The sequence below is a fragment of the Bufo gargarizans genome, chromosome 6 (genome assembly GCF_014858855.1).
Source record: "Bufo gargarizans isolate SCDJY-AF-19 chromosome 6, ASM1485885v1, whole genome shotgun sequence".
NCBI classification, from domain to species: Eukaryota; Metazoa; Chordata; class Amphibia; order Anura; family Bufonidae; genus Bufo; species Bufo gargarizans.
The window spans coordinates 261,483,922-261,556,010 of record NC_058085.1 but is presented as its reverse complement, the minus strand read 5'-3'; the positions used below and the strand labels follow the sequence as shown (position 1 = coordinate 261,556,010).

At 46.7% G+C, this 72,089-nt stretch overlaps 1 long non-coding RNA gene across 1 annotated transcript; it reads left to right on the top strand.

Moving 5' to 3' along the window:
* Positions 1-28,407: 28,407 nt before the first annotated feature.
* Positions 28,408-64,533, top strand: LOC122940290. Its single transcript, XR_006390263.1, has 3 exons — positions 28,408-28,478; positions 61,318-61,560; positions 64,410-64,533. It is a non-coding gene; the product is annotated as an uncharacterized LOC122940290 (long non-coding RNA).
* The last annotated feature ends 7,556 nt before the right edge of the window (positions 64,534-72,089 follow it).

Sequence of the window (72,089 nt, the reverse complement as noted above, 5' to 3'; positions counted from 1 at the left end):
GGTCGGTTGTCGCTCCTGGGCCCGCTCCTACTGCCGCTCCGGTTGTTGCGCCAGAGTCTACCCCGACACCTGTTGCTGCGCCTGCGGTGTTTCGGGGTATGACCGGTTCTGCCCCCCTTCCACAGCGCTTTGGGGGAGAGCCAACTCAGTGCCGAGGTTTCCTTAACCAGGTGGGCATTTATTTCGAGTTGCTGCCACATGCCTTTCCTACTGAGAGATCAAAGGTGGGCTTCTTGATCTCGCTGCTCTCGGACAAAGCCTTGGCCTGGGCCAGCCCTTTATGGGAGAACAACAATCCGGTGGTTGCCGAGTTTTCCGGTTTTGTTGCTTCTCTTCGGAAGGTATTCGATGTGCCGGCTCGTGCTGCCTCTGCTGCGAAGCTCCTTATGTCCATCAGACAGGGTTCACGATCCGTAGCTGAATACGCCATTGAGTTTCGTACCCTGGCAGCAGAGGTGGGCTGGAATAATGAGGCTCTGGTCGCTGCTTTCTCTCATGGTCTCTCGGATGCCTTGAAGGATGAGGTTGCAGCTAAGGACCTACCAGTGGAGCTCGAGTCTCTTATTTCTTTCCTGATTTTGATTGACACCAGACTCAGGGAGAGACCTTCCTTTAAGGAGAGCCTGCGGAGGTCTTCTAACAGATTGGCGCCTACGTTTGCTGTCCCACCCGTGCCTCCCTCTCCTCCCACGCCTCCTGGGGATGACTTGTCTGGGGGTGAACCCATGCAGCTGGGGTTTGCTCGCCTGTCCGAGGGGGAGAGGGTACTCCGGAGACGCGAGGGCCGATGCATGTACTGTGGTCTCGGTGGGCATTTTCGGTTGGCATGCCCGAACCGTCCGGGAAACGCTCGCACCTGAGATCCTGTCGGGGGCAGATCTTGGGTGGAGTCTCCTCGTCCCCGGTTTCCCGTGTTGACAAACCACTGATTACTGTTGTCCTCTCCTGGGTCGGGGGCTCGGTGACGACCCAGGCGTTGGTGGACTCTGGTGCTGGTGGTTTGTTCATTGATAGTGTGTTCGCTGCCGCCAATTCCATTCCTCTGCAGCCTCGAGGTTCCCCACTGGCTCTTGAGGCGATAGACGGCAGACCCCTTCTGCCGCCACACGTGACTCATGAGACCCTTCCAGTGGGGATGGCCATTGGTGCCGTTCACAGAGAGTCGGTCTGTCTCCAGGTTATTTCGTCTCCACACTACTCGGTGGTCTTGGGGTACCCCTGGCTCCAGAAGCATAATCCGACTTTCGATTGGAGATCGGCCGAGATCCTCTCGTGGTCACCGCAGTGTGGGGCTAGTTGCATCCATGGGTCTGTCAAGTTGCTGTGTACTTCCTCGGACTCTCTGTTGCCTCCTGAATACGAGGAGTACCGGGATGTATTCGATAAGGTGCGTGCGGTTTCCCTACCTCCGCACCGCCCATACGATTGTGCCATAGAGTTACAATCTGGTGCCGTTCCTCCTCGTGGCAAGGTCTATCCACTGTCGGTAGCGGAGAATGAGGCCATGGAGGAGTACGTGAGGGAGGCGCTTTCACGCGGACACATTCGCAAATCCTCGTCCCCGGCAGGGGCTGGATTTTTCTTTGTGAAAAAGAAGGGCGGTGAGTTGAGGCCTTGCATCGATTACAGGGGTCTCAATCGCATCACGATCAAGAACGCTTACCCGATACCCTTGATTTCCGAGCTGTTCGATCGCCTCAAAGGGGCCACGGTCTTTACCAAACTCGACCTGAGGGCGGCATATAACCTGGTAAGGATCAAGGCGGGCGATGAGTGGAAGACCGCGTTTAACACCAGGACCGGTCATTATGAATCCTTGGTTATGCCCTTTGGGTTGTGCAATGCGCCCGCAGTCTTCCAGGAATTCATCAACGATGTTTTCTGTGACCTGTTGCAGCAGTGTGTGGTGGTCTATTTGGATGACATCTTGGTATATTCTGAATCCATGGAGGCCCACATTCTGGATGTCAGACGAGTGTTGCAACGGTTACGAGAGAACAAGCTGTTCGGTAAGCTTGAGAAATGCGAATTTCACCGATCCCAGGTAACCTTCTTAGGTTACATCATTTCCGCTGAGGGGTTCTCCATCGATCCTGAGAAGTTTTCGGCTGTCTTGCAGTGGCCCCAGCCCAGTGGTCTTCGTGCCCTGCAGCGCTTTTTGGGCTTCGCCAATTATTATCGGAAGTTCATCAGGGACTTTTCCATGCTAGCCAAGCCTCTCACGGATCTGACCAGGAAGGGCAGTAATCCCCAGGTCTGGCTGCTCGAGGCCATCCGAGCTTTTGAGGCTCTAAAGTCCGCCTTTGTGTCGGCTCCGATTCTGTCGCATCCCAACCCTGGGTTGCCTTTTGTCCTCGAGGTGGACGCGTCTGAGACGGGAGTAGGCGTCCTTCTGTCTCAGCGTAGAACACCAGAGGGTCCTCTGCTTCCTTGTGGGTTTTACTCCCGGAAACTGTCTTCCGCGGAGTGCAACTATCAGATTGGTGACAGGGAGTTATTGGCCATCGTGCAGGCCCTTAAAGAATGGAGGCACTTGCTCGAGGGCTCGGTGGTTCCGGTTCTCATCCTGACGGACCACAAGAATCTGACCTACCTCTCTGAGGCCAAGAGATTGACACCACGTCAGGCCAGATGGGCTCTGTTCTTGTCACGTTTTAATTACGTGGTCTCCTACCTACCCGGTTCCAAGAACATCAGAGCGGATGCCTTATCACGGCAGTACTCCGAGCTGTCCGGGGAGGAGTCGATTCCGACTTCGGTCATACCTCCGAATCAGATCCTGGCCGCCATTCGCACCAGCCTGACCTCTCCCCTGGGTGAGCAGATTTTGGCGGCTCAATCTGGTGCTCCCTCTGGGAGACCCAACGGCAGATGTTTTGTGCCTGAGGAGTTGCGCACTCGGTTGTTGCGAACCTACCATAACTCCAAGGCCGCGGGGCGTCCTGGAAAGAATCAGCTGTCCTGGGCTGTTTCACGTCTGTTCTGGTGGCCTTCTCTACGTTCCGACATCGCCGCATATGTAGCGGCATGCTCCGTTTGTGCCCAGAGTAAGTCCCCTCGGCACCTTCCGTTGGGTCTTTTGCAACCCATAGCCACCGGGGAGCGTCCATGGTCACACCTGGGGATGGATTTCATTGTGGACCTCCCTGCATCCCGAGGCCATACGGTCATTCTCATGATTGTGGATCGGTTTTCCAAAATGTGCCACTGTGTTCCTCTCAAGAAGTTACCCTCTGCACAAGAGTTGGCCACGATTTTTGCCAGGGAGGTCTTCCGGTTGCACGGTTTGCCCAAGGAGATTGTGTCGGATCGGGGGAGTCAGTTTGTGTCCAGGTTCTGGGGCGCCTTTTGCTCCCAGTTGGGGATTCATCTCTCTTTCTCCTCGGCCTACCACCCTCAGTCCAATGGGGCCGCAGAACGATCCAATCAGGCCTTGGAGCAATTCCTTCGTTGCTATGTCTCCGATCACCAAGACAATTGGGTTGACCTCCTGCCTTGGGCTGAGTTTGCCAGGAACACGGCGGTGAACTCTTCCTCTGGGACGTCTCCCTTCATGGCCAATTATGGGTTCCAACCTGCCGTGTTACCGGAGGTATTCTCTCCCCAGGATATTCCGGCTGTGGAGGATCACCTTTCCGTCCTACGTGCTTCTTGGGTACAGATCCAGAGGTCCCTTGAGGTCTCTGCGTGGCGCCAGAGACTCCAGGCTGATCGCAGACGAGCGCCCGCTCCTTCCTACCAGGTCGGAGACCGCGTATGGTTGTCCACCCGCAACCTCAACCTTCGAGTGCCCACTCCCAAGCTGGCGCCTCGCTTTGTTGGTCCCTTCCGAGTGCTTCGCAGGGTAAACCCGGTAGCCTATGCCCTTGCGCTTCCTCCTGGCATGCGGATCTCCAACGTGTTTCATGTCTCCCTGTTGAAGCCACTGGTGTGTAATCGTTTCACTTCCTCGGTTCCTCGGCCTCGTCCGGTCCAAGTGGGCAATCGTGAGGAGTATGAGGTGAGCAATATCCTGGACTCACGCCTGGTCCGCGGTCGGGTGCAGTTTTTGGTCCATTGGCGTGGTTATGGTCCTGAGGAGCGTTCCTGGGTTCCCTCCGCAGATGTCCATGCTCCTGCCTTGCTCCGAGCCTTCCACGCACGCTTCCCTCAGAAACTGTTCTTTACTCCGCGGAGGAGGGGCCCTTGAGGGGGAGGTACTGTCATGGTCTTACCTTCTTGCTGTTCTCCTTCGTTTGACATGTGCTGGCGGCCATCTTGATTTCTGGGTTTCTTGTATCCTCCCACCCTGCGGCTTCTCCTTCCCACTGGGAGGAGCTGGATGCCTAGCTCATATATATAGGAGGTCTGTGGCTTCAGTTCCTTGCTTTGTCCTCCTGTGTTCACATGCTTCTAAGACTGCTGCTGCTTCTGGTTCCTGATCCTGGCTTCGTCTGACTACCCTGCTGGTTCCTGATCCAGGCTTCGTCTGACTACCCTTCTGGTTCCTGACCTCTGGCTTCGCAAGACCCTGCTTCGGTTTAGCCATCCGTTTGGACTTTTGCCTGACAGCTTGATTTTCAATAAAGCCTTCTTATTTCCACCTATCTCTTGTTGTACGTCTGGTTCATGGTTCCATGACACCTTAGTCTTCAGACAGATCTAGGAGAAGTTTTTAATGGAACAGTCAACTGCAGGTACACCAGATGAAACAGTTACAGGAAGAGGCACCTGTAGTTGGTGATCATATAGAATGATGAAAGAAGACTTGCTGGTAGCTTCGCTAAAATGGTTATTATATAAAAGTTCTTCCCACAGAAGCAAAGCAACCCAATCATCTTGGTGTGCATTGGTGAAGTTGCGCAACCACAGTAGATGGTTAAGATCTGGTTAATATGCTCCATTAGTTTGCGGATGCTATATAGATGAGAAGTCTAATTAGACATCCAGAAGGTTGCACATAGCTTTCCAAATTTTGGACATAAATTACGGTCATACACGAAATGTAAAGGGAATCCATGGAGATTGAAAATATGCTGGATAAACATGTTAGCTAGCTGGCTGGCAGATGGTAGACCAGTCAAGGGCACGAAGTAAGCCATCTTCAAGAACAGATCAGCCACCTCCCAAATTACTGTGCACTCAGAAGAAGAAAGAAGGTCAGTATCTTGCCATAGGACATCAGGTACAAGCAAGGGATCTAGAAGACCAGCTGCTATTTTCTTCAGAAACTTGTTCTGGGCACAGGTAGAACAGACAGCAACAAATTCTTGGATGTCTTTAGATAATGTAGGTCATCAGTCTTGTGAAAGGGCTGGTTTGACTGATGTGGATGACCTTGGACTGATGACCCCATACCAAAACTTATTTTCTCCTGGACTTGTGAACAAATGTTTTGGAATGTCTCTCAGCTGAACAGAAACAATGTCCGTAGGATCATTGATGTGTTGGGGTTCCTCAGTAGGATCAGCAGGATGGAAAAGTCTGGAGAAGGAACCCACTTTAATATTCTTGTCAACTGTCCGGAAATGCAGGAGAGAATTCTTTAGTGTTCTTTAGTGTGACTTTAGTGTTCGGCTGACTACAGGTAAGATAAGTTCTTGTGGACTGTGTTGATAATGACTGTATGACAAGTCCCCTCCCCAGGTGATGACATTTTTCAAGATCCAACTTAACAGCAATTCTCTGTCACCAATGGAGTAGATACGTTCAGCTGAAGAGAAGGACCTTGAGAAAAAAAATAAATCACAAGAGTGCAACTTGCCAGAGGAACTTTTTGGGGAAAGAACTGCTCCAACACCCACAGAGAATGTGTCCACCTCCAGATATAACTGTTTAGACACATCAGGGTGATGAAGAATTATTGCAATGGAAAGGGCTTGCTTGATGGACTGAAATGCTGACTCCACTTTAGGAGACCACTCCTTGGCATTCACCCACTTCCTAGTAAGGGCCGTAATATGGGATGAAGAGGAAAAGTGTAGAATAAACTGTTTATAATTATTAGGGAATCCCAAGAATCATTGGGTAGCACGCAGACCTGTAGAGCGAGGCCAGTCCAATACATTAGACAGCTTCTTGGGATCCATCTCTAAAACACGGATCAGAGACAATGTAGCCTAGGAAGGGTAGAGAGGGTTGTTCAAACATGCATTTTTCTAATTTAGCATACAGTCTGTTTTCTTTCAGGAGCTGGAGAACTGTGTGTATGTGTTTACAGTGAAAAGTCAGGTTAGGTGAAAAAAAATCAAGATGTAATCCACATAGACTACTATGCAGGTATGAAGGAGATCACGGAAAATGTCATTAACAAATTCTTGGTACACCACAGGAACACTACTGAGGCCAAAGGGCATGACAAGATATTTATAGTATTTGAATAACCAAATAATAGGTCGCACTACTGTGTGGGGTTGCCTGGAATGGGTGCTCTCAGCCGACAGATTCACCCAATCTATAAGCTACGATTCTGTGCAAAAAGGTGCTGGATACTGGATCGAATTTTTGGGACTTTGCGATTATTTATTCGAATTTTCATCTGAAAATTTATATGAAAAATTTGAAGATTGGTCAATAAGATACCCATCGTGTTGTATTTACCTGTGTTTTTAAATTGTTGTTTTTTAAATTGTTTATAGGTACTGTTTAGTCTGGCCAGACCTGTGTATTTAATTTAGTTTTAATATTGTGATTATAATATTATTATATTTTAAATAAAGTACCATTGACTCTAGATATAGAGAGTGCCCAGCCCTTTCTTTGGAATAAAGATATTTATAGTGGCACTCTTCCATTCATCACCTTCTCAAATCTAGATGAGGTTGTAGGATCCTCTAAGATCCAGATTAGTGAAAATCCTGGCACCTATCAAAAGATGTCTGGAATCAGTGGTAGTTATTTAGTCCACGGTAATTAATACAGGGTCGTAGAGACCCATCTTTTTTCTTGACAAAGAAGACCCCGGCACCTGCCAGCGAAGAAGACTTCTGAACGAAGCCCCTTTCCAGTTTTTCTTTTTACATGCAAAGCCGCAATGAAGAATCTGCCCCGATTTCCAATCAAGAACAGGACTATGTAAGCGAAGCCAGGACGGACCAAGTAAGAGTAGACTGGTAGACACGGACAGAACATAGGAGATTTCCTCTATGTGCATATTCCAACTTGAAGTTCAATGGGCACAGTGACATACTGAATGGATTCTGGGAGCATCTTTCCATTGACAGATGTCATCACCAAACACTTCTCCAGGCACATGGTGAGTAAGCGGTATCAGTTCACCAAGATCTGATACGGGAAGTTTCCTGAAGAACCAGAGTCCAGTAAGGCCTGCATTGTAAACCGGATCTCACCTTAGGACAGAGACACAGGAAGAGTTAACTTTCAAATGAGCTCATCTTCACCTAGAGTTGTCACTCCAACTTACCATAGGCTCTGGAGTTTTCCTGCATTGAGAGATCAGGTCCGCACATAGTGACCTTTTACTCTATAATACATGCATAAGTCCTTATTGCTTCTGTGCAGACACTCCTTCTCAGACAGGTGGTTCTTGTCCAGTTGCAAAAGCTCAGGATAAAAGGATGGAGGTGATGGAATTATAGGCCCATGGATAATAGGTGCCAACCTGGGAACTGTCCTCTCCTGTACAGATTCTTTCAGACGTTCTCTGAAGCAAAGATCTATTCCGGTAGCCAGTATGATCAGGCGATCCAGGGTAGATAGAAGATCACGACCAGCCATTTCATCTATTATGTGACCTGACAGACCCTCCCAGAGAGCTAGCAACAGCTTTGTTGTTTCATGATAGCTCAGAATGACATTTATGAATGGCATACTGTCCAACTGTAAGGCTGCTTTGGAGGAGGCGCAGAAGAGATGACTCTACAGAAGAGAAGTAACCAGACTACTCAAAGAACTTGCAGAAGGTAGACAGAAATATCCGCAGATTACTGGTCAGAGAGTTGCTGCATTCCCATAGAGGGGTGGGCTAGGCGAGTGCTGTACCAAACAGGAGGGAGACGGGGTGAAATAGTATGAAGATATTGCAGCAGTTGCTCCTGGCAACCACACTAAGTGGTCAGCTCTTTATACACTTTAGGCAGGCCCATTTTTGGCGAGCCAGCAAGTTCCATAGCCTGATCAAACTGTTACAGACAATGGTTGTGGAGCCACTGTGCCAACAAACCGGTTTCATTTTGGGATATTCCTAAGGGAATTGTCCGGGTAGTCCCATTGTTTCCACCCTTTAACCTCTATACAGGGATCTGGTATTCGCTGCGGGGGAGCTACCAGGCCGCTACCTCTTGTAATAGTTTGGGTGTAGTTGGCAGCTGACCCACAGAGGTCAGAGACACTGGTGCACAGGACCAAGGGTTCAGGCAATCCTCATTGAAACAGGCTAAGGTCAGAGCAGACAGAGTCCTTGATAATCCGTGATACAGGTCTGAGCTCAGGGCTGGCCTCAGAGGGTCACTATGGTAAACAGGAACAGGTCCGTACACGGGCAGACAGCAGGAACAAACACCATATCAGGAACTTAGCAAGCTAGGAACCTAATTGCTCAGCAAGGAGAGAGATGGCAGACTAGCAATTATAGCAGAAGCTGATTAACAATTAGAAGCAGCCGTGCAGCAGCACACAAAGCAAGGAGAGAAGGGTGGAAAAAATGGGAGTAGTAGTAGTTCAATGAATAAGTTTCGTAATATAAGTAGCGAATCAGCAATGGACAGGGGCTACTGATGTAAAATAGATTAATTGTCTGGTAAAGACCAGGGTGACTGGCGACTTTGGAATGATGTCCCCAGACCAGGACCGGCTTCCTCTTGGTTACAGAAATACATTTCTTGCGAAGCGGAATGTCTTTCAACTGAACAAGAGCGAATGGGAAGATGCGAGCAGGATCAATGATGTGCTAGAGCTTCTCCATCCGATCAGCATGGACAAAGGAATGGGATAGGGCATCCGCCTTAGTATTTTTGTCAGCTGGATGAAAACACAGAATTAAACTGAAGCAAGCAAAGAACAATGACCACCGAGCTTGGATTCAGACAGTGAGCTGAGATAAGTTAGGTTCTTGTGGTTGGTGTAAATGATGACAGGGTGGCAGATAATGCCATATTTTTTTAAGGGAGAACTTGCTTGCAAGCAACTACCTGTCACCAATGGAATAATTTCATTCAGCTGAGAAGAAGGCCATAGAGATAAAGCCATATGTGAGATTCCCTTGTCACATAGTGTGGGAACAGTGCCTTAGTGGACTCCATCCATACCACTGTCCCTACCTACTTGGACTATCCTCCCTAAATAACGCGCTCCAAATTGGCGATGATCCCTAAGGGCCTAAACCTATTGGGCTAAAAGAGTATTCAGACAGACAGACAAACATAAAAAAACAGGACCGGATCAGAATCCAAAAGCGATGTCAAAATCATACCAGAAACCAACACAAGATACAAACACGCAAATACAAGCTGGGGTCAGTGACAGGAGATAATGTCAGAGGAATAATCGACAGTCAGGAGCAAGGTCAGGGACAACCCAAAAATCAGAATACCAGGCATTCAAACAGTAGTGAGGCTAAGACGACCAATCACAGGCAGCTGTGGCCAACAGTTGCCTGTTTAAATAGCTCTCTGACAGGAAGTACATGATGCTGGCGCTAAGCCTAATTGGGCTGGCGTCCCTGCTCCCTGCTACGCTGATCTACCCCACTGTCTGCAGATGCATCCACCTCAAGAAAGAACTGTTTTGTGACCTGGGGATGGAACAATATTGTGGCAAACAAGAATGCCCATTTTAGGGACTGGAATGCGGTTTCTGCTTCTGATGTCTCCTCCACGGCATTCAAGATTCATTATGACCGTCTTGAGTGTTAAAAGCAGTCTTCCACTCTTCACCATCTTAAAGATGGAAGCATGGACCTCTGAAAGGTAGGTGTCAATCTAGGAAATCTCCTTTCCTGTGGTGACTCTCTGAAACAGAGAGCAATTCAAGTAGCTGGCAAGCGCCCGACTCCTAGGGAGGGTGTTTAGGGACTGGTGGTCCCCCTTTCCCCCTTCCTAGCCGTGGGTCATAGATAGCACCTTGCCGGTTTCTTTTAGGTGCCTGAGGGGTTAATGGAAGTATGGTGTCACGTCACAGGGGGACGAGTAAGTGATGTCTCCTCCCTGTAGTAGGGTATATAACCCCCTCCCCGGCTGCTGCACTTCCTCTTTGCAGCGGAAGCCGTGTTGCCCACCCTCCCGCCCTTGAATGGGTATTTCAGCGGGGATTTTTCTTGTTTTCTGTTAAAAAAAAATAAAAATAAATAAATAAATAAAGGAAGAATTAGAAAAAAAAAAAAAAAAAGTGAAAAGGAGAATGATCAGATAAAGGAAGGTTGTGGGAATAACGATGTTATAAGGGATAGTTTAAAGAAGGTGTTGAACCTTTTACCGTTGTTTTAAGTTATTTACATTGTCTTCTTCTTTTAAGAAGGGCGGTTTGATTTGGCTATGAAGTCACAGCTGGCGGCAATTGATACAGCGGAGTGTTGGAAATGGCTGATGGCGTACTTGCATACCGCTCCAAGATGTTATTTGTTTTTGCCGTATAAAATAAATAAGCTGTGGCCGATCACCACCCAGCTAAAAGGTTACCTGTTGTCCTGCGTGTTTATTATACGGGTCAGTTTTATTAAAGGGAGCTTCAGGTAGGCAGAGGTGCCGGCCCGGTTCTTAGCTCCCCTTTGTCCTCTCCTAAATACCAGCAGTCTGGGGTAACCAGGTCATCTATAGAAGATGGGATGTCACGACCTGTCAGTTTATCCTTTATTATACCATTGAGATCTTTCTAGAATTCTGCAACAAAGGCAAAGGCATGGAATTGTATGGCATACTGCCTGACCATGAGGTTGCCATAGCTAAAGTGCAGAAGGGAAGATGCAGCAGAAGTGGTACAGCCTAGTTCCTCAGAGACCTTGCAAAAGGTAGCTACAAATTCGTGTAGGTTGCTAGTCAGAGGGTCACTGCGTTCCTAGGTAGTGGCTCAGGTAAATGCCTCACTGTACAGGAGAGACACCAAGAAGGCTATTTTAGACCAGATGGTAGGGGACTGGTGGACTAGTAGCTCAAAGTGGATGGTGCACTAATTCAGGAAGCCTCAACATAACTTGGGATCCCCTTCATAGTGTGGGGGAAGAGGCATATGAAGACGAGCCATGGGAACTTGCTAAGGATACAATGTAGATGCTATGGCTTGTGGTGGCGGTACTGGAACTGTAATGGTCAAGGCATTCAGGTGGGCAGAAATATTGTTGAGGTAATGTAGAAGTTGCTCCCGGCGAACACACATATTAGTCAGGTCCTTGTAAACTTTGGGCCGTCCAATTTTGGGTGGGCGAGTCGGTTCCATGTTCCAAGCAAACTGTTACAGAAGTGGGTATGAACCACTGTGTCAACCAACAGGTTTGACTTTGGGATAATCCTGGCAGTCCATTGGTTTTCACTCTTTAACCCCTATACAGAGATCTGGACTTCGCTACAGGGAAGCCACTAGGCTGCTACCACTTGGAGTATTCTTAGTGTAGGTTGACCTCTGGGGGTCAGAGACACCAGGGCTAAGTGCCAAGAGTTCAGGCAAAACTGTAGTTAGCGACAGGATGAGGTCATACTTGGCACAATATCGTGCTTACATCTTTCATGTCCCTATTTTATGTGAATCATTACTGTTCCTATATCATGAGATATTGGTAATTATAATTAGATCTTATTGGTAAGTTTTGATTCTTTACATTTTTGGTCAGTCAAGGTCCGCATATCCCTGCTTTAGTTTCTTTTGTATTAGGTGTCATTTTTTCCATCCTTTCTCTCCTATTCCGACCATGTGATATAATATGTGATTGTATTTAATAAAGATATATATTTGTTATAGTAATTCCATTAGTCTCGGTTTTGTGTTTCTACAGGATGAGGTCAGGGCTGGTGGAGTACGTGCCATATGGTAAAACAGTCTAAGGTCAGGGCAGGCACCGAATGGCTAGTATGGAGGTCAGGCACAAGTCAGGCAGTGATGGATCAGAATCCAGTAAACAGGCAAAAGTTGGTAAATGAACAGACAACCGAACACAGCGCACTTTTGCAGGAACTATCAAGCAAGGCTACCTCCCACAGGGGAAAGAGCTTTAAGTACCCAAAGGTGACCAGCACACACTGGCCTTTTAAGAGTCAGGAGAAGCGTGCTTACCCTATGGGCAGAAGGGAGAGGCTTAGACTGCAGTCTACAAGAGAGCAGACAAAGAAGACTCTGGCTGCCGGACTTGCCACAGGGAAGCAGAGGAAGGCTGGTGGGTCTGGGCCACTGGAATAGGAGAAGGGTGAGTGGACCAGCACACATTCCTCCCTGTGAGAGTGGAGGGCAGCAGGCACAGGCTGCCGTTATAATAGTAACTCAGGTTGAATGCAGGATAGGTAAAGCAATGTATGGACACAGTAACTCTACATAATAGTTGGACTGGATTTACATATAAACTATAAAATGATGTTCTGGGGTGAACGTACCCTTTAAATGTACCTAGGCAGTGCCTAGCAATAGGTCTCCCAGGAAACAAGTCAAAATATTTCTTCTGTGTCCCCAGTCTGCAGAAACACTGACTGCATATGCAGACAGGGGTGCAAATATAGAGGGTGCAGAAGTAGCAGCTGTACTTGGGCCCTGGAACCTAAGGGGACCCCAAAAGTCCAGCTTCTCTAGAAGAATACATCAGTATCTCAAATGGAACATAGCAGGTGGGGCCCTTCTACAGATATTGCATTAGGGTCCTGGAGTTTCAAGTTACGCCACTGTGTGCAGTACATATGCCCCCAGCACTCCGACAACAAAGATTTCTTGAATAAAGAGGGCCATCAACATAAGGTAAGTCAAAAGTTTAACTTTAGTATTCTGTACATTAGTGGCAGCAGTATCTCAGCAGCCAGCACCAAGTGCATTCCAGGCCATCATACATTGCTGCTGAGGTGCATCACACCAATAAAAATACTGAGCGCATAAGTAAAATCATTAATTCTGATCTTCTAACATTTTCCAAGAAGAAAATAAATGTTCTCTCAATTAACTTTTTGGTTAATAAATGCTCCTCCCAGGAGGCACCAACATCTCCGATTAACTCAAGATGATCTACACGTTTTCCTCTTCTTCAACTTTTGTGTTTCGCTCCTTTTCTGGCCCTTGTCCCCTGTTCACTCAATAACTCAAGACTCAGTGAATGAAAATCCTTTTTGGGTGGCATCCATCATGAGGACAGCCGATCCCCCTGACACAAAAAGCCAAGGAAATGTTACCTCTGGCAATTAAAGACCATAACCATATTTATCATCCAACAGGCTGGTGTCCCAGCCCAGCACTAATCTCTGGTTCTGCTTTATCTCCTCCATATATTAATGAGCCCTGACAGATGTGTACACCTCACCTCCAAGAGATGACATGGGACCAAGACCAAACAAGAGGAAGCGTCACCTGACTATTAGTCAGAGTTTCAATGCTGGATCTGAAACTGTCCATAATACTGCACCTGACCATCCAAGATTAAGTGATCAATACAACAACAAAAAAACACTGCAAATAAAAAAAGAACAGAAGCATTATGCACATCACCGATCCCCGCCACTCAGCCAGTCACTGTCTTCAGCGATAACCAGCCACAGCCAGTGATTGGCTAAGGCTGCATTCACATGCCAGTTAAAAAAACATCAATTAAAAACAGATAAACAGTTTTTTCACTGATGTCTTTCTGAGAAACGGATGTTGAAAACAGACCCCTTGAATTGTATGGGGCTGTCAGTCAGTTAAAATGGACAAGATAGAACAGGTTCTCTCTTTTTTACATCCGTTATTCACTGGTCATCCCAAAAACTGCATTGTAAATAAACCCACAGACTACCATTGTTCTTAAAATGGACGTGTGACTGTCGATAAAAAAAACTTCTGTCACATTTCAGTTTTTCACTGTCATGTGAATGTAGCCTAAGCAAGCATTTCCTGTTTGTTGGAAGCAGAAAGCAATAACCAGTGGAGATAAGGAAATAGGCAGTGGCGGGGAACTGTCAGGTGCGTAATGCTTCTTTACACCATTCTGACCCATATCTAAAAATACCCCACTGGACAACGCCTTTAACAAATTGCATAAAGAGCAATTACCTAATATATTGTTAGGGTATGTCTTCAATTCATTCGTAGTGAGACCCCTGATAATCTTGAAAGGAACCTGTCATGTTGAACATGGTGTCTGAACAGGAGGCAGTATGTTTTAGAACAGGAGGAGCTGAGCAGATTGATATATAGTTTTATAGGAAAAGATTCAGTAAAACCTTGTAATTTATCCATTTATATTCCTGCTCATTCTGGGCTTTGAAGTCAAGGAGGTGGTCCTATCTATGATTGACAGGTGGATGCAGGCCTTCCCTCTATGACACAGTGCACAGGGGCTGATTGGCCATAGACCTTACAGGAAAATGTCCGGATGGGCTGCTCAAGCACTCCTCTCTGTCACAACCTACATGCCCTCCTGAATTCAACTGCTCTGGTCCACATCTAACCTCTTAAGAGAACTGGACGAGGAAGACCGAAAATAGCATCTATTGATGGCCACCACAGAGGGGCATCTTTTGGAGCAATGTATTGTGCTGCTCTGTGGTATATGCTTCTGGTGGGACGGTATTTTGCGCTATGGTATTGCTGACACTGCCTACTTCTGTTGCCCTGCCTTCTGTCAACTTGGACCCTCCTACAACATGGGGCCATTTTTAGGATTTTTTTCCAGTCACTCAGATCACCTTCTTCACTTCAAAGCCCAAAATGAACAGGAATTCCCCTTGGATTTTTGTCTAAGCAGTTCCATTCAGAAATGAATTGTACAGCTGCCCTATGCAGGGAAAACTAACTGCTCTTATAGAAGCTCATCTAAGCCGTTTGTCTACAAGGGGTTGTCCAGGATTAGAAAAATATGTCTGCATTCTTCCAAGAACAGCGTCACATCTGTCCATGGATTGTGCCTGGTATTACAGCTCAGCTCCAGTGAAGTCAATGGGGCTGAGCTGTAATACCACACACAAATTGTGGACAGTTGTGGTGCTGTTTTTGGAAGAATGCGGGCATCTTTTTGTAATCTAGGCCAACCTCTTAAAGAAGGTTTCAAATAACAACTATTTATGGAAAGAAATGGGTATCTAGTTCTAAAGAATTCTGAAACTTTATATTTGTTAAATCTGGGTTAAAATTCACATAGTCACTGATAATAAAATTTATGTCCAAATTTTGTAAATAAAATTACTCACAGGCTCTACCCCCAAAGGGCCCCACTGGAACTGCTAACTTTACCCCTTAATGATCAGGCAGAACACTAATTAATCTCTATTCCCAGTCACAGACAGAACTGTGCAGCCATAAGGTACATCCACAGTCCACTCTCCATGATGAGTGCATGAAGGAAACAGGATGCTGAACAATAATTCAGCTTCCTTAGTTGGACCATGGTTGAGGGGGGGGGGGGGTGGGGAGGGGGGGGGGGGGGGACAGTCTGCGTAGAGGAGCATTATCTGGCAGTATTATTTTGAGGGTACTAGCTATCTGGCACTATTGTTTTAAAGTACAACAAGGCAAGATTCGTTGAGTTCTCTGATTTTTTTTTTAAAGAGATGGAAAGAGCAAGAACCTAGTACACAAATATATGTTTCTCAACAATATATATTTCAATAGCTAAGCCGGCCTCACATCTGTAACTAGTACTTTCAGTAATCAGAGAAAAGCAGATGAGAACAAAATTTCTTGTTGTTGCAAGGCCTTAGGATGAACCTCTGGGTGGGTACTACTATTATGGAGACCAGAAAAAGAAGAAAGAAGCTCAAAGTACCAAACTAGTAATTAGAAAAATACAAATTTTTATTATTAAATTCATAATAAAAAAGCACACATATAGTAAATGCCAAGGACAGGGTAAGGGAACGGGGAATAAAAAGAAGCGCCACCCTGGAAGAACACACTGATCACAAGAAAATATATATATGGCAAATAGTAAAGGTATTGTTGTAAACATGAGGAACACACAACTGTAAGTGGTACAATAACCGACTCATGAACACAGTATGAGAAATAGATATATATAAAGAAGGTGAGTGAAGATCAAAGAAACTGACCCACCATGGCTATAATGCACAAAATACAAAAGACATTGGCAGTACAAAAATGCACCGACAGTATGCCAATGAACAGGCAATTACAGGCCAAGTGAGAAGTCTCAACATCGGCAGCATAAAACCATGGCGGGGAGACTATGATCTAAGACTCACCAAGAGAGGACCAGATGTGAACGGAAACCAGGATGGCGCTACCCCAACACGCGTTTCGGCGTTTTTTTTTTTTTTCCTATTATGGAGACCAGTTGAGATACGTGATGACTATTGTAAGCTAAACAACGGTCCTGTGTATTTCTGGGTAAAATATATGCAAATTATCATATCTAACATCTGCTGGTGTTCATACATTTAGGAAAGCTAATTTGAATATCTTTTCCAGAAACCTAGAGGGGCACACATGTACTTGGCGTACCAGGCACATCGCCTAGCCTACAATACTGCACACATGTACTTGGCATAGTACGGGCATCGCCTTGCTACAATACTGCACAAGCTTCCTTGACGTAATGAGAAAGAGTACTAGGTTCTCTTTCCCTCTCGCTCTCTGGTTCACCTGAAACAAATCACAAAAAAAAAATCAGTTTATCTGAATCCAAACTTTTTGAGAAGTTCGGACCAAATCCCAAACTGGTAGAACCAGTTTGCTCATCTTTATTTTAAAGTCTGAGTTGAAAAAAAAAAAGTTTGCATAATGGCTGTGCTTTTTTGTAAAATCAGAACTGTGAAGCAACTGGTGTTTTCCTGGTGGCTTCCTTAACCACTTCAGGAAACAGACAATTTTCACCTTCAGGACGCAGCCTAATTTTGCAAATCTGACGTGTCACTTTATGTAGTAATAACTTTAAAGCTTTTACTTATCCAGGCCATTGTGAGATTGCTTTCTCGTCACATATTGTACTTCATGACAATGGCAAATTTAAGTCAAAATATTTTATTTTTATTTATAAAAAAATACCAAATTGACAAAAAAAAATGATTTTTTTTAAAACAGATTGTGATACCTCCTAAAATAGTTATTACTTTACATTTCTCATATGTCTGCTTCATGTTTGGATCATTTTGTAAATGACATGGGACGTTAGAAGGCTTAGAAGTTTAGAAGCAAATCTTAAACTTTTTCTGAAAATTTCCAAAACCCACTTTTTAAGGACCAGTTCAGGTCTGAAGTCACATTTGTGAGGCTTACATAATAGAATCCACCCAAAAATGGGCCCATTTTTGAAACTACACCCCTCAAGGTATTCAAAACCGATTTTTACAAATGTAGGTTACTCTTTAGGTGTTCCAAAAGAATTAAAAGAAAATGTAGATGAAATTTCATACTTTTTTGGCAGATTTGTCATAGAAATATAGAATGTGTCGGCAGATAAGAACCATTTGGCCCATCTAGTCTGCCCAATATACTAAATACTATGAATAGCCCCTGGCCCTATCTTATATAAAGGATGGCCTTATGCCTATCCCATGCATGCTTAAACTCCTTCACTGTATTTGCAGCTACCACTTCTGCAGGAAGGCTATTCCATGCATCCACTACTCTCTCAGTAAAGTAATACTTCCTGATATTACTTTTAAACCTTTGCCCCTCCAATTTAAAACTATGTCCTCTTGTAGCAGTTTTTCTTCTTTTAAATATTATCTCCTCTTTTACCTCGTTGATTCCCTTTATGTATTTCAAAGTTTCTATCATATCCCCTCTGTCTCGTCTTTCTTCCAAGCATTTTAATCCATTTTTTTTCAGTAACAAAGCAAGGGTTATTAATAGCCAAACTAAACTCAATATTTATTGCCCTGATTCTGTAGTTTAAAGTAACACCCCATATGTGGTCGTAAACTGCTGTACGGGCACACAGAAGGCCGCAGAAGGTAAAGAACGCCATATGGTTTTTGGAAGGCAGATTTCACTGGAATAATTTTAAGTTGCCATGTCACATTTGAAGACCCCCTGATGCACCCCTAGAGTAGAAATTCCAAACAAATGACCCCATTTTGGAAACTACGGGATAAGTTGCAGTTTTGTTGGTACTATTTTAGGGTACAGATGATTTTTGGTTGCTCTATATTACACTTTTGTGAGGCAAGGTAACAAAAAATAACTGTTTTGGCACCGTTTTTATTTTTTGTTATTAACAATGTTCAACTGACAGGTTAGATCATGTGGTATTTTTATAGAGCAGATTGTTATGGACGCGACAATACAAAATATGACAACTTTTTGGGGTTGTTTGTTTCGGTTTTGCATAATAAAGCATTTTTGTAAAAAATTTTTTTTGGGTGTCTCCATAATCTGAAAGCCACATTTTTTATTTTTTTGGGGCGACTGTCTTATGTAGTGTCTCATTTTTTGCGGGATGAGATGCCGGTTTTATTGGCACTATTTTCGGGTGCGTATGAATTTTTGATCGCTTGGTATTACACTTTTTGTGATGTAAGGTGACAAAAAATGGCTTTTTTTTTACACCATTTTAATTTTTTTACGGTGTTCATCTGAGGGGTTAGCTCATGTGATATTTTTATACAGCAGTTTAAGGACGCGGCGATACTTAATATGTATACTTTTTATTTATTTAAGTTTTACAGAATAACAGCATTTTTTAAACAAAAAAAAATCATGTTTTAGTGTCTCCATATTCTGAGAGCTATATTTTTTGTATTTTTTTGGCGATTGTCTTAGGTAGGGTCTCTTTTTTGCGGGATGAGATGACAGTTTGATTGATATGATTTTGGGGTGCGTATGACTTTTTGATCGCTTGCGATTACACTTTTTGTGATGTAAGGTGACAAAAATTGCTTTTTTGACACAGTTTTTATTTTTCACGCTCTGGATTCACTCACTAACACGCTCCTTCGTGCACGGCACGCGCTTTTTCGAAGTGGAGCAAGAAATACTGCTACCCGCCCCGCACTATTGATGGTCTGAAGATTCAAACTGCATTACAGCATCCTCAAACAACCATCTACCAGAACAGGTACTAGTCACTTTATTGTGCCCTATTTCCTTCCATCCCAGCACTGGTACCTTAACCCCACCCTTGTTTTTATTTTATCTTTTTTACCGTGTTCACCTGAGGGGTTAGGTCATGTGGTATTTTTATAGAGCAAGTTGTTAAAGAAGCGGCAATGCCTAATATGTTTACTTTTTTATTTTACATTTAACACAATAAAAGCATTTTTGAAACAAAAAAAATCATGTTTTAGTGTCTCCATTGTCTGAGAGCCATAGTTTTTCTTTTTTTTGGGGGCGATTGTCTTAGGTAGGGGCTCATTTTTTGTGGGATGAGGTGATGGTTAGATTGGTACTATTCTGGGGGGCATACGCCTTTTTGATCACATGGTGTTACACTTTTAGTGATGTAAGGTGACAAAAACATTTTTTTTAGCAGTTTTTATTTTATTTTTATGACGGTGTTCACCTGAGGGGTTAGGTCATGTGATATCTTTATAGAGCCAGTCAATACGGACACTGCAATACCTAATATGTCAACTTTTCTTATTTTCCTTATTTAAAAAAAAATAAAAAAATTTTACTTTTTTTTTTTTACTTGAAACTTAAATTTTTTTATTATAAAAAAAACACTTTTTTTACTTTTTATATTTGTCCCACTGTGGGACTTCACCTTTTCAGGGTTTGATCCCTGTTTCAGTTCATTACATTATGTATTGTACTGAATTGAACTGTCAGCGTCTTGCCTAGGAGACCCAGCCCTCAGGCTGGATCTCCTGGGCTTACGTAGCTGGCAGACTCCAATGCCTGTGGAAGGCATCAGGGCTGCAATGGCAACCATCGACCCCCTGTCAGAGCAGTGGACTACAAATTAGATGGCAGTGAGACCCCTAGTGGCCATAAGTTTACACTTTTTTTTTCCAGGTGGATACAGGCATATATTTTTAATGAAATGATTTAGAAATGTGCTAGTTACACTATTCTCTATTAAATTAAATGAAATTGTGTGAAAGTACAGTGACTCTTTAAGGGGGTGATGTCTGTGTAACACTATTTTGGGGGTAACTATAGTTATCACAAGATTATCTGAAGGACAGTATTTGGGTGGACTGTACCATCCAGCAGGTACAGTAATAGGGCCAGCAACAGCCGCATAATATTTGGAATATCAACTAGATACTTCATTTGTGTAGGTTATTAAAAGAGAGTATGAAGCCAAAGATATCTGAATATCAGACTCAGCAGAAACAAGTGATTGATGGAAGAAGTCTTCATTGTGGTCTAGGCCAGATAGTAAAGACAAGAAAAGTTAACGACTACAATCAGAGAAGATGTCATTTGGGCCTTGAATTGTGATATATTTGGTAATATTGGTCTTTGAATACTATTTTTTATGCAGTAACAGTATAGAGGTAATATGTAATCACTGCATGGAGATAATGTTTGCTGCCCTTCTTAGGGCAACACCTATGCATTGGGTTGCTTATAGGGCGTAGCATATGGAAAGTAATAGCCTCTGCAGATGTGACTACTGTGATTTTGGTGTGTAGAGGGGAAATACAACCACCTTAAGACAATATTAATCCTTATTAGTTATTACATTTGGGACATAAATTCCTGAATACATTTTAATTATTAGACACTATAGCAATTTTAATGTGTATTTAATATTCATGAAGTTTAAAAGTTCTTTATTTATTATGCTGAAATGTGTGTAATCATGTTGCAACCTATGATATGCAAATTGAATCTGTTATTCTGTAGATTTTTAATTATGTATTAAATAAAAAAAAAATAAAAAAAAGTTCTTTATAACTGGGTACCCTCTCTTTCCCAGTGAAGTGACATAATATGACACATCTGGACCAGTTATTGCTAGTCAGCTCTGGTTGTAATGAGGATCAGTACAGAATAAGTAGGATTAGTGCATGATAAGTAATGTAATGTACACTACTCACAAAAAGTTAGGGATATTTGGCTTGTGGGTAAGATTTCAGGATTAACCTAAAATGCACTCTAACCTTTACAGGTAAACTTAATGTGAGCTTCTCTAAACCTTTGAAAGCACATGTCCAACTGTTCACTGTTAAAGTACTTTTTGCTAGTGTTTAGCGCACCCGTACCGAACATAACGATTTTGGGTACCCGGACCAGAACCTGAACTTTGCCGGAAAAGTTCGGGTTTGAGTTCGGTGTTCGGGCATTTAATAAAGCTTGTTGAAAGGCTGCAGGGCAGCATCAACAAGCTTTTAAGCTGTGGGCACTTAGAAGCCATAACAGCCATGCCTAGTAATGGCATGGCTGTGATTGGCCAGTGCACCATGTGACCCAGCCACTATAAAAGCTGGATCACGTGTATCACCGCCCATCAGCTCTGATTAGTGCAGGGACAGGAAGCAGGTAGCTGAAGTGAGGGACAGTGTTAGGAATCTCATCTGGCTATTTTTTCTGTTGGTGACCTATAGTGAATTTTTTGTGGGTGCTATACACCAGCTTTGCACCCCTGACAAAGAAATATAATAATTAATCTGCTTGTTAATTCTGTGGGTGACCTATAGCGATTTTTTTGTGGGTGCAATCCACGATCTTTGTACCCCTGACACAAAAATATAATAGTTAATCCATCTGTTAGATTGGTGTGTGACATATTCCCATTCTTGTTGTGAGGTACACCTACACTGCATACCTGACAGGGAAATAAATATAGTTAATCCGTCTCTTCGTTCGGTGGGTGAAACATGCCCAATTTTTGTGTGAGGTACATCTGCATTGCATACGTGACAGGGAAATTAATATAGTGACCTCAAAGAATGAGGAATGCATCAAATAACGGACGTGGCCCTTGTCATGGTGCTGCTGGTGTTGGTGGAGCTCCTGTTGCAGGGAGAGGACCTGGTCGATCTGTGCCAGCTACACCCCCAAATGAAACACCCTCAGGTGCACGTAGGCGACATGTTCAGCGACATGTTCAGCGTTATTTTGTAGGCCCGAATACCGGTGTACGAATGCTGAGGCCAGAACAAGTAGAGGCGGTAGTAGATTGGGTGGCTGACAGTGCCTCCAGTTCCTTCACATTGTCCCCCACCCGGTCCCCTGCTGAAAGCGCAGAGTTGGCACCTGCAGCCCATGGGCATCTGTCCATCCACATAGCTCTGCCCCAGAAGTGGAAGAGAGCAAAAGAGTGGCCGTCCTCTAGCCAGTACGCCTGCTACTGCCCTCCGCACCCAGGGACTGAGCACACCAAAGCCAGCTCCAAGGAGTTCCCTGGCGTGACAGTTCTTCAGACAATGTGCTGACGACAAGATGTGAGTGGTTTGCACGCTGTGCAATCAGAGCCTGAAGCGAGGCATAAATGTTCTAAACCTGAGCACCACCTGCATGACCAGGTATCTAAATGCAAAGCACGAGCTGCAGTGGAGTAAACACCTCAAAAACCACGAAAGATCTCAGGCTCCTCCTGCTCCCTCTTCTGCTGCAGTCTCGGCCTCTTCCTTCCCCTCTGGAGTGACAGTGGCACCTGCCCCTCCACAGAGGATGTGGCAGCTACGCCACTACCTCCGTCACCGTCACCAAGCATCTCTACATTGTCCAATGGAAGCGTTCAGCTGTTTATCTCCCAAACACTGGAGAGAAAGAAGAAGTACCCCCCTACCTACCCACGATCCCTGGCCCTGAATGCCAGCATTTCAAAATTCCTGGCCTTTGAAATGCTGTCATTTCGACTGGTGGAGATGGAGATTTTTAAAAACCTTATAGTGGTGGCTGTCCCACAGTATGTGGTTCTCCGCCACCACTATTTTTTCAGTCGAGCCATCCCTGCCCTGCACAACTAAGTGGTGGACAAAATTAGGTGTGCACTGCGCAACGCCATCTGTTGCAAGGTCCACATGACCACCGATACGTGGACCAGTAAGCACAGGCAGGGACGTTATATCTCCCCAACTACACACTGGGTAAATGCAGTGGCGGCTGGGCCTGAGGAGAATAGCAGTTTGGCTCATGTCCTTCCACCACCGAGGATTGCAGGACGTTTCTCTTTGCCTCCTGTTGCCTCCTCCTCCTCCGCTTCCTCCTCTACCACCTCCACATTCTGTCAGCGTAACACCCTTACCACCAACTTCAGCACAGCCAGGGGGAAACGACAGCAGGCTGTTTTGAAACTCATCTGTTTGGGGGAAAACCCCCACACCAGGCAGGAGCTGTGGACGGGCATGGAACAACAGATCAATGAGTGGTTGGTGCCACTGAGCCTCAAACCCGGCCAGGTGGTGTGCGATAACGAGCGAAATCTCTTGGCAGCTCTGTGCCTAGCCGGTTTGATGCACATCCCTTGCCTGGCGCATGTGCTCAATTTGGTGGCGCAGAGGTTCCTGAAAAATTGCCCCAATATGTCAGAGCTGCTGCAGAAAGTGCGGGCCATCTGTGCGCGCTTTAGGCATTCTCATCCTGCTGCTGCTCGCCTGTCTGCGATGCAGCATAATTTTCGCCTTCCCTCCCTCATATGTGACGTACCCACAAGGTGGGACTCCACCTTGCTCATGCTGGAGAGACTGTGCGAGCAGCAGCAAGTGATAGTAGAGTTTCAGCTGCAGCACGCACGGGTGAGTCGCTCTGCGGAACAGCACCACTTCACCACCAACCAGTGGGCCTCCATGCAGGACGTGTGTGCCGTGTTGCGCTGTTTCAAGTACACCACCAACATGGCTAGTGCCGATGACGCCATCCTCAGCGTTACTATCCCACTTCTATGTCTCCTTGAAAAAACACTTTGGGCGATGATGGAAGAGGATGTGGCACAGGAGGAAGAGGAGGAGGAAGAGGGATCATTTCAACAGTTATTAGGCCAGTCATTCACAAGTGGTTCGGAAGGTGGGTTCCTGCCCCAACAGAGGCCAGGTACACAACTGTCCAGCCAGGGCACAGTTCTGGAGGATGAGGAGGAGGAACTTTGTTCACAGCAGGGTGGCACCCAAAGCAGCTCATGGGCATCACTGGAGCTGGGGGAATACAGAGGACACAGACAATACACCTCCCACAGAGTACAGCTTATTGTTGCCTCTGGGCAGCCTGGCACACATGAGCGACTATATGCTGCAGTGCCTGCGCAACGACAGCCGAGTTCCCCACATTCTAACCAGTGCTGATAACTGGGTCGCCACCCTGCTGGAGCCCCGCTACAAGGACAATGTGCCATCCCTTGTTCCATCACTGGAGCGTGATCGGAAGATGCGCGAGTACAAGCGCACGCTGGTAGACGCGCTGCTGATGGCATTCCCACCTGACAGCGGGGGCTCAGTGGAAGCACAAGGCGAAGGCAGAGGAGGAGGAAGAAGTCACCAACACAGCTGGGGAACCACCAGCACCTCAGTATTTCAGCAACATGGTGGAACAGTACATGTGCCTACGCGTACTGACTGATGGGTCTGCCCCATTAAACCTGGGTCTCCAAATTGGGCACATGGAGCCAGTGTATTGTCCGAACGTGTATTTAGCGTGGCGGGGGGGGGGTGATCACAGACAAGCGCAGCCGCCTGTCCACAGTCAATGTGGACAAGCTCACGTTCCTTAAAATGAACCAGGCATGGATCCCACAAGACTTGTCCGTACCTTGTGCTGAATAGAAAAGTATACCAACCGCACCCAGCCATTGTTATACTTCAGCGCAGTTTCTCTTTGCATTCTCTTTTCTATTTCCCAATGTTTTGGGGTCTTCCCAAATTTTTTTAACAAATAAAATAAAAAAATAAAGGAAAAAAATAAAATAAAAAAACAAAAAACAGTGTTAACTACCTCCTCCACCGCTTCTACCTACACCGCCACTTCCACCGCCTCCTCAACCTCCTACTGCACTTTGACCTCCGCCTCCTAGTTCAAGATTATTATTATATTCTATTCTATGTTATTTTATGTAATTTCCCTATCCTGCTCTTACCCCTATTTTGCTTCCTTTTGCAGCCCTCTAGCCCTTACTATGACTATTTTACATGCATTTTAGTGCCCCAAAGTTTGGATCCCAATTGATTTCAATGGGGTTCTGCTCCAGGTTCGAGTTTGGGTCAAGTTCAGGTCCCGAACCCAAACTTTGAGCCCGGCAAACCCTAACTTCCAGGTGTTCGCTCATCCCTACTTTTTGCACAAAATTCATGTTTGATCCATGAATCGCCCAATAAATGTACTGGTTCAATTAGTATTTAAGCAGTCCTCCTCATCATGCTGTTTAAATTTTGATCTCATGAGACCAAGATGACACCTAACAATTGATCAACAGTTCCTTGCCATTGGGAGGCTTCAAGCAGGATGTTCTCAGAAGGAAGTGGCCACTGAGCTTAGAGTGTCACAGAGTGTCATCAGCAGGTTGCAACAGAGATATAGAGAGACTGGAAGAGTCACAGAAAGGCATAGAAGTGGACGTCATTTGGCCACATCCCACACTGATGACAGCTTCATTGTGAACAATGCCCTGCGGAACCGGATGATGAATGCCACACAATTCCAGGCACATTTAAGGGAGGTGAAAGGTGACCCAAGTGTCACGTCAGACCATTCAAAACTGTTTACATCAGCGTGGTCTGAGTGCTAGACGACCTGCAAGGGTACCTGATCACACCACCAGTCACAGGCGTCATCATCTTGCATGGACCAGGTAGCATCTACGCTGGATAAGGGACCAATGGGCCTCAGTGCTGTAAACTGATGAAAGTTGATACACAATTAGCAGAAATGATGGCCGCCAACGATCCTGGAGACGTCAAGGAGAGCGCTATGTATCAGCCACAGATGAGCCTTTGGTGGTGGTGTTACAGTGTGGACAGGTGTGTCTAGTCAATACAGAACTGCTCCTACACTTTGTGAATGGTACAGTGACAAGCCCATACAACTTGAATAACATCATTAATCCAGTCCTTGTGCCTCTGAATGAACAACACAGGCCTAATTTCAACTTCATGGACGACAATGTGCCAGCTCATCAATGCCGCATCATTAGGGAACGGCTGCTGGAGACTGGGATACCTCAAATTGATTGGCCTGCACTTTCTCTAGACATGAATCCCATTGAAAACCTATGGGATCCGCTGAGTCACCGTGTAGAGGCTCATAAGCTGGGATACCTCAAATGGAGTGGCCTGCAATTTCTCTAGACCTGAATCCCATTGAAAACCTATGGGATCAGCTGATTCGCTGTGTAGAGGCTCATAAGTCTGTACCCCAGAACCTCAATGACCCGAGGGCCACCTTTCAAGAAGAGTGGGATGCCATGCCTCAGCAGACAATAAGTTAACTTGTGAACAGCATGATATGTCAATGTCAAGCTATAATTGATGCTCAAGGCCACATGACAAGTTATTGAGACATTGACATTTTTTGTGGGGGTATACCCACCAATGTTGTTGGCTTTTGTGTCAATAAACAGTTTGAGATGAGAAAATCACCATTGCATGCTTCTACTTAAATGCCCTACTTTCATGATATAATATCTGTCACGGACATTCCCGTGGCAGGTACCAGGAGATCGAAGAGACTGGCAACTTGTGGGTTAAATTGACAAGTTCCTTGTGGATCTTATTGTGTCTGTGTTTTGGTGAATGCCACACCCCTTGCTTCAGGTGTTGCTTGTTGGTAAATTACCTTTCCCATTAGTAGCCGCTTCTCACTCTTGGAGGTGCGGTTTATAGATTTTCCTCCTGCTTTCTAACTAGCTGGTCGGTTGTAATCTGTGGTGCTTCTGGAGTTGGCAGTTTTCTACTTTCAGCTAAGTCTTGTCTTTTTTTTTATTGTTTTGTGTTTGTTATATTCCCTGTTGTTTGTATCTGGGCCTGAGACAGAGACTTCCATTCATCCATCTGGGGAGGAATGGGTTGTCTCTGGTCCTAACCACATTTCAGGGCCTTATAGGGATATAAGGGCCTAGGTATCCAGCATATGAATATATTCCGACCTTCATGGTCTATTCATATTGATAGGTAGTTAGGGCCCGGATTAGGGTTGTTTAGGAGGTGACCTGTTCCTTCCCTAGTTTCCAGGCCCAGTTACTGTTCCCCTTCCCTCCTGTGTTTAGTTTGGAGTTTTCCCCCCACACTGATCATGACAATATCACTGTAGCGTGACCCTTTTACATTTTCCATAGATTTCACCCGAAAGCCAAATATCCCTAACTTTTTGTGAGTAGTGTATGTACACAGTGACTGCACCAGCAGAATAGTGAGTGCAGCTCTGGATTACAATTGTATACCTAAAATGTGCAGATCAAACAAAAAGATGAATACTTTCAGTGACATCACAGTTTTTATGTGGTGTTGTCACTAAACCACATGCTTGGAACTGCTTATTCTAATCCTGTCAGCGGATAACATGAGATCACCTAAATGACTATATCTAGAAACATCCATATGCTACATGACTGTGATTGTCCCTGGAAACATGGTCCATGTGTCAGCTGCATCTCCCAGAAGACTGTGGCTCCTCTGACCGGAACTGACTGTATCATAGCAATTTATAATACAGTCAATCTCTATCTCATTGTGGGGCTATTGCAGTGTACGCATATCATCATCAGGGGAGCCACTGTCTGCCTGGGAGATTGCGCCGTCCCATGGACCTCGTTCCCCGAGCCGATCACAGTTGTGTGAATCAGCCTTAACAGTCCAGAGGAACACGTGAGGTTAACTTCATGAAGACTAATACCCAATACAGGGGTCTTATAGTTGAATGTATAATTTTCCTGAGTATTTCTGTACACATATCTGTTTCTCACGTACAGTTGGTGGGACATACATTAGTCTGCGACCAGCCAGGTAATGCGTTGGATGAATTAACAAAACAGCAGATTCTGAAAAGCAGATCTATGCAGCATTTGAAAGCACCATCTGCGTGAAAACAACAGATCTGCTCCTTCAGTATGGAGGTATGGTGGAAAGAGGGCAACACTATAGACTATATGAAATAATGCAGCTCCCAGCAGATGGTCCTTATCCTTCCTCTAGAATCTGTGGAGAAATCTCATTCCTCATATATTTCAGGGTTCTCCTTAAATATAGAGCCTCTTCTAAATAATTTAACTGTTTGATTCCTATATGTTATATAGAAACCATATTATTAGTTATATTACAGGAAGTCATTCTTTTCCTTCAATCTCACAATCTTCTCCAGAAAGTTCTTGGATGTAATGATCACTGAGATGATGTCACCGGGGCTTCCCCTGAGGGCCCAATGATTGGGAAATATAAAAAAAAATATAAAACAATCACCAGACTAAGGCTCCACACCTAATTTAGTTACACAACAGTTCCAGTAAAATCGAGCGTTGCACAACCTTAGTGTTACTATATGCAAAACACATGCAGAAAAAGCAAAAATTCCACCATTGTCACCATGAAGACCTACTCTAAAGAAAGGTGAGAAAGGAAATAGCCAAAAGAGAGTCGTATATAAAGTAAGCACACCTGCAGACAGGCTGTGCACTCTCTCACTGGAAGACCCAGTGAGCTTTTGTGTTACGTAGAATAGATTACATACTACATTACTGGAAATGGGCTATTGATCCAGGGGCTCATTCTGATTGCCAGATTTAGGGTACTGGCCAGGTTTGTTGAGTAACGGTGATCCTCTAGAAATTAATGTGATCGCCACACCAGTTACAGTAAGAAATTACTGTAGTTACCCTAAAATGAAGAATATAGGATAATAGGCTGAACAGTCTTACAATTAATGTTATTACCCGTTAGCTTCAATAGCCACCATGTATCTTTAGCAGGACCTGCACTGACGTCACCACGCTCACCACATGGTGTGCGCGATGACGTCAGCGCAGGTCCTTTTGCAAGTCCTGCAAGAAGAAGAGAGAAGACGATAATGACTGCGCAATCAAGTGGATGAGGTGAGTAATTTTTTTATTATTTTTTAACCCTCAAGGGACATTTTACTTAGCATTCTGTATTAAAGAATGGTATTATTTTCCATGTTATAATGGAAAATAATAAAATCTACAGAACACTGAACCCAAACCCGAACTTCAGTGAAGAAGTCCGGGTTCGGGTCTGGGTACTACATTCAGTTTTTTATCACGTGCGGGCAAAACGCATTAAAATGCTTTGCACTCGCTCTGAAAAAACTGAACAACGCAATGCAATTGCAAACAAAACTAATTGAAATTGTGTGCGCACTCGCGCAGGTTTTCCGCAATGCACCCGCAACGCATCCGGACACAATCCGTGAAGCCGTATGCAAGGAGCCTAAGTGTTTTTGTAATGCTTATGTTCACTGTTTATTGCATGTAGTGGACAAGCAGTGATCGGAAATGAACTGTTCTATACCGAAAATTGCCTGAGTGTCAGCAGAGGTGAGAGCTGCATTTACTGTACATGCAGCAAACACCTCTGCTGTATAGGGACGGGCGAATAAAGTCATTGTTTCTGGGCTTTACACAGTATGATATGCTGCCCAGAAACAATGACTTTGGTGTCCACATCAGTGATACTTCACCCAATGAATGGGTGTTTGCTCATACATCGGGAGATTGGTGGCACCTTTCCACAAGGCAATTATCATGAACGAGTGTTCCTAGGAATGTTTCATCCAGAAAATTGCCCCATGATCTGTCCATGTAATGTGGCCTTAAAGGGGTTATGCCATGCATGATGTAAAACATGAAAATCAGACATATAGTGCTTTTTAACAAAGCTAGATCCAGCCCTGTACCTCACATGGGTTCAGAGTTCCCCACATTCACTGCTCCAATTGATCTGCTAGATCTTCTTTAGACTGGCAGCTCAGGGGGCATGTCCTTTCTGCTGCAGTTCTCTCCCTGTAACTGCCGCAGCTTCTAATAGAACATATGGCTGGTGGCAGATGAAGATTTAAACTGAGCATGTTTGACCAGCTCGGTGAAACGGAGAAAAAATAAGCAGGTGGAGCTATACAGATACATTTGACAGGACTTTGTTTTCCATCTTGCATAACGGGACCCAGATGGATCCATTATGTTTTCCTATAGACTTCTATTAGGATGGAAAGCAAACGGAATGCCTTTTAAAGGCTTCCGTTTTGCATTCTGTCTGGGTATTCTGTTATTTTTCGTTATATAATCATGTTATAACCGAAAGCCATAATGGAATCCCTAACGCTAGTGTGAACCCACCCTAAGGCCTCATGCACACGGCCGTTGTGTGTTTTGCGGTCCGCAAACTGCAGATCCGTAAAACACGGATGGTGTCCATGCGCGTTCCGCAATTTTGCGAATTGGCACGGACAGCCTTTAATATAACTGCCTATTCTTGTCTGCAAAGCGGACCACGGGACGGAGCAACGGATGTGGACAGCACAGGGAGTGCTGTCCGCATCTTTTGCGGCCCTATTGAAGTGAATGGGTCCGCATCTGAGCCGCCAAAACTGGGGCTCGGATGCGGACCAAAACATTGGTCGTGTGCATGAGGCCTAACTGATATATCTCCAGTTCTCGTCACACACCTCTGTGCCAGTAATAACAGTCTTTACTGTCTGCTCCTGGTACTGGTAATTAATTAATGTTGCTGGAAATATAAAGGCTTTTTCTTCTTCCAGACAGCCTTGGGACTGTCGTCTTATAATTGCTCACAGAGGACTAGGATCACGTGTTCTGTACCCTACTAGACTGACAATATGCCCATCTCAAACACTGTATATTCTGTATAGTTGATAAAAATGTCACAACGCTCATTAGCTCAGGATCAAATCCTCCCAATCTATGGTTGCATTATTTTAAAGGAATCGGCCATGAGCAAATAAGTAGGTTTTTGGGTTATAAGATTTCTTTTATCAAGGCTTCTGAATGATCAGTCATGTACTTTATTCCATAATGTTTAAAAAATCTGTTGTTTCCATTTATCCTTTGTCATTCCATCCAACAGAAGAAGCCTAAGGATAACCCCCAAAACTGTTAAACACGCCCCTTCATGCAGTTCTGCTTAAACGTTAGCCTCCCTATGGTCGAGATTCGTTTCAGGACAAATTTTTGAAAAAGTTTGGTTCGGACCCAAATCAGTTTGTTCCAAACCGAAGTTGCTCCAGTTGCCCTGAAAGTTGGTATATAACCCCCTCTAGCCTCCTAGGACTCATAATTGTTACGAAAACTTGCTATTTATTTTTATTTAGTGGCTTGGGGAGAAGGTGATGATTGGCAAGTGGCATTAGTGGCATGATACAGGGCACGGCAGCCGTACAGAACGCGATGGTAGTTAGGCAAACAGACAGACAGACAGCAACAATGGCAAAATGAGCCACCGGCAGCAGGGCAATATGTGTTCATCGCAATCAGCCTGAGCTGTGAGAAAATGTTGGGATTGATTCAGTAATGTCTGTATGCTGTTTAATGAAATTTTACCCCCCCCCCCAAAAAAAATTTTTTTAATTATTTTTATTTCAACCCTGTGGAAACCATATACACATAAATGGACAATTCAGGCATTAGTGGCATGACGCAGGCTGCAGCAGCCGTATAGAACGTGTTGGTAGCAGACAGACAGAGAGCAAAAGTGGCAAGTGGAAACGAGGTCTATTCATCTGGAATCAGCCTGAGCTGTGAGAAAATATTGGTATTGCTACCACACCAGGGTATTGCTGCAGTAATCATGTATACATGCAGCTTAATGAAATTGAATCCCCACCCCCACCCCATATTTTTTTTTTATTATTGCAAACATGTGGAAAATGAATATATGTAAATGAACAATTGAGGCCTGATGCTCAATTTCTCATTAATACACACAGGTAGATTGCTGCTATACCTTGTGTCTTGTAGTAATCATATATTTATATATGTTGGTTTCATAAAATTTAACAATACCCCAAAAAATGTAAATTCCAACTGTGTGAAAACGGTAGATTAAAGTGATTCTGTCACCAGATTTAACCCTATTAAGCTAGCTGACATTAGCGATGTGCTAATGTCAGCTAAACCTAACTAGCCTATTCTTACTTTTATCTGTGCCCCGTTACACCAGAAATATAACTTTTATAATATGCTAATTAGCCTCTAGAAGCAGGGGGCGCGGTAAGGGAAAGACGCTCGGAGGCTTCCAGTTTCCTCACTGCACCTGCACCGAATACTGAACGGCGCAAAATTTCACCAGAGCACGGGGCTGGCAGACGGATGCGAGCGCTGCCTGGCCCTGTCAATCAGGACTTGGAGAGAGGCGACAAAGGTAGGAGAACGGAGCCTCTAGGAGCAGGAACAATGCCCCCCTGCCCCTAGAGGCTAATTAGCATAATATAAAAGTTATATTTCTGGTGTAACGGGGGCATAGATAAAAGTAAGAATAGGCTTGTTAGGTTCAGCTGACATTAGCACGTCGCTTATGTCAGCTAGCTTAATAGGGTTAAATCTGGTGACAGAAACCCTTTAGGTTTCATCTCAATACACACTGGTAGATTGCTGCCACCCCATGGGTATTGCTGCAGTAATCATGTGTATATGCAGCTGAATTAAACTGAACTGCACAAAAAAATTGATTTCTGTGAAAATGAGGGTGGGGAATGAAAGTATTTGCTTACAGGTAGCTGCTTTTGAGGTGCACTTCTGATGGCAGGCACAGTCCAAGGTCCTGTCTCCTCTCTCCCTGCCCTTCTTCTCTCTATTGTACATAACACACACAATTCTTCTTTGGAATCCTAGACTTTCCCTTCACTTTCCCTCTCAATACGTTTGACTGATTGATTTTTCACTGTCCCTGACTCCCTAAGATTGTTTTCCTGCCAGGCACTTTCAAACTCAACCACCGTCATTCACAGCCCAGAAGAGAATGGCATTCTGCTAGGGCACCTCCCTGCCTGCTGCAGCACTGATTGGCTCCAACCAGGGCAAGCCCCTTCCCCCCTAATTCCTCTCAGGGTCATGTGAGAACCCTTCTTTTTCCTCCCTGGTGCACTATAATGGCTCTATGTGCCGTTTTAGTGGACACATCCAAAACAAACCTGAAAAGATTCGGGTTCATCTGCCGTCCGAAAAATAGCAAAGTTCGGACTGAACCGGTTCATTCCAAACAGGTTCACTCATCCTTAGTCCTGATCAGTTTCTGTAAGTTAAAATGTACCTTATATCTAGTTTTTTAACATATTTTCTTAAAGGGGTTGTTCACCTTTTGGGGAGGGGATTATCCAAACCTGCAAAGGTAAGCATATTTACCTGCTCCCAGCCGTTAGGTCCCAGCATCTTTGCTCCCCAGCCTCCGCTTTTGATGCAGCTTTATGACTGGCCCCCTTGCATCACATGACCAATTGACATGACTCAAGGGGGTCAGTCACCACTGTAGCCGGTCACTGGCTGCAGTGGCAGATGTTGACAGCAGGGGACCTGAGCGAGGAAGTGGCAGCCGAGAGGCAGGTAATTATGCTTCTCTTTACAGGTATGGCCAGGAGGGGGGGGTCTGCTCAACCCAACCCCCTACCCACCCAAAGGTGAACAATCCCTTAAAACACAGAAAAATCTAAAGACTATTACTATAAAAAAGACCGATAAAATGTAATGTAATATTGCTGTTAAACTAGGCCATGGGGCAAATTACAAAAAAAATTGTCTTGGCTTTAAGGGGTTAAGCAAGCTCCAATCTGACACCGACAACTCATCAGAATAAAAGGATGTTGTCAGTGTTCGTTCATGATTTTATTTTGACAGCACAGGATGGGTTGTCGTGGCAGCCGCCATCTTGTGAGGAGCTTTTACAGAGGGAAGCATGTCTCCTGGCCGTCCAGACAAACCCCTTGTTACTTTCAAATATGATCATACTATCCGGTATGCTGACAGCGATTGGGGATGTTTTATAGTCAACGCGTACTGGCATTAAAACTCCGGCAACATGGAAAAGGCGCTAATTATTATTATTAGTGTTTTATACTAACAATAAATGTCAAATTGAACCCGGCAAACAAATCGCTACCTGTCACCAAGTGAATGCAAAAGCAATCTCAGCAAAGTGAATTAAAACCCAAACAGGGCAAAACTGAGGCAGCGAGCGGCGGTGGCGGCAGGCTGGCGAGATATTGAGCTCAGCCGGAGAAGATCAGAATGCCCTTGAGAGTGACAGGCCCGATGGTAATGTCTCTGCATTGACACGTTAGGGCACCTGGTTAGTGGGAGGTGTATAAGCTGATATCACTTCAAGTGTCTGAGCGGTAAAAACCACTTAATCACTGCAAATGGAAATAGGATATCAGAGAGGTAGCGGCAGAGGGAGCGGATTTGTTTGTTATATTGTACCAGCAGTGGGGCCAGTGCCAGGAGGGAATTAACTCTTCTATCGCCAGGCAGTGAGTGCAGGAGGCCAGCGCCTGGCAGGGGTTGTCCTTCAGTACAGCAGTGGAATAAGGGCTCATGCACAAGAACTACTTTGTTGTCCGCATCCGATTCCACATTGTCCGCGTCCCTATGTCCGTTCCGCAGCTCCGCAAAAAAGATAGAACGTGTCCTATTCTTGCCTGTTTTGCGGACAGGAATAGGTATTGTTATAATGTATCCGCAAAAAAAATGGAAGCAACATGGACGTCATCCGTATTTTTTGCGGATTCACATTTTGCAGACCTCAAAATACTAAGGGCCGTGTGCATGAGCCCTAACTGTAGGAGGTGCAGGGGTTGCAGTTGCACTGGGGCCCTTGTGCCTGAAGAGGCCCAAAGATATTTCTTGTTTGTGAGATTACAATTTTTGCTAAGGCCGCTCTAATCCATGGTCCGGAAATCACTTGCATGGGGCTGAGCTGTAATACCTGACATAGTCATGGACTAGAGTGGCGCTGTTTCTCAAAATATCTCAAACAATATCAAACAGCCCCTTTAAGAGGACAGGAGTATTATAAAGAGTACATGACACTAAGGGAATTGGCCGGTACAGATTTTACTCTGGGGTCCAGGAGCCTCTGTCCTGAGGAATGACTTCAGGGTCAGCTCCTCTCCGTCCATTCTCTCAGCTCAGTTATTACACAAATGCTTTTTTGGATTTTAATCATTTGTCACTGAACACAACTGCAACGTTCTAATTTTCTTTGTGCTTTTAGGCCATGTTTGCATGTTGCTTTTGTGTTGCATTTTAACCACTTCCTAACTGGGCTTTTTACCCCCTTCCTGACCTAGCTCATTTTCCCTTTTTTTTTTAGCAGATACAACTTTTTTCTTTTTGCTTATGTAAATTTTTGCACCTTATTTTGGTTATACATGGCTTTATTTTTGTCATGTTTATTTTTGTATTTTTGGTTTTGTTTTTTATAACAAGGAAAATATAAAAATGGGGGAAAGTCATTTTTTTTATTTTTTTTTATTTCTATGCAAGCAAGTTCATTTTTTAAAACTTTATTTCCATAATGTTCATTTTGATACATGAGATGAGTGGGTTGTGGTGGCTGTTGTGGTTTAGTGGTGTATTTTATTATTTTGTTTATTTTTTGTTTTCCTATGTTGTCTTTATCATGTTGTTACAAGGCCTTTGTGGGGCATTTAACTTTCCATTTTTTTATTGCTGATTTCTCCTGTAACTGGGGCTGACAGGGCAGAATACAGGGGTACAGGGGGGAATACAGCCTCCAGAGAGGTTGTACAGGGCCGCTAAGATCCCAGCCAGCTCCACAGACTCCCAGACCCTGGAAGTTACATGACCGCTGGGACCAGATCAATGCCGCTTCCTGATCTCTTTAGCAGGCTGGTATAAGCAAAGGGTAAAGCAGGTGGTTCATCCCTGGGGATCTTTTCTGCAGAACCCCCCTGGCCAGAACCCAGGTGGTAATCATACTTTCCTGGTCCTCGTCTCTGGATTCCAGCTCTGCCGCAGCTCCTGAATCTCCCCACGTGAGCCTCGTCATAAATTTTTACTCCTCTTTTACGCCTGTTTTCAGGCACAAATGACAGTAGTTTTGCTGGAGCCAAAGTCCCGGCCCTGCCCCCGCCATTCAGTAAAAAAGGCCCATAAGACAATATTTTGTCGCACGCACATTTAAAAAGTCGCAAAAAGAGGTATTGCAACTATTTTTGTGCCAAAAACTGACATAAAAAATTTGATCGCAGTATAAATGCATGCATTTCTGATGCATTTTTAAAAAGCACAGCGCCTACAAATTTGGGCGAACACAATTCATAGTGGTGTGTGCAACAAATACTACGCAAACAAATATGAAAACACACACCAAAATATAATATAAAATATAATTTTTATTGAATCATAATTAAAATCAAATCAACGGTAATTGATAAAAGGTGGCATTTACTTAGGCCTAGTTCACATGAACGTATGGCTTTTATCGTTTTTTGCGGTCCGTTCTTCACGGATCCGTTGTTCCGTTTTTGAGTTCCGTTGTGTTTCCATTTCTGTTCCGTTTTTCCGTTCCGTTTTTCCATATGGTATATACAGTATACAGTAATTACATAGAAAAAATTGGTCTGGCATAAAATTTTCAATAGATGGTTCCGCAAAAACGGAACGGATACGAAAGACATACAGATGCATTTCCGTATGTGTTCCGTTTTTTTTTTTGCGGACCCATTGACTTGAATGGAGCCACGGAACGTGATTTGCAAACAATAATCGGACATGTTCTATCTTTCAACGGAACGGAAATGCGGAAACGGAATGCATACGGAGTACATTCTTTTTTTGGGCGGAACCATTGAAATGAATGGTTCTGTATACGGAACACAAAAAAACGGCCCGTACACTCGCAAAAAAAACATTTGTGTGAACTAGGCCTTACAAGAAGGGAGCTGCCTGTGGTACTAATTATATAAACACGTCCTTAGGGCTCATGCACACAAACATTTGCTGACCAGGCCCGTGCTGTGGACCGCAAGTTGTGGTCCGCAATGCACGGGCACGGACCATAGGGCCGCTGTATGCGGAGGCAGGACCATTCACTTTAATGGGGTCTGTGATCCGCATCCGATGGTCCCACTGCAAAAAAGTTGTGCATGCAGTGCTTCTGTGGGGTTCCGTGCCTCCGTTCCACACCATAGCTTCCGGATTGCGGACTCATTCAAGTAAATGGGTCTGGATCCGTGATGCGGTGCACAAGCGGCCGGTGCCTGTATATTGCGGACCTCCTGTTTGAAGGCCGCATATGGGCACAGCCGGGCAATGGGTATAGGACACACAGTATTGTCTGACTGGATACAACAAACCCTCAGCTGTGTGAAGGTCTGCACAGGATTTTCAACATCTGGATGAAAACAAAATGGATGAAATTTCTTTGATAGTACTGTACAATGCTGCAGATGTGCAAATCCATAGTCGTAAATCTTCCCCTGGAGACCTTTTCTGCAGAATTCCTCAGTGTGGTCAGACTCACAATGGTAATCATTCCGGCTTCACTGCAGCTCCTGGGTCTCCCCGTGTCAACATCCTGTTTGACTGGCTGCAGCAGAGACATGTCACCCATGAATCATTTCACTGGGTCACGTCATGTATGGTGCAGCAGCCACGTGACCCATATCAAACCGGATATTAATGTGGGGAGACCCAGGAGTTGCAACAAAGCAGGGGAGCGAAGGAGCCTGTACTCAGCACCAGGGACCAGATATGTATGATGTTTGCAGAATAGATCCCCATGGTTAAACAACTCCTTTAATCTGGATGGAGATTGGTGCACTGTTCAACTGCTTGAATCACTACCAGGTCCACCGCCACATATTCTGTCTGACTGCAAGACTTGAACATTGAGGTGTAATTGAATAATTCACACTGTATATTTTCCCCAAAGTGTTCAGAGATGTGGACCACATCCATGATATGTATATTAGATTGCAAGCTCCGCTGGTGCAGGGGGAAATTGTATTCAGAAATGATGATAGTCACATCCATCCCTGCTCTTTCCAAGAACACTTCCTCCATGTCTGTGCAAAGAATTGGGTTATTATATTATTCTACTATAGACGCTGCGGCTTGTGTTAATGATAATCACCAAATGGTCCGACAAATTTTGCTTTGACAATCTCCCTGTAAAATCCCCCCTCCCCACGTTATGTTATGTCAACTGCTTCAGATGGAATATGCAAAGTTTTCCTTAAATTAACAGCTTGATCCCTCTGGTGTGAAACAGAAAGCCGCTCCTCCAGTATCAGCGCTGATAAACAGTATGGGCTGAGAGCTGCTTCCTGTGCGACGAGACCGCGCACGCTTCTGTTTAGCTGTGACATGTCAACAACATCTTGGGGAAGACGCTGTGGATACCGCTGCAAAGCATTCCAAAATCCACTCTCCTGCAAGTCCCAGGCCAAAAATGCAAATGAGACAGTAATTAATGACACAGAACAGGTTCACTACATCACCCAAGAAAGAAGAAGTGGCATATAAGAAATTCTTCCACAGTCTGCACCAGCATAAACAGTACCACGGACGAAAAGTGCCAAGGACCAGCGTGAAATGCACTGACGGCCTCAGCCAGATGCAGGTCAAAGTGGTCTTCTGGCTGAAAATAAAGCTTAAGTAAAGTTGTGCAACTTTTTAATGGAGTTCATGCTACATGCTTGTCAGTAAATAGGAACATTGTTGCTTACGTTCAAAACCTGACATGGCAAGCAACCTTTATAATTTCCGACAATTTCCGACTGATAATGCAGTGAACTAAGGCCCCTTTCACGAGGGCGAGAATTCCGCGCGGGTGCAATGTGTGAGGTGAACGCATTGTACCCGCACTGAATCCAGACCCATTCACTTCATTTGGGCTGTTCAGATGAGCGGTGGTTTTCACGGATCACTTGTGCGTTGAGTGAAAATCGCAGCATGTTCTATATTCTGCGTTTTTCACGCAACGCAGGCCCTATAGAAATTAATGGGGCTGCGTGAAAATTGCAAGCATCCGCAAACAAGTGCGGATGCGGTGCGATTTTCACGCATGGTTGCTAGGAGATGATAGGGATGAGCAACCCCATTAAAGTCTAATCACTGTATTATTTTCCCTTATACCATGGTTATAAGGGAAAATATTAGCATTCTTAATACAGAATACCTACTAAAATGTGGATTGAGGGGTTAAAAAAACCCGCCTCATCCTCTTGTTCGCGCAGCCGGCATCGTCTTCTTTCAGGACCTGCAAAAGGACCTTTGATGACGTAATCGCGCTCACCACGTGGCGCTATACAGATACATTTTATTAAATAACTCGTTGGCTATGCTAAATTTTTTATTACATGCAATTACAAAGAGTATTCAGATCCAGGTGCTGGTTTAAAAACTGAAGAATATTTTTCGTGAGATAAGCCCTTTAATGCAGATAACTCACTTGTGTTATGATGAGACACTCGTACTAGAGATGACCTTGCGGTTCGCCTGGCGGTCGTTTCGCAGCGAACTTTGCGCGTTCGCGATTTGCTGAACATGCGAACATATGGCGAAGTCTGCTGGCGCCATATTCTTTTGCATTGTGCAAAACTTTGAACCATGACACACACATCAGGTGGGACAGGACAGCCAATTGAGATATTTCAGCACATGGACACACCCCCACCCTATAACAGAACGAACCCGATCTGGCATCTATTTTACATTGTGTGTTTTGCCAGTGTAGGGAAAGGTTGCTTTGTGGAGCAGGGACAGAGTGTTAGGGACACCAAGCGATAGCTAATAGCGCCACAAAAGTTATTTTAAGGCCTGGTATAGGATGTGCAATCGATAGGTGTGATATACTGAGGGGTGTGATACTGTGATATACTTATAATATACTTTCTAACATAGAAAGTATATTATAGTGCATTTGTATTGTTCAGCAGTTGTGTGCGGTTCTGCTGTGATACCGCAGCTATATAGAGGGACAAGCGCTATTGGAACAACTATTTGCAACGGGTGTGATATACCTGTTGCCCCCCCCAAAAAAAATGATTGAGGGGTGTGATATACATGCTTCCACAAAATACTGATTGACGGCTGCGATATACCTGTAACCTGTTGCCCCAAATAAACAGGGCGGTGTGATATAACTGTTGTGTAAAAAATAATAATTGAAGGGTGTGATATAACTGCTTCCACAAAATACTGATTAAGGGGATTGATATACCTGCTTCCACCAAATATTGATTGAGGCCTGAAAGATAACTGCTTTCACAAAATACTGATTAAGGGGATTATTATACCTGCTTTCACCAAATATTGATTGACGCCTGCAATACACCTGTTTCCACCAAATATTGATTAAGGGGTTTGATATACCTGCTTCCACCAAATACTGATTGAGGGGTTTGACATACCTGCTTCCAACAAATACTGATTAAGGGGTTTGATATACCTGCTTTCACCAAATATTGATTGACGCCTGCAATACACCTGCTTCCACCAAATACTGAGTAAACGGTTTAATGTACCTGCTTCCACCAAATACTGATTAAGGGGTTTGATATACCTGCTTCCACCAAATACTGATTTAGGGGTTTGATATACCTGCTTCCACCAAATATTGATTAAGGGGTTTGATATACTTGTTTAACCAAATATTGAGCGTAAAAAGTTGATGACACCGGATAACCCTCTTGCCCAACGGCTGACCGCTGGCTTGTCGGAACTGCTAGCCCGCTAACTACTGCCATATAAACTGGTGGACTCGGAGGCCTCTAGAAATTTTTTGGCCATTGGCACACCGCAATGGAAGGTCCCTGGAAGGGACCTATATTTCTCCCAGAAAGGCATCCCAGAGCTATATGGCCACATTTAGTGGCAAGTAAATATATCTCTGGCACACAGTGTCGGTGCCAAGATACATCTGACCACAGACATGTGGTCTAGCAAACACGGGCAGGGAAGGTACATAACTTTTACTGCCCACTGGGTGAACCTTCTGACGGCCGTCAAGCATGTAACCCATGGCTCCCGTGTGGATTTGGTGTTACCGCCACGGATTGCATGCAGGCCTGCCTCTTCTACTCCATTCTCCGTCTCCTTCTCGGCTGACTCCTCCTTTTCCTCTGCTACCGCCTCTTCCGCTGCACCCCCCAAGCTCCCCAGAACCTATTCGACGTCCCAGGTGAGACATTGCCATGTTGTGCTGCGGCATGTTGTGCCTGAAAGCCAAGAGCCACAGCGGTCCTGCACTGCTTTCAGCTTTTCAGTCACAGGACGATCAGTGGCTAACCCTGCTCAATTTGACAGTTGGTAAAGTGGTGTGCGACAACGGTGCCAATCTGCTGAGCAGAGCACGCTGAAACAGGGCAAAATGACACATGTGCCGTGCATGGCACACGTCCTGAACTTAGTCGTGCAGCGATTCGTTGCCCAATACCCTGGGGTCCAGGACGTCTTGCGGCAGGCCAGGAAAATCTCTTGCCATTTTAGAAGATCTTACACGGCCATGGCTCGCCTTGCTGACATTCAGCGGCAACATCACCTGCCCATCAGACGTCTGATTTGTGACAGCCCGACGCGCTGGAACTCCACCTTGTACAGGTATATGCTTGATAGGCTGCTCTAGCAGCAATGTGCCGTTAACGACTAGTGATGAGCGGCAGGGGCAATATTTTAAATCGCGATATTTTGTGAATATTCAGTAAAATATTACTCATAGTCAAGAATTTGAGATGATTTTGATCGTGAAAATCGGACATGTAATATGCTCGTATTTGCGTATGCGCAATACTGGCTTGGCCTAGTTTTGCTACCCTTTTCAAACTGCAGGAAGCTTGCAGAGACTGGAAAAGATGGTGGGCAGCAATTTTCACAACAGTGAGGAAGAACTCCTGATCACTGTAAGTAATGTTACATTACAGCACTGTACTTGATTACATTTCGCATGCATTGCAGAACAATGGCTTATGCAGATAGAGTGGTCCAAAATATTTGTGATTAAGAACAGCTGCGCTATTGATGCGAATTTGTATTTTCAATGCATACAACTTCACATTTTATCAGGTCTGACTACATATTACTGATTGGTGCACTAAGTATTGTTGTGACATCACAGCACCATGTCTGTAGTATGTATGTATGGACAGCAGAGAAACATCTCTCAAATTCACATTGCACATCCATTTTCCTGCCACACACTATATACCACACACACACACACACACACACAGTCTATAGATTAGAGTTTGTGTCCTGTTGGTCAGGAGAAGCTTTCTTTGTCTGACCGCCAGTATTTTCAATTTAGCGTTACCCAGGGTGCACCACGGGGAGGCGAAACAGCTGTACACCCCATACTGTACCGTCACTTCACTTGACAGGTACATCTCTGCTTAGCTGGCCAATATCCGATTGCTCAGACCCCACACAAATACAATACAATCTTATAACAGTAACCAGGGGCGTAGCTAGAAATGCATGGGCCCCATAGCAAAAAAAATTTATGGCCCCCCCCCCCAGCCCCCACATATCTATCGGGCCTCCCACCACCCCTTCCAGAGCTCCCACCCAAACACCCATCCTAGATCTCCCACCGCCATGAGCATCAAAAAGTCTGAGGGTCTGGAGTTGTCACATCTGGTCTGGCACCTACCAATAAGGCCCCATTCACACGTCCGCAATTCTGTTCTGCATTTTGCGGAACGGAATTGCGGACCCATTGATTTCTATGGGGCCGCACGATGTGCCGCCTGGACACGGAGTTGCGGACCCGCACTTCCGGGTCCGCAATTCCGTTCCCGAAAAAAAATAGAACATGTCCTACTCTTGTCCGCATCTGCAGACAAAAGTAGGCATATTCTATGCAGTGTTGGCAATGTGCGGTCCGCAAATTATGGATCGCACATTACCGATGTCAGTGTTTTGCGGATCCACGGGCCCGTGGATTTGCAAAACACTTACGGATGTGTGAATGGGACCTCTCATCTAACTGAAGACAATGGCCCAGATTCAAGAAGCACTTGCGCGGGAACAAGTGTGTTTTGCGCCGCGCAAGTACTGATTTGCTCCTATGCAAATTTGCGGCTGATTCTGTAAACCAGTTAAGCCTGAAAAGCGGCCATTTTCCCGCGCACGCAGCCTAGCTGTTCCTGCGCAATTTTCGTGCAATTTTGCGCGGGGTGTAAGTTGCGCCTTCATGGAATTCCCTCAGCGAATATGCAAATTAGGTACTGCCGATGATTCAGAAACATGCGCGTGTGATGCGCATCTTGCGCTGGAAGCGTGCAAGCTTTTTTCCCTGGGCAAACTTGCTCCTGTTAAAAGCAGGGGCAAGTTAGCAAAAGATGGCCAAATGTCTCATATCATTTAATTTCTTCTGGATGTCATCCCAGGTACGCACTTCATTACCCAGGGCATTGATGTCCAGGGCAATGGCTTCATATATAGCCCTCCTTTGGGCAATGGTGGTGTTTGCCCGCTGGGCACCATATAGGACTTCCTTATGCTGCTGGAGTGCAGCAATCAGGATGTCCATCTCTGCAGCCACAAAGTTGGCCTTCCTTATTTTGGTCCCTTTGGGAGGTGCCATGTCTTGCAAAAGGGCTGAATTTCCTTGCTCAGGGGGGGGGTAGGAAAAAGCAGGATGAAATTCAGCAAAGAACCTGCGCAAGTCTGCTCCTATTTATTTGCTCAGTGCAAGCAGCTGAGCAGGATTTGCCCTGAAATTATGCTAGCAAACCTCTGCTGAGCCGAAAATTCCTCATTTACATAGGGGCACACCCACTTTGACTTGCACGGCCTTGCGCCCTCAGCTTTGCCTTAAACAGGAGCAAATTAAATGAACAAACGATTCCTGAATCAGGTGGCAATTTGGCAAAATTGCTCCAGCGCAGAGAAATTCAGCTGAGCGGCTCAGGTGTAAGTAATGGGCAAATCTACCTGAATCTGGGCCAATGCGTCTTCAGTTAGATGAGAGAGAAAAGTCTGAGTGGACTCAGACTTTTTTCTCTCATCTAACTTTTACAAGTCAGTCCCATCAGACTCCCAGTACAGACTAGCCTGGTGCCTGCCACAATAGTGCCTCTGCCACCACCAGACCACCAGACCACCAGCCCTGAGCCCGCCCGCAGTGGAACTGGAACCATCTACTGCGAGTACAGCAACCTTCAATAAGGAGCAGAACTTAGGGTAGTTTCACACTTGCGGCAGGACGGATCCGACAGGCTGTTCAGCCTGTTGGATCCGTCCTGCCGCTATTTCGCCGTGCAGCCGCTCCGTCCCCATTGACTATAATGTAAAAAAGGACGGAGCTCCGATGCAGCGCAGCAGTGTGCGGTGAAAGGCTGGCGGCCGAAAAGTACTGCAAGTCCGACTTTTTCGTCCGGTGGTCTCTCACCGCGCAGTGCCGTGCTGCGCAGGAGCTCCGCCCCATCCCCATTATGGTCAATGGGGACGGAGCGGCGGTCCAGCAAAATAGCGGCAGGACGTATCCGACAGGCTGAACAGCTTGCCGGATCCGTCCTGCCGCAAGTGTAAAAGTACCCTTAGTCTGTCATATAAGAGTGTGCCCCCCAAAAGAAGGAAGGGGCGCCCTCCTTATCACAGCTGGCATCTCTTTTTAACTTCAGATCATCAGACTCTCACTTACTAATTACAGCACACACCCCTGTAGTGTCCCCATCAGACAGGGGAGGGAAGAAAAGAAACCCCAGAACTAGAGTGTCAGTGTGCCACCCAAGTGGGGGGCACACTCTAGTTCTGGGGTTTCTTCCCTCCCCTGTCTGATGGTGGACACTACAGGCCAGGGTGTGTGTGCTGTAAATTTTTAATTAGTGAGAGTCTGATTATCTAAATTCTGAAGTTAAAAAGAACTGCCTGCATATAAAGATAAGGAGGGCGCCCCTTGCTTCTCTTGGGGGCCCCACTCTGCAGGCAGCTCTTTTTAACTTAAGAATTTAGATAATCTTTCCTGCACTGCGGCGCTGGTGCCAGCCTGGCTCCGCCTCTGCTACGCCCCCGTTCCGGCCCGCCTCTGCTACGCCCCCGTTCCGGCCCCCTTCTCCTTGTGCGGCAGACAGTGCGCCCCGGGCCCGCCTGCTCCAGGCCTACTACAGCTCCTCCTTCCTTGCTTCCCCCCAGCCAGGCCCGAGCCGCGGACCGCCCGCTCCCCGCCCACTGGGCGGGCGGTCGGGCCTGGCTGCCTGTGTGTATTAATAAAAAAAAAAAAAAAAAAAAAAAAAAATTATGCAGTCCGGACGGGCCCCAGTGGCGTAGGGCCCCATAGCCACTGCTATGGTTGCTATGGCGATCCCTACGCCACTGACAGTAACATTAAACGTAATATTTCCCCTTCAAACACTTGTTTTGGCTGTGTTGTTGATGACATTATTTTCAATACTTGTATTTAAAAAAGTTGGGATTATATGCTTGCATCTTTATCCCACAGCGCATGTTGGAGGGGTGGTACGACAGGACCCGGGTCCAGGATAAAAAACAGCAGATCGTGAGGGATATAAGGAAGGAGCTTAGGAGGGAGTATAAAGGATAGCATAGTGCGATCGATTGCCATCATGAAACATTAGTCAGATTTGAAGAGGAGGCTCATTGGGCTGGATCACAGAGATCTGTGACAGAAAATGCCGAGGTACAATGCTTACATAACTTTTGTATCTCTCGCCTACACTTTGTAATGTATATATACAGTGTGTGGATTCGGTGACACCTGAAAATACAGGCTCTTACTTCACCGAGGCCAGGAACCTCGGTGACACATACCTTCCGTCAACGACGGACCCTTGCGCCTTCCTACATACCTGAACACTTGCCAGACAGTGTACCCGGGACAGGGCATCCGCGTTTCCCTGCAAGCGCCCTACCCTGTGTTCCACTGAGAACTTGAAGTTCTGTAATGACAAGAACCATCTGGCGAACTAAGCATTCCTCTCTTTGGCCTGGCTCATCCACTTGAGATCGGAGTGGTCGGTCACCAGATGGAACTTTCTCCCCAACGGATAATAGCGGAAAGACTCAAGTGTCCATTTAATGGCCAGGCATTCTCTCTCCACTATACTGTCCCTAGTCTTGGCTGGGGTGAGTTTGCGGTTCAGGAAAACAACGGGATGTTCCTCCCCATTGATCTCCTGAGAGAGTACAGCTCCGAGGCGTACTTCAGAGGCATCAGTCTGTACCACAAACTCCCTCTTGAAGTCAGGCGTCACCAAAACTGGTGACCTGCATAGGACTGACTTCAAAGCAGAAAAAGCCTTTTCCGCCTAGTCATTCCAGCGGACCATCACGGACTTCCGCCCCTTCAAGAGCCATGTCAACTGAGCCGCTAATTTTGCAAAATGAGGAGCAAACCTCATATAATAGTCTACCATTCCCAGGAACAACTTAACTTGCCTCGTGGTGACAAGTCGTGGCCAATTCCAAATTGCCTCTATTTTATTCACTTGTTGTTTAATAACTCCACGTCCAATGATGTACCCCAGGTATTTAGTCTCCTCTAACCCTATCGCGCATTTCTTCGGTCAGTCCAGCCTTCCTAAGGGAGTCCACTACAGCCTGCACTTTGGGTAGATGACTTTCCCAGTTGGTACTGTGGATGACGATATTGTCCAGGTAAGTCGACGCGTACCGATGATGTGGACGAAGTACAATGTCCATTGGAACGTGGAGGGGGCACCATGCAGACCAAAGGGTAACACTTTATACTGATACAGCCCCTCGGGGGTGACAAAGGCAGTTTTCTCTTTGGCAGCCTCTGTTAAGGGCACCTGCCAGTAGCCCTTTGTGAGGTCCAAAACAGAAAAATATCGGGCTTGTCCTAACCTCTCGATAAGCTCATCTACCTGGGGCATGGTATACGCGTCGAACTTGGAGACTTTGTTTCGTTTGCTAAAATCATTACAGAACCGTCCGGCTTGGGTATCAAGACTATCGGACTGGCCCATTCAATTTTGGACTCCTCAATGATGTCTAGTTGCAGCATTTGCTGCACTTCCTCCGCGATGGCTTGTCGCCGAGCCTCGGGCACCCGGTATGGTTTTAACTGGACTTTTACCTGAGGCTCAGTAACAAAGTCATGCTGGATTATGGAAGTGTATCCAGGGAGGTCCGAGAACACATACGTGTTCCAACTAATGAACTCCCTGGTTTCCTGAGCCTGTTTAGAAGAGAGGCTGTCAGCAATTTTGTGGCAACTGCTTCTCTTGCATCAGACCGAGAAGCCTGAACCTTTTCTCCTACAAAACCTGGCCGTGGGCTGTCTTCAGTAGAGGACTCCCTATCTTTCCATGGTTTTAGTAAATTCACATGGTACACCTGCTCTGGCTTTCGCTGCCCCAGCTGATGCAATTTACCTCTCCCATTTTCTCGAGTACCTCGTAGGGCCCCTGCCACCTAGCTAGGAACTTACTATCTATGGTTAGTACCAGAACCAAAACCTGATCACCTGGGTTAAAGTTCCGGAACTGAGCCTGCCGATTATAGACCCTACTCTGGGCTCACTGTGCTGCCTCCATATGCTCCCTGACCAGAGGCAACACTGTCTCCATCCGTCCTTGCATCTGGGTGACATACTCAACACTTTTGTGCGGTGTTCCCATGCTTCTTTGGCTGTGTCCAACAGACCGCGAGGGTATCTGCCATATAGCAGTTTGACGGGCGAGAACCCAGTAGAGGCCTGGGATACCTCTCGCACTGTGAACATGAGATAGGGCAGAAGAAGGTCCTAGTCCCTCCCATCCTTAGACACCACTCTTTTTAACATGTTTTTTAATGTTTGATTAAATCTCTCAACCAGGCCATCCGTTTGTGGATGATACAAGGACGTCCATAGTTGTTTTATGTGGAGCAACTTACAAAGTTCCCTCATGACCTTGGACATAAAAGGGGTCCCTTGCTCAGTCAGAACCTCTTTAGGTATACCCACTTGGGAAAACATCTCCATTAACTCCTGTGGGGATCCGCTCTGGTAGGCAGTGGTAGCGAGTGCAGTATAGAGGCAACACAGAATGGTCTTGGTGTAAAACACGATGCTTTGTTTATTCACACGGTGCATACAAGTGAAAGACGGTGCAGTTCATAGGGAGGGTGATCACACACAACAGCAAAATAATAATTCAAACACAGCAAGTCCCTGCTGCAGGCTACTTAAGGCCTGTTTCAGTCACATAAAGCAAAGTCTATTTAAAGCCAGGAGTAATGTCACCTTTTTCTCCTTGGTGAAGTAAATCCATGGGTCTTGCTTCTAGCCACAGGACACGGATCCCTCCTGGGTTCAGCTGCAGGATCCTGCACAGTCCTCCACAGGCCTCAGCACACAGCCCAGCTCACCTCCACTTCTCACTCTCACAGCCAGAGAACACAGAAGCTTCACATTGCACACCACACCCTTGTTGCTGGTCAGGTTTTAACCCTTCCCTGCAAAACCTGGCCTGGACCGTGGGGAGACAGGCACCCGCCCGCATATCTGCCTGCTCTTAATAAGAGCCGGCCCGGATCCGCTGTGTTAACAGCATAACCGCTGCAATATGCACTTTTCTGGCTCTTACTCCACCGGTGCCAGGACCCCCGGTGGCACGTACCTGCCGTCTATTACCACCCCAGGTATTCTCCTACATATCCCCCCCCTTTGTTCAACCCTGAAGGGTTGCACACCCTGTTCAATCCTGAGGGGTTGGACACATGTACAACAGTGTACCCGGGAAAGGGCATCGGCATTCCCCTGTAAGCGGCCTGCCCTGTGTTCAACACTGAACTTAAAATTCTGGAGGGACAAGAACCATCTGGTGACCCGGGCACTCCCCTCCTTGGCCCGGCTTATCCACTGGAGAGGGGAATGGTCGGTCACCAGACGGAACCTTCTCCCTAACAGATAGTACCTAAGGGACTCGAGGGCCCACTTAATGGCCAGGCATTCTCTCTCTACCACACTGTACCTGGTTTCCGCTGGGGTGAGTTTGCGACTCAGGAAGACAACAGGGTGTTCCTCCCCACTGATTTCCTGAGAGAGTACTGCCCCTAGGCCCACTCCAGAGGCGTCCGTCTGAACGACAAATTCCCGTGTGAAGTCGGGTGTCACCAAAACCGGGGACCCACACAGAGCCGACTTCAAACGGGAGAATGCCTCCTCCGCCTGCTCATCCCAGCGGACCATCACCGTCTTCCTCCCCTTTAAAAGTCTTGTCAATGGGGCCGCTACTGTGGCAAAGTTGGGGATAAAGCGCATGTAATATCCTATCATCCCTAGGAACGAATGTACTTGCTTGGTGGTAAGAGGTCTGGGCCAGCTCTTGATCGCCTCAACCTTGTCTACCTGGGGTTTGACAACTCCCCGCCCAATCACGTATCCCAGGTACCGGACCTCCTCGAACCCGAGCGAACACTTTTTTGGGTTGGCCGTCAGTCCAGCTTTTCTAAGTGAATCGACTACGGCCTGTACCTTGGGCAGGTGACTCTCCCAGTCCTGGCTAAACACGATGATGTCGTCCAGATATGCCGAAGCATATGGACGATGGGGCCGTAGGATGACGTCCATCAATCGCTGGAAGGTGGCTGGAGCACCATGTAGGCCAAAGGGCAAAACTTGGTACTGAAATAACCCCTCGGGGGTGACAAAGGCAGTCTTCTCCTTTGCCGCCTCCGTGAGAGGCACCTGCCAATATCCTTTTGTGAGGTCGAGGACCGAGAAATAGCGAGCTTTCCCTAGCCGTTCTATGAGCTCGTCTACCCGGGGCATGGGGTAGGCATCGAATTTCGACACTTCGTTGAGCTTTCTAAAGTCATTGCAGAAGCGCAGAGTACCGTCAGGTTTTGGGATGAGGACTATGGGGCTGGCCCACTCGCTCCTTGACTCCTCAATCACCCCTAACCTCAACATGGACCTTACTTCTTCTGAAATGGCCTGTCGCCGGGCCTCCGGTACACGATACGGCTTTAACCGTACCCTGACGTGGGGCTCGGTGACGATGTCATGTCGGACTACCGAAGTTCGACCAGGAAGCTCAGAGAATACGTCCCTATTTCGACTCACCAACTCTTTGGCTTCCTGAGCTTGTTTAGTCGACAGACCACCCGCTATCTTTACTGCGGAGGTGCCCTCCCGGACCTCGGGTGGAGCTGGGATCTTCCCCGCAGACAAGACAGTGCTTGGGCTGTCCCCAATGAGACACTCCCTATCTCTCCACGATTTCAGTAAATTTACATGATATACCTGTTCTGGCTTCCGCCGGCCTGGCTGGGATATCTTGTAATTCACTGACCCTACCTTCTCTTTCACCTCGTAGGGACCTTGCCACCGTGCCAAAAACTTACTGTCAATGGTGGGGACTAGCACCAGTACCCGGTCACCCGGGTTAAATGTCCGGACCTGGGCACTCCGGTTGTATACCCGGCTCTGTGCCAGTTGGGCGGCTTCCATGTGTTCCCGGACGATTGGTAGGACTGTCTCTATACGGTCCTGCATCTTTTCTATATGCTCTATAATACTCTTGTGGGGGGTGGGCTGTTGCTCCCACGCCTCTTTTGCGATGTCCAGCAACCCTCTTGGCCGTCGACCGTATAATAGCTCGAAGGGCGAGAATCCCGTAGATGCCTGGGGCACTTCTCGCACTGCGAACAACACGTACGGCAGCAACAGGTCCCAATCCTTTCCTTCTTTGGCTACGGTTCTTTTAAGCATAGTTTTTAGGGTTTTGTTAAAGCGTTCCACTAGTCCGTCGGTCTGAGGATGGTATACGGACGTGTGCAACCGTTTAACCCCTAAAAGCTTGCAGAGCTCCCTCGTCACCTTAGACATGAAGGGCGTCCCCTGGTCGGTCAGGATCTCTTTTGGAATCCCCACCCTTGCGAACATACCCATGAGTTCTTTAGCTATGAGCTTAGCAGAAGTATGACGTAGTGGGATCGCTTCAGGATATCTGGTGGCATAGTCTAAGAACACCAAGATATGCTGGTGCCCTCTGGCCGACTTGTTTATGGGGCCTACCAGATCCATCCCTATTCTTTCGAAGGGGACCTCGATGATGGGCATGGGTACTAGGGGACTGCGATAGTGGGGCTGGGGGCTCGTCATCTGACACACTGGACAGGATTGGCAAAACCTTTTGACCTCCTCATAAACCCCGGGCCAATAGAACCTTTGCAGAATCCGCTCTTGGGTTTTTTTTTACGCCCAAATGTCCTCCCAGCACGTGGGAGTGGGCCAAGTCCAGTACCACACGGCGGTATGGCTGGGGTACCACCAGCTGCTCCACTACCTCGTGCTGCACTTTGTCCACCCTATACAGCAGGTCCTGGTTAAAAGCCAGATGGGGAAACACAGAGTCGGCCCCTGGGTGCTGAGCCACCCCATTTACCACTGTCACCCCTTCCCTCGCCCGTAATAATGTTGGATCCTGGAGCTGGGCGGTCCCGAACGTGTCACGGGATACCTCCAGGTCCGGGATGGACGGGGTTTCCACGGATTTGCCTGCCAACACCTCTAGGGGAAACCTATCGGGATGACACTCTACGGGTGATGTGGTGACCCCTACAGCTGGTATCCCTGCATCGGGATCCTCGGGCACTGGGCCCGATTGTCGTCTGTCCCTAAGGGAAGGCATATTGCTCTTCCACAGAGTCCAGAACAAAGGAAAATCCCTTCCCAGTATGGCGGCATAAGGGATTTGGCGTCCCACTCCGACGACATGCTGCACCTCTTTGCCCAACACGGACATGGTAACCCTGGCAGTGGGGTACTCCCGGCGGTCCCCATGGATACAGACAATGGACAGGGTTTGCTTCTCTGGGAGTGTCTCAGACACTAAGGACTCATGCACTAGGGTCACCAGGCTCCCAGAGTCCAGCAAAGCATTAATCAGATGCCCATCGACCAAGACTTGGCACAGAGGTGGCATATCGGTGGTCGGCCTGGCATCCGCGGTACATACAGGCCGGGCAAAGAAAGAGGACCGGCGAGCGAACCCGCAGTCCATGGGTTCAGGTGTTTGAGGACAGTTCGCTGCCCTATGTCCCAGGCCGTGGCAGTGCCAACATTGAATCCCCATGGTCCCTCCCCGGTCTCTCTTTCCTGGAGTAGGACTAGCCTTCCCCCCCCTTTGTGGTTGGGTCCCTTTTTCCGGATCCCTAGCCTGAGAGGGAGCCCGACGGGATTCCTGCGCCTGCGTTGAGTCCCGCACCAAGTCCTGGGTTGCCACATACCTCTCGACAAGGCTTACTAACTGATCCAGGTTGCCGGGGTCTCCCTGACCAACCCAGCGCTGTATGGCCCTTGGCAGTGTGCGCACCAAACGATCAACCACCACCCGTTCCACCATCTGCGAGGGGCTCAATGTCTCAGCCATTTTCTTACCAGGTGTAACAGGTCATAGGCCTGGGACCGAGCAGGCCGGGACTCGGAGAAGGCCCACCGGTAGACTCGATGTGCACGCACATAGGTATTAACCCCAAGACGAGCCAACACCTCCCCCTTCAGCCTCTTATAGCTTTTGGCTTCCTCCTGACTGAGGTCGAAGTAGGCCTTTTGTGCGTCTCCCACAAAAAATGGCGCCACTACTTCGGCCCACTGTTCTGCCGGTAACCTTTCCTGTTCCGCAGTGCGTTCGAAGACCATCAGGAACGCCTCGATATCCTCTTCGGGGCCCATCTTTCTTAACGCTGAGCGCACCTTATCCCGGGCAGCAGGTAGGATTGCGGTCCCCCCCGGGACGGCTTGTTGTTGTAACACCCGCATGGACTCCTGCATAGTCGCCAGTTGCTGGGCCAGTAGACTATTCAACTGCCGCTGATCTCTCAGGGCTTCCTCATGTCTCCGAGTAGCCTCCTCATTACTTTGCACCAAGTGTCTAATAGCCTCCTCCATCTTGTCTGGAGCCACAAAACTTGCTGGCTTAATATATGACATACAGTCCAAACAGCACCATTTTCAGCCTCACTGCCGTTTGCCCGCATCCTCCACCAATTGTGGGGATCCGCTCTGGTAGGCAGTGGTAGCGAGTGCAGTATAGAGGCAACACAGAATGGTCTTGGTGTAAAACACGATGCTTTGTTTATTCACACGGTGCACACAAGTGAAAGACGGTGCAGTTCATAGGGAGGGTGATCACACACAACAGCAAAATAATAATTCAAACACAGCAAGTCCCTGCTGCAGGCTACTTGAGGCCTGTTTCAGTCACATAAAGCAAAGTCTATTTAAAGCCAGGAGTAATGTCACCTTTTTCACAGCCAGAGAACACAGAAGCTTCACATTGCACACCACACCCTTGTTGCTGGTCAGGTTTTAACCCTTCCCTGCAAAACCTGGCCTGGACCGTGGGGAGACAGGCACCCGCCCGCATATCTGCCTGCTCCCAATAAGAGCCGGCCCAGATCCGCTGTGTTAACAGCATAACCGCTGCAATATGCACTTTTCTGGCTCTTACTCCACCGGTGCCAGGACCCCCGGTGGCACGTACCTGCCGTCTATTACCACCCCAGGTATTCTCCTACACTCCTTAGCTATGAGTTTGGCTTATGTATGTCGCAGTGGCACCGCCTCCGGGTACCGAATGGCATAGAGGAGGACGATCTAGATGTGTTGGTGCCCTCTAGCGGACTTTCGTACTGGGCCTATGAGATCCATAGAGATTCGCTCAAAACGGGACCTCGATAATCGGGAGAGGCACCAAGGGGCTCTGGAAATGTGGCTGGGGGCTATTTATCTGGCAGGTTGGGCAAGACTTACAAAACTCTTCTACCTCTCTGAACACACTGGGTGTCACGAGGGTATCGAGAACCACGCCTGACTCCGTTATACCCGGGGTCAGGAAGTCGCAGCGGTTGGCTGCACGCTCTATTTAAGATAGGGCTGTTTTCCTTATGGTAGCTTTCTGAGTTTGCTTTGCAAACCCTTTTGGCTCACTCAGGGATCCGTAGCTCCTTCTCCTCAGCTGTTCCTTGTCCAGCACTCCCAAACCTCCTTATATTCCCCTCTCACACTTCTCTGGTTGCCAGAGATAGAGCTTCCTGCCTGGACATCTATCCTGACCCACTGGAGCTGTGTTGCTGCGTTCTCTGACTGTTGATTCAGAACGCTACCCTCAGGATCCCTGTTGGACCTTTGTGGACTGCTGTGGTCGTCCACCTGGGTGTTTGTGTTTGTCTGTATTTGTCTGTCCTCTCCCTGGTGTTTCCCTCTTAGTGCAGTGGTGCGGACTAGCGATCCCACCGGCCCGTTCACTATCTAGGGCTCATTTCAGGGAAAGCCAGGGTTTAGGCACGTGATCGCCGCACGGATGAGGAACCCGTCTAGGGACGTCAGGGCAGTCAGGTGCCAGCCGCAAGGTGAGTTAGGGGTCACCACCTTTCCCTCTCCCTTGGGCAGGGCTTTCCCTGTTTTCCTCCCTGTGCGTGACACCGGTCATTACATTATCTCTGGCCCTTATTTTGCGTAGGTAAAAAAATAAATAAAATTTTTTTACCTACTTAGAATCCAGTATGGATCAAATTGCTGCTCTGTCCAAACAACTTCATGGCCTGTCTTTGGAGGTGGTAGGATTGAAGGCGTCGGTCCTCCAGCAACAGCAGCAATTACAACTGACCGCAAGCCCAGCGGTTGCTACCGGTAACCAGGTTGTTGCGGAACCCAAGGTCCCTCTCCCTGACAGATTTTCTGGGGGAAGGGACAAGTTTTTGACATTCCGTGAGGCCTGTAAGTTATATTTTAAACTGCACCCTTACTCCTCTGGTAATGAAGATCAGCGGGTGGGGGTTGTTATTTCCCTGCTGCAGGGGGACCCGCAGTCCTGGGCGTTCTCTTTACCTACTGATTCCCAGGCTCTTCGGTCAGTGGATGAGTTTTTCGGGGCCTTGGGTCTCATATATGACGACCCTGACCGAGTAGCACTGGCGGAATCAAGATTACGGAGACTCTTACAAGGAGAACGGCCGGTAGAGGAGTATTGCTCTGAATTCCGTAGGTGGGCTACGGATACCCAATGGAACGACCCGGCTCTCAGGAGTCAGTTCTGCTCTGGGTTATCCGAAAGGGTTAAGGATGCGCTTGCATTATATGAGACCCCCTTTTCCCTTGATGCGGTTATGTCCCTTTCTATCCGTATAGAGAGACGCCTTAGGGACAGGTTGAAAGAACCAGAGAGATTGGTAACTCCTCCCAAGCAGCAGTTAGTCTGTACGGACTTAGACGAGCCTATGCAGCTAGGAGGAACTACTCGTCAGGTCCGTCCTCCTGAGGCTCGCCGTAGGTGTGGGGTTTGTTTTTTTTGTGGGGAGAGGGGTCATTTCATTAATGTCTGTCCTTCTTTCCTCAGAAACAAAAGACCGTCGGAAAAACTACTAACCCCAGGCTGTGTGGAGGATGTCAGCCGGGGGGTATACGTCTCCTCCATACGTACATCGCAATTTGTGTTGCCAGCGGTTATTATTTTTGGTGATAAGACGGAGACTATTTCTTTCTTTTTAGACAGTGGAGCAGAGGTAAATTTGATAGATGCCCATTTTGCCCGCACTTTGGGTTTGTCTCTCTGTACGTTACAGAGACCCATTCCCATATTCGCTATTGATTCTGCTCCCCTGTCTCAGAGAAACCTCACCCACATTGTTCATAATTTACAACTTCGGGTAGGGGACCACCATAACGAGATGCTTTCAGGTTATGTTCTGGAGGGGCTTCCCACTCCGGTGGTGCTGGGTCTTCCCTGGTTGGTAGCGCACAATCCAGTAGTGGATTGGCAGGCCAGGGAGATATTGGAGTGGAGTGAGCAGTGCAGAGAAAATTGCTTAAGTAGCAATTGCTTAGTCGCCTCCATAACTACCCTACCTACATTTATTTCTGATTTTGAGGATGTTTTTTCTGAAAAGGGTTGTCAGAAGTTACCACCTCACCGTCCTTATGATTGCCCGGTTAACCTTATTCCCGGCGCAAAATTACCCAAGACCAGGTTATATAATCTTTCGGGTCCAGAGAGACAAGCCATGAAAGATTATATCTCCGAGAGCTTGGCTAAGGGACACATCAGGCCCTCTTCTTCACCCGTGGCTGCAGAGTTTTTCTTTGTTAAAAAGAAAGATGGGGGCCTGCGTCCTTGCTTGGATTTCCGCGAATTAAATCGGATAACCATCCGAGACCCATACCCTCTTCCTCTCATTCCTGACCTGTTTAATCAGATTGCGGGTGCTAGGTGGTTCTCCAAACTTGATCTTAGGGGGGCCTACAATCTGATTCGTATTAAGGAGGGGGATGAGTGGAAGACAGCGTTTAACACCCCTGAGGGGCATTATGAAAATCTAGTTATGCCTTTCGGTCTGACCAATGCTCCTGCCGTCTTTCAACATTTCGTTAATGACATTTTTAGTCATCTAATCGGCAGGTTTGTGGTAATATACCTAGATGATATTTTAATTTATTCGTCTGATCTGAAAACACATGAGGTGCATGTCAGACAAGTACTGCAGGTCCTACGGACGAATGAATTATATGCTAAGATTGAAAAATGTGTCTTCGCCGTTCAGGAAATACAATTCCTGGGTTATTTTTTATCTGCTTCAGGTTTCCGTATGGATCCTAGGAAGGTCCAGGCAATTTTAGATTGGGATCTTCCTGAGAACCTCAAAGCACTACAACGGTTCTTGGGCTTCGCGAATTTCTATAGGAAATTCATTAAAAATTATTCACTTATTGTAAAACCGCTTACTGACATGACTAGGATCTGATTTTTCTAAATGGTCTGACGCCGCTAAAGTTGCTTTTTCCTCTCTAAAAGAGAGGTTTACCTCAGCACCTGTACTAGTCCAACCTGATGTCTCTCAGCCTTTTATTGTTGAAGTTGATGCGTCAGAGGTGGGAGTGGGGGCGGTGCTGTCTCAGGGTCCGTCTCCTGGCAAATGGCGTCCTTGTGCTTTCTTTTCGAAAAAACTATCTGCAGCAGAAAAGAACTACGATATTGGCAATAGGGAACTATTAGCTATTAAACTTGCGTTTGAGGAGTGGCGTCACTTCTTAGAGGGGGCAGTCCACCCCGTCACTGTGATTACGGACCACAAAAATCTCCTGTACCTCGAATCAGCTAAGCGTCTCACCCCTAGACAGGCTAGGTGGTCGCTATTTTTTACCAGGTTTAACTTTGTGATTACCTATCGTCCTGGGGCAAAGAACACCAAGGCTGATGCACTATCTCGTTGTTTCCCTGGAGGGGGTAATGTGAGTGATCCGGTGCCCATTCTACAAAGAGGAGTGGTTGTCTCTGCGGTACACTCTGTTTTGGAGGGGAAGGTGTTAGAGGCCCAGGGGGACGCCCCGGTCTCTTGCCCCTCAGAGAAATTGTTTGTACCGTTGAACCTACGTTTCGAATTATTAAAGGAACATCATAATTCGGCACTTGCTGGGCACCCGGGTAGTAAAGCAACCTTGGAGCTATTGTCTCGTCATTTTTGGTGGCCAAGGTTGCGTCAGGATGTATTGGATTTTGTGTCTTCTTGTTCTACCTGTGCGTGCGCAAAAGTTTCACATACACGTCCTGCAGGGTCTCTATTACCACTCGTCATTCCCAATAGACCGTGGACACATCTGTCAATGGATTTTATCACTGACTTACCTTTGTCTGCGGGTAAAACAGTTATTTTGGTAGTAGTGGACAGGTTTAGCAAAATGGTACACTTCATTGCGTTACCCGCACTACCTAATGCTAAGACTCTTGCTCAGGTATTCGTCAGTGAAATCGTGAAGCTTCACGGGGTCCCCTCCGATGTTGTTTCGGATCGGGGTACCCAGTTTATTTCTAAATTTTGGAAAGCTTTTTGTTCCCGTTTGGGGGTACACTTGTCCTTTTCCTCAGCTTTCCATCCTCAGTCGAATGGACAGACTGAGCGTACCAACCAAAACCTTGAGACATATCTGAGATGTTTTGTGTCTGAAAACCAAGAGTTGTGGTCATCATATTTACCGTTAGCTGAGTTTGCCATAAATAATCGTCGTCAGGAATCCACTGGCAAGTCACCATTTCTTGGTGCATATGGTTTTCATCCCCAATTCTGTACTTTCAAAGAGGGGGGGTCTTCTGGGGTTCCCGAAGAGGAACGTTTTTCGTCATCTCTTTCATCGGTATGGCAGAAGGTGCAAGCTAACTTGAAAAATATGGGAGGTAAATACAAATGCATGGCTGATAAGAGACGGTCGCCAGGTCCGGACCTAGGAGTGAATGACTATGTGTGGTTGTCTACTAGGAATATTAAATTGAAGGTTCCCTCTTGGAAACTGGGTCCTAGGTTTATTGGCCCTTACAAAATTGTAGCCATCATCAACCCCGTGGCTTTTCGCCTGGAGTTACCTCAGACTTTTAAAATTCATAATGTTTTTCATAAGTCGTTACTCAAAAAATATGTTCCACCTCTAGAATCATCACCGCTGCCACCCCCTCCTGTTGTCGTGGATGGTAATCTAGAATTTCAGATATCCAAAATTGTTAATTCTCGTCGGGTCCGCCACTCTCTTCAATATCTGGTGCATTGGAGAGGTTACGGTCCCGAGGAAAGAATGTGGGTTCCTGCGTCTGAGGTAAACGCCGACAGGTTAGTTCGGGTTTTTCATGCCTCTCATCCTGAGAGACCTGGTCCTGAGTGTCCGGAGGCCCCTCGTAGAGAGGGGGGTACTGTCACGAGGGTATCGAGAACCACGCCTGACTCCGTTATACCCGGGGTCAGGAAGTCGCAGCGGTTGGCTGCACGCTCTATTTAAGATAGGGCTGTTTTCCTTATGGTAGCTTTCTGAGTTTGCTTTGCAAACCCTTTTGGCTCACTCAGGGATCCGTAGCTCCTTCTCCTCAGCTGTTCCTTGTCCAGCACTCCCAAACCTCCTTATATTCCCCTCTCACACTTCTCTGGTTGCCAGAGATAGAGCTTCCTGCCTGGACATCTATCCTGACCCACTGGAGCTGTGTTGCTGCGTTCTCTGACTGTTGATTCAGAACGCTACCCTCCGGATCCCTGTTGGACCTTTGTGGACTGCTGTGGTCGTCCACCTGGGTGTTGTTTGTCTGTATTTGTCTGTCCTCTCCCTGGTGTTTCCCTCTTAGTGCAGTGGTGCGGACTAGCGATCCCACCGGCCCGTTCACTATCTAGGGCTCATTTCAGGGAAAGCCAGGGTTTAGGCACGTGATCGCCGCACGGGTGAGGAACCCGTCTAGGGACGTCAGGGCAGTCAGGTGCCAGCCGCAAGGTGAGTTAGGGGTCACCACCTTTCCCTCTCCCTTGGGCAGGGCTTTCCCTGTTTTCCTCCCTGTGCGTGACACCGGTCATTACACTGGGCCAGTAAAACCGCTGTAGTATCCGGTCCTGCGTTTTCTGGCACCCCAAGTGACCCCCAAGAACATGTTGGTGGGCAAGCTCCAACACGATCTTGCAATACGCCTTGGACACCACCAGCTGTTCAATATGCTCACCCCGTAGTTGGTTTACCCAATACAGCATTTCCTGGTGAACGAGAAAACCGGGAAACATTTACTCGACCCCAGGTTTTTGTGGTTCACCATCAATTATTACAACATTTTCCCAGGCCTGGAATAAGGTTAGGTCCTGGTGTTGTGCGGTTCTGAAATTTTCACCGGAGACATTGAGGTCTGCCAATTCAGGACCCAGAGGCAAGTCCTCAACGTCTCCTACCAACACACTCAGCGGGGTTGTCTCCCCTTCTTCCACCGAACTAGCGGTCACCCCTACCACTGGCCCTTTGGCCTTGGGTTCCCAGGGTTCTGGCCTCCTGCCCAAGCTAGGCCACTCTGCTGAAGTTACCCCTGACTCAGGAGCATCAACAACTCTCACAGCCGGCCACAGGGCCAGGAAGCCTGGAAAGTCTCTCCCTATTATTAGTTCATAAGGTAAAGTGGTGGCAAAGGCCACCTCGTGGGTCCACTTGCCGCCTCCCGTGAATAGAGACACCAGGGCAGTGGGATAGTCCTTTAAAACTCCATGTATGCACACAACCCTGATTTTTCGGCCAGTATATTTGTCGGGCCGCACCAGGGTAGCTCTTACCAGGGACACCAGACTCCCTGAGTCCAACAGAGCACAGGTGGTTATTGTCTACAGTCTCTGGGATACCTGATGCACACAGCTTCCTGAAACCCACATAATAAATAGCCTCCATGCAAAATTGATACCAAAATCTTTTTTAAATACATGATTAATGCATAAAAAAACACATAAAGAAAAAAATCGGGGAAAAAGATAGCATCAAATGAGACTCCCCAAATGAGGACCAAGAGGGAACCGCAGAGCCTGCCAGCCACATCAGATGGAAAGTGGAAAATAAAAGAACAGTACCACTTAAACAAAGCCCCTTGTGTAGATTACATAATTGTTAAGGCAAAAAAAAAAAAAACATACAATGAAACTAGATGAATAAGTTAGAGGGGAAAGTGGAGTATCAAAAAAATATAATACCATGTGTGGCGCGCCGACTCTGCAGCCACCTCCTCCCAACGCCATATCGCCTCACAGGCTTCTCCCGGGGATACAACGAGTACAACGAGTTGCGGTATCCATAGTTAGTCTCCATGGGTTTGCCCCGATGGGGACATTCGGCCCTTACGTGGCCATGCTCCTGACACCGCCAAAATACTATCGGAGCCAGGTCTAGGGGGTACACCCCGGGCGGGCTTGGTTGGCACAAGTCTCTGGGTCTGGGATGGAGATTGCAGGGGTTTGGCTACCTCCCTCCCAAACGAACCCCCTTTCAAATTCCTGGTAGCCTCATAGCATTCCACCAGGTCCACCATCTCAAGGGCATTACCAGGAGACACCTGGCTGATCCAGTGCTGGAGGGGGTACGGCAAAGCCCTCCAGAACACATCAGCCAACAGACGGTCCAACATAGCAGTGGTACTCAGCGCGTTAGGTCGCAGCTATTTTTGCAACAAGTGTAATAGGGTATAATACTGGGGCCTCGCGGGCTCAGCCGGGTTAAACTCCCACTGATGCACCCGCTGGGCCCGGACTAATACATTCACCCCCAGTCTCGCCAGGATCTCACCCTTTACTGTCGGGTAATCAGCTGTTTGATCATCCGGTAAGGCAAAATACACCTGCTGGGGTCCAGACACCAGGAATGGAGGGACAACCTCAGCCCATTGCTCCGAGGTAGCTTCTCTCTCAAGGCTACCTTCTCGAGGATCGCCAAATTGGGCTCAACGTCCTCTGCGGGGGTCATCTTGGGTATCGCCTCACGGACCGCTTTGTGGATGCTCTGGGATGCTCCTGCTGCTTGTAAAGCCATCATTTGCTGTAACAGCAGCTGGTTTGTTTCCTGCTGTTGCTTATTGGCCTCCTGCTGTTGCAGGTTAGCTTCCACGAGGGCCTCCACGAAGGCTCTGTACATCATTACATTAGAAACATCCCCCACTTAATTTGCATGTGTTATAAGTTCTGAGTTGTTTGTCAAAATTATGTATATTGTGTGATTACAGGGGTTCCCTTTTCCCTCAGTCCACCGCAGGCGTTCCACGGAGGATTTAGAGGTGGTGGAGGTCTCCATAGAGGAGGAGGAGGGAGGGAGAGCAGACAGGACCCTCCTAGAATGTGGATGCCCCTCCCCCACCTGATGTTGGCGAAGTGGTGGAGGTGGCAGCAGAAGAGGCAGGACCCTCCCATCAGCCGGATTTACCCCCCAGCTCATGATGAGGAGGATGTCACCAGCCACTTCCAGGAGGGTAAATATGTGCACACAGCAATATAATTCTGTATACTGTACATAACATATTCAGAAACATTAACCCTTTCTACCCCAGGCCAGTTTTCAACTTCCTGCTCAGGCCATTTTTTTGCAAATCTGACACGTGTCACTTTATGTGGTAATAACTTTAAAAAGCTTTTACTTATCCAGGCCATTGTGAGATTTTCTCGTCACATATTGTACTTCATGATAGTGGTCAAATTGATAAAAAAAAAAAATTTTGTATTCATCAAAAAATAGCTAATTTACCAAAAATTTTAAAAATTAGAAAAATTTCAATTTATCTTCTTTTATAATAGATAGTAATACCTCCAAAAATCATTAATATTTTACATTCCCATATGCCTACTTCATGTTTGGATCTTTTTGGAAAAAAAAATATTTATTGGGGACGTTAGAAGGCTTAGAAGTTTAGAATCAAATCTTTAAATCTTTAAGAACCGTTTCAAACCCCAATTTTTTCAGGCCAGTTCAGTTCAGTTATAAAGTCATTTTCTGGGGCTTACATTGTGGAAACCACCCATAAATCACCCTATTTTAAAAACTACACCCCTCAAGCTAATCAAAACTGATTCTACATACTTTGTTAACTCTTTAGGTGGCCCACGAGAATTAAATGAAAATGGGAATGAAATTTAAAAACAATCACGTATTTTAGCAGATTTTAAATTTGAATAGATTTTTCTGAAACACATAAAGGGTTAACAGCCAAACAAAACTTAAAATCTATTACCCTGAATCTGGAGTTTACAAAAACTCATGTATGGTGCTTCAGAGTGGAAGGAGCACCATATGGCGTTAGCAGAGAGCTTGAATGATAATTGGGAGCTATGTTGCATGTGAGGACACTCTGAGGTGGCCCTACAGTGGAAACCCCCAAAAAGTGACCCCATTCTGGAAACTACAACCCTCAAGGAATATACTGAGCATTTTGACCCATCAGGCATTTCACAGAATTAGAAAACGCTTGGCTGTGAAAAATAAAAACACATTTTTTTTCCAGAAAAATTTGCTTTACAGTCACATTTTTCACTTTTACAAAAGGTTACCGCATAAAATGCAGCCCACATTTAGTTCCCCATTTTCCCCAAAATGTGCCAACACCCCATATGTGCTCAAAAAATGATATATAGGAGCATGGCAGGGCTCTAGAGTAAAGCTGCCAAATATGAATTTTGATGACAGGCATGAATTGGCAGACATGTATTTTAGGTGTCATGTCGCTTTAAATGAAAAACCATGAAAAAGTGACACCATTCTGGAAAGAGCACCCCCTTACGAACATTTTAAGGGGTGGAAAGGGCACTTTTGACCAGTTGTCTCATATAAAAAATTATGTATTGGTTGGAAAGTGGATATGCAAGCGAGGTGGACTAAATCAGAGATATAAAGTGGAAATATTACAGGGAGCATAAAGCATGAAATTACATTTATTCACCATGGATGAGTGGTAGATTTTAAAACACTACTTCATGCACGTGCCAGGTTTTTCAGGGCACATTTCGCAGTGGTAAATGGTGTCCTTCCTAATACCCCTTTTCGAACAAACTCTGCATCTTTTTTGGGTCCTTCCTTTTCTTGCTGTCTGGGGTACTTCCGCTGGGAATCATCTGGAACAGCTGCAGATGAAAAAAAAAAAAATCAGTGCAGCAATTCTGGATGTTCTTTTTCTTTCTTCTTCTTTTCTTCTTTTTTCTTTTCAGCATGAAGGGGGTTAAATCACAGTGGTGTGCACCACAAGTCCCAGCAAGCCACAAGCAGCACAGAAAGGTACATAACCTCTCTAAATGCAGTCACCAGCTAGAATGGCTGCATGCAGGGAAGTTCTGCCTTTTCCTGTACAGCTACAGCCCTGCCATAAGCAGCACTGGCAGGCGACCCAAAACACTGATGTCCCCTGCCTCACCTTGGAGTAGACAGGTGATGACTTTTTCATCGTCGGTCATCGCCACATGACACCCACTGCCCATCACCCCCTGCAGCTCAGGAGCTGCGATGCGCATGTGTAAGGAATCCGACTCAGGGGCGTAGCTAAAGGTTCATGGGCCCTGGTGCAAGAGTTCAGCTTGGGCCCCCATTCCCTCATTGCTTTGTGGCCAGGGGCAGGGAAGTACATTGACTTCCTGCTGCCTGAGGCAAAAATTTTAACTGCACCCCCCACCATGCCAAATTCTTGACATAACACCTTCCCTCCAGCCAGAGGTGTAACTTGACCAGCATGCACCTTCTATAAAACAGGTGTCTTCTCATGTGGTACAAGGGTCTTTGGGGCCCCTCAGGCTCCTGGGCCCAGTAGTGACTGCTACCTCTGCACCCCGTATAGCTACGCCCCTGGAATCTGGCCAATAGCAGCGATTCGGGCTGCAAGGGGACAGAAAAATCTCCTGCAGCCCTTAGTTAACATGGCTGCCTGCCCGGCAGAGCAGCCTTTGCACCCCGATTCCCGAACGATTATGCCTGATGGCCGGGTGTTCGTTGCGGCGTAATAGTACGTAGCTGCGCAGCAAGTCACGTCCCGCTGCGCTGTACTATTACGACACTGGTCGGGAAGGGCTTAAAACGGCCAACAATGAGGGGACAACACAAAGTACACTAATAGAAAACAACACTGGACAGTAACTTTGTAATCTAAAAAAAAACATTAACTAACTAAATAAATGACATTATACTCTACTTAACTATTACTAACTAACCATCTATATAATTAGCATAAATATAATTAACTAACGAATTGAGATGTAAATCGGCAGTGCTTAAACAAATACTGTACACAATGCACTAATTGCCTCTTAATCTGAATTGCAAATAATTTTCATATTTTTTTAGTAAATGTAAAACACTCCTGAACAAGATGCAGCAGGAGAAGAAAAAGAAACATGCAGGAGACCCAGGAGCAGCAGCAGAATCTGGCACTGAAGGTGCGCTGCAACTAAATTAGATGCAGGAGTTGTGTGACCTGCACGAGAGCCATGTTTGGCTCCAACTTTTGAATAAATAGTTTTTGCAGTTAAAACGTGTGCGTACTTTTTTAATACTGTTATGTTTTCATGTAATTTAAAATAAGGTTGCAGTAAGGCCCTTTTTGTCCGTGGCAAACTCACCAGGATCAGGACAGACAGCAGCCGCGGGTAATGGTAATGGTGGAGTATAAGACCTACACATAACTCAGCAGGATCAGGACAGACAGCAGCAGGTAAAGGTAATGGTGTAGTATAAGGCCTACACATAACTCAGCATGATCAGGACAGACAGCAGCAGGTTCTTTGCAGCAGGAATGTTTCCCCAGGAATGGGCCCCCACCAGATTGGGGCAACACCACAAATAAACTTAGACACCTCTGACAACAGCAAGTTCTTTGTTTGCATCAGGAATGTGTTCCCAGTAATGGGCCCCACCAGACTGGGGCAACACCACAAATAAACTTAGACACATCTGACAGCAGCAAGTTCTTCGTCTAGAGCAGGAATGTGCTCCCATGCATACAAAATGCAATATTTTCCGTTGAAACTGTTTTTTTTTTCAAAGGTATTTTAACTTTGTAAAGCCCACAATAAATTAGTACTAATTTAGCTCCACACGCCGCCTGCACCGGTCTGCTCTCAGTTTCCATATCGAGCACATCGAGTCTGGAGTAGAACACTGCAGTAACGCAGCCTGCCACGCCATGTGCTGATTCCTCCAAGCCAGAGGGCAGCAGGACTTGGGGATTTAGCAGCGGCTCTCTTATCCTCCCTTTGTCTGTGGTTTTTCGGGGATCCCTGGTGTTGTCTGTGGCTGGGGGGAGGAGACCGAGGATGGGGGGTGTGCAGGGGCCAGGGCGCTCCACCGCTGCCAATTTAGTGCAAATGGGGCCTTTTGTACGCTCCAGTGTTTGAAGAGGGACCGCCGTATAAAAAGCATAAAGGGCAAGGACCAGTACTGGGTGGCAACATTCTTAGACCTCTGGTACAAACACAAAATGGCGGACATGTTACCAGCATCACAGAGGGCTGTCAGAATGCAGCATTTCCAGGCCTTGCTGCGATAGATGCTGCATTCTGCTGTTGCGGGCGCTGGCAGAGGAATTTGTACCCACAGAGAAACAGGGGTGGGTATCAATCCTACCGCGCCTGCAAGAAGAGGGCGGTTTGAAGATGTGTTGGTCACTTTGGATATGATATAATTCTTGCAGCCAACCCATTGACAGCCGTCCTTCGGATCCAGCCTCAGGGAACGCCTAGACCGACAGGTATCCGACTACAACGAGTTAACGGCCGATGTGGACGCTCTGAGAAGCGAGGAAACCATGAACTACTGGGTGTGCAGGCTTGACCGGTGGCCAGAGCTGGCACAATTTGCTTGCCCCTTGTCGAGTGTCCTGTCCGAAAGGACGTTCAGCGTAGCAGGGGGGATCATGACAGATAAGCACACTCGCCTAGCTCTAAAAATGAATGAGGCATGCCACATTATCACAAGTTCTTTTCTGTCAGGTTAATGTCTAATTTCTGGGGCCTGTACTCCACTGGCCTACAGTAACATTTCTAGCCAGTGACTGCCTAATGTACCTCCAGCCACATAATCACAAGTTCTTTTCTGTCAGATGAATGCCTAATTTTTGGGGCCTATATGCCAGTGGCCTACAGTAAAATCTTTAGCCGATGCCCGCCTAATGTACCTCCAGCAACATAATCACTTGTTCTTTTCTGTCAGGTGAATGCCTAATTTTTGGGGCCTGTAATCCACTGGCCTGCAGTAAAATTGTTATCCACTGACCGCCTAATGTACCTTCAGCCACATAATCACTTGTTCTTTTCTGTCAGGTAAATACCTAATTTTTGGGGCCTGTACTCCCATGGCCTAAGATAACATTCTTCTAGGCTCCAGCAGGGCAAATTTTTGAGAGTTTCCCTTTAAGACGCATAAAAATGGCCCCTGATTAAAAAAATATATTTTTTGTGGGAATATTTGCCATTGATCTCCCTCTAGTATGTCACTGTCCATGTTGTGGGGACTATTTGTGCACTTCTAGTAAGTATTTGGTGGCTGCAAATATGACCTGAAGGTTTTTCAGGTTCCCCTGCCATTAAAGTCAATGGGGCCTGCCGCGAACACGCAGTTCGAGAACATTTGATCGTGAATGCGCGTTGGCGAAACATCCCGGCCGATGTTCGTCTATCACTAACTCATACATTATGGGGGAAATTTTTTAAAACTTTTTTAAAGAAAAACAGTCTTTGTAGCCCATAGCAACAAATCCCAGTACAGCTTTCATTTCTAACATGGCTAGTTTTTGTTAAGACAGTTTTCATGAATCTGTTCCTATGAGCATATGTCTGATCATCAGTCGTGGATAGATATGGTATCAATATTACCCTCTTTGTAGGTTGGTCTCTACTCTCTGGTGTTCTAGCTTACAACATGATTATTAAGTAGTTTTTTAGATGCTGGCCGGAAGAAGCTCATGACCTTTGTTACAAAGGTTGATTTCTTGGCTAGGAATCTAGAATTCCTCAAAAGTCCACTTTTATCCACTTTATTGGAAGATCCTGAATAGGGTCAGAAAACTGAAGCAGACAGAGAAGCAGGAGAAGTGGGCAGGGACCAGCAGCCACTGGTCACATTGGGATTTCTCATGAGATCTCATGGTTGCTTCTACTCTGTATCACTCTATGCTTTGCTCCTGTAGGTTTGCACAGTCAACTAGGAGACACATATTATGTATGAAGCAGCCACTAAATAAGTGAGGTGACCAGACACGCTGCTTAGGCCTCTTTCACACGGGCATTGCTGGAAAATGTGCGATTTTTCCGTGCAAGTGCAAAACATTGTAATGCGTTTTGCACTCGCGTGAGAAAAATCGGCATGTTTGGTACCCAAACACGAACTTCTTCACAGAAGTTCGGGCTTGGGATCGTTGTTCTGTAGATTTTATTATTTTCCCTTATAACATGGTTATAAGGGAAAATAATTGCATTCTGAATACAGAATACATAGTAAAATAGCGCTGGAGGGGTTAAAATAAATAAATAATTTAACTCACCTTAATCCACTTGATCGCGCAGCTGGCATCTCTTCTGTCTTCTTTCTTTGCTGTGTGCAGGAACAGGACCTGTGGTGATGTCACTCCGGTCATTACATGGTCCATCACATAATCCATCACTGTAACGGATCTCCTAGCACCCCAACCAGGTACCTCCGTTAATGGATGCTCCCAGTGCCTCCTGGGGACTCCAAGCACTCCGCTCGACACCGATACCACCACAGGAACCAGGAACAGCTCTTACAAGAGCTAGGAGTAATAGCCAGGGGAGTATACACGTATAGCAATCCCCACACACATGAGACGAGGCTCTATGTTGAATGTAAAAACAGCAACTCTTTATTGAGGGCTACCCGCCCGTATTTATGCAGGTCCCCATCTGGTGGACACGCCCCTAGGGGACAGAAGAAAGACTGTGACACAGGACAGATATGCAGCAATTCAGGATACACAGACACAATACATCCCCACAATGCATCATGGTTTCCTCCTCTCTGCCCTGGAGACACCTGAGAATTCAATTATCTCTCAGGACAAAGGGAAATCGCCAATGTGGGGACAACAGGACAGAAATCACCATTTAAACATACAATGTCACACCCTTACAGTAAACACAGACATTTAACATATCCCCAGATAGCTCAAGTCTGAGTGCATATTATTAGATGAATGGCACTCAGACTACACGAATACAATAAAATTAGCTATCTGGGTACCCTCACATAACATAAAATACAATTCCAAAGACAGATTTAAGCTGTGCGGCCGGTCTGTCTTCTCCTTTAAAGTTAGTATGGGCCATAATCCTGAGGCAATAGGCTGGTAAACAGGCCTCTCCAAAACCCAGTGGCGAGGTTGGTTTCGCCACACATCTCCCCCTCCCAGGGAAGACTAACCAGATACCTGACCTCACGCCGGTCGGTATCTGAGTTAGTCTGGCAGCCCACCCACAACCAAATACTGGACCTGTTGAATTTAGTAGCCTGTCTCTGTCCAGTGAATCCACCAAGGTTATATTGGTAGCTGGTACTCCCAGTCTCTGAGTTGCTCCCTGGCTTGGAGTGAAGGTTGCTTTGTGGGCAGGGATCAGCGGTACTCTGCCCTGGTACCAGCGCTACCACGGAAGAACCCTGGTTGGAGTCTGGTTGTTGGAGGGGTAGACCGACTGTCTCCCCTTTGGCTAAACAGCCCTGTTGCTGGGGGACAGGACCGACTGTCCCTACCCCCTGTGCTGTAAGTGCAGAGACCACGGTCCCATCTGCACTGTTGTGGGGCTTACTGTCTCCCCCTGGTGCATTAAGCTGCCGCTGGTGAGAGGGGGTAACGAGCTCCTCTTCCATACATACTTCCAGCCGCTGGGGAGGGCGACCGACCGCCTCCGCTCCCAATACAGTGTCCTGCTGCTGGGGAAAGGAGACTGGACTCTCTATTCCCTGTAGGACACTCTGCCGCTGGGGGACAGGACTGACTGTCTCTGCCCCCTGTAACTCCGCCTGCCGCTGGGGAATGGAGACTGGGCTCCCAATTCCCAATAAATCACACGGCCGCTGGGGAATGGAGACTGGGCTCCCAATTCCCTGTAAATCACCCAGCCGCTGGGGAATGGAGACTGGGCTCCCAATTCCCTGCAGTTCACACGGCCAATAGGTAAAGGGGGTAACAAGCTCCTCTCCCATACATACTTCCAGCCTCTGGGGAGGGTGACCGACTGTTTCCACTCCCAATACAGTGTCCTTTTGCTGTGGAAAGGAGACTGGGCTCTCTGTTCCCTGTAGAACACTCTGCTGCTGGGGGACAGGACTGACTGTCTCTGCCCCCTGTAACTCAGCCTGCCGCTGGGGAATGGAGACTGGGCTCCCAATTCCCTGCAGGAGCAGTGGAGAGACCTCGGTCCCATCTCCACCGGCCACCTGGGGTTCTTCCCAGTAAACATACACAATATCCTCCCAGCTAAAGGGCTCTGGACCTGGGTCTGACACTCTGCTCTCCTGCTGAGCCTTCTCACTGGAGTGGAACAGCTGCTGGTAGCCCTGTTCCAGCTCCATCTCCCGGGTTACCAGGTGGACCAGGTCCTGCTCAATCTCATGAGTGTCGTCCCAGTCATACCTGCTCTCCCTCCATTCCAAGAGATCACGGAACCGGGCTTGTGTAGGGCTCCCAAACTCCAGCTCTGAAAAAGTCTCCCATAACAAGCCAGGACCATCAAACTCCTCTCCCTCTGGCTTGTCATGCTCAGCTGTCCTGGGTAGGTACTGTGCCCCATACCACCAGAGCGCCTGGTAGGCATCTTCCAGCCACAGCTCCTGCCATGCTAGGAGTTCCAATTCCTTTACCCATTCCTCCCAGGGCTGCTCTCCCAGGAAGGGCATCCGCAGGGCTACTCGCTTCTGCAACCGCTGGTCTTCCGTGGGGAGTCTCTCGTTCCGCATATACTCCACAATACCCAGTACCTGGTACCAGATGCCTTTACGGACTGCATCTCGGTCATCCATGACACCCTCATCGTACTCCACTTCTGTTTCCTCCCGGGGACTCCAAGCACTCCGCTCGACACCGATACCACCACAGGAACCAGGAACAGCTCTTACAAGAGCTAGGCATAATAGCCAGGGGAATATACACGTATAGCAATCCCCACACACATGAGACGAGGCTCTATGTTGAATGTAAAAACAGCAACTCTTTATTGAGGGCTACCCGCCCGTATTTATGCAGGTCCCCATCTGGTGGACACGCCCCTAGGGGACCAGAAGAAAGACTGTGACACAGGACAGATATGCAGCAATTCAGGATACACAGACACAATACATTCCCACAATGCATCATGGTTTCCTCCTCTCTGCCCTGGAGACCCCGAGGAGCAATTCAATTATCTCTCAGGACAAAGGGAAATCGCCAATACACATGTGGGGACAACAGGACAGAAATCACCATTTAAACATACAATGTCACACCCTTACAGTAAACACAGACATTTAAAGGGGTTTTCCGGGTTCAGAGCTGAACCCGGACATACCCTTATTTTCACCCCGGCAGCCCCCCCGAGCCTAGCATCGGAGCAGCTCATGCTCCGATGCGCTCCAGTGCCCTGCGCTAGATCGCGCAGGGCACGGGCTCTTTTGTTTTCAATAACACACTGCCGGGCGGTAACTTCCGCCCAGCGGTGTGTTCGGTGACGTCACCGGCTCTGAGGGGCGGGCTTTAGCTCTGCCCTAGCCGTTTTACTGGCTAGGGCAGAGCCAAATCCCGCCCGTCAGTGCCGGTGACATCACCGGGGTTCCTGTCGGCCCCATAGAGAGCCCCGGTACGTCACCGGAACTCAGAAAAATGCCTTTGCCCTGTGCAATTTAGCGCAGGGCAAAGGAGAGCATCGGAGCATGAACTGTCAGGGGGGCTGCCTGGGTGAAAATGGAGGTATGTCCAGGTTCAGCTCTGAACCTGGACAACCCCTTTAACATATTTTACCCTATTTTGTCCTGACTGACAAGATGTTATTTACATTTTTTACCAGTGCCCAAGCTTGAGGACAGAGGTGAGACAAGGAGAAAGAGAAGTAGGCCACTGCCTAGGGCACCACTGAGAGTGTGTGTGTGGTGGAGCGTTTTTTTTAAAAATAAAACAAAGTCACAAAAATAAATAAAAAATCAAGTACTCAAAAAGATACAAAGGGCTATGAATGGTACACATACAGATGTAATAACATACCATATCTTCTGCAATACCAAATGTAGTTTACTAATCAGATCGTTGCTTGTATTATAAAACCCTCTTTGAGGGTTGAAATCTCCATTGCTCTAGGTAAGACATCCATTTGTTGTCTGCACTAGTTTTCATACACGAGGACAAGTACACGAGGACAAAGTGACAGGACTGCTTTCACAGATGGAGCAGAGCTTATTGTAGCGCATTATAAACAATTAGGATGTGGTCTTGTAAGTGTAGACATAAAGGAATACCTATGATTCGTGTTGAGCGAATCGAAGTTAATGAAGTAGATGTCGATCCGAATTTCAGGAAAAATTTGATTTGCTGTGAAGCCGAATTTCCTTGTGCTTCGTGGTAACGAATTGATTTTCCCGGAAATGGGGAAAAATTAAAAAAATCATATATATCTTATCCATTTGAGTGCAAAGAGTCCACTATGGCCATCTTGCTTAAAGATCTCGCGCAAAATCTCATGCGCGGTGGAGTGTGACGTAACCACGCGGGCTGACGTGATGACATCACGTGCCGCACAAGATTTTGCGCTGGATGTTTAAGCAAGATGGCCGCCGCGGCCTCTTCCCACTGAAATGAATTAGATAGGTACAATTAAATATATAAAATAAATTTATCACCAGTCCGCAATAATGCTATGCAGCAGGTCCGAAAAGTGTTGTGGGATCAGTCACGCTTTAAGCAGGTAAAATATATAGAGTTCGGACCGCGCTTATCATCAAGGCCAGTATGCAAACAATTTTTCTTTCTTCCTTCTTCCTTTTAAAAGA